Genomic DNA, 70,553 nt, shown 5'->3' with positions numbered 1-70,553 from the left:
CAGTGTCTGGGGTGGGGGGGGGGGGTGGGGAGAGAAAGCTCCCGCCAGGCCAATCTCAGGAGCCCAGAACCAGGTCTTTCATCCCATTACAGCCCCTCCATGAGCCTGATTACATTTCAACTCTGGGATCGCGCTCCGGAGGATCACGCCGCGATGGCCGTGATTGGTCACATTGACAGGGAACAGACAGACAAATGTCCACACCAAGGTCGGGAAAAAACACTACAGCACCCCCGCCACTGCCTCCCCCCGCCACTGCCTCCCCCAGCCACTGCCTCCCCCCGCCACTGCCTCCCCCCGCCACTGCCTCCCCCCGCCACTGCCTCCCCCAGCCACTGCCTCCCCCAGCCACTGCCTCCCCCAGCCACTGCCTCCCCCCGCCACTGCCTCCCCCCGCCACTGCCTCCCCCCGCCACTGCCTCCCCCCGCCACTGCCTCCCCCCGCCACTGCCTCCCCCCGCCACTGCCTCCCAGCAACCCTCACAGAGATGGCATCCAGATTGAGTTGTTGTGTGCTGGGGAGGACCTATGTGTCTCTGCCCAGTAGACTGATGACAGAGCCAGATGGCAGAGGCCGATACAGTAGCATAGGCTGATAGCAGGGCCAAACAGTAAAGCAAATCAGAAGGGGAGAAGGAGGGTGGGTAGGGTGGTGGGGGTGGGGGGTAGGGAGAAGGAGGGTGGGTAGGGTGGTGGGGGTGGGGGGTAGGGAGAAGGAGGGTGGGTAGGGTGGTGAGGGTGGGGGGTAGGGAGAAGGAGGGTGGGTAGGGTGGTGAGGGTGGGGGGTAGGGAGAAGGAGGGTGGGTAGGGTGGTGAGGGTGGGGGGTAGGGAGAAGGAGGGTGGGTTGGGTGGTGAGGGTAGGGAGAAGGAGGGTGGGTAGGGTGGTGAGGGTGGGGGGTAGGGAGAAGGAGGGTGGGTAGGGTGGTGAGGGTGGGGGGTAGGGAGAAGGAGGGTGGGTAGGGTGGTGAGGGTGGGGGGTAGGGAGAAGGAGGGGGGTGGGTAGGGTGGTGAGGGTGGGGGGTAGGGAGAAGGAGGGTGGGTAGGGTGGTGAGGGTGGGGGGTAGGGAGAAGGAGGGTGGGTAGGTTGGTGGGGGTGGGGGGTAGGGAGAAGGAGGGTGGGTAGGGTGGTGAGGGTGGGGGGTAGGGAGAAGGAGGGTGGGTAGGTTGGTGGGGGTGGGGGGTTGGGAGAAGGAGGGTGGGTAGGGTGGTGAGGGTGGGGGGTAGGGAGAAGGAGGGTGGGTAGGGTGGTGAGGGTGGGGGGTAGGGAGAAGGACTCGGGTCTGTAGGATCCAGCAGCAGAAGGAGCAGCATCCCCATCTGCTCCATCTAGATAGCAGCCGCTCCACAGCCAGGCGTGTTCCCTTCACTGTCCAGATACTATCTGAGTAATTGCTTCCAGCCCGTGGAGCGTGGGCCCGGCCTGCCATGCTGGGCAGGGCTGCTGCTGCCATGCTGGGCAGGACACCGCGCTCTGCTTTGACGGAGCCATTAGCCGACTGACTTAACAAGGAGAGAGGGAGGAACCAGACACAAGGCTTCAGAAATGGCCTCCTCGGAAGAGCTTTGACGTTTTCAAGAAAGGAGGGGGAGGGGGGGGGGGAGGATGTGCAAAATGCGTGAGACAAGACAAACTCCAAGGGAAGTGACGGTGGTTGCAGAACACACAGCATGCTGTTGTATGAGCTGTGGAAACCACAGAGCGACCCTGACAGACCAGCTACCCCATCCTGCTTGTGCTCCAATGAGAAAGAGCAGAGAGAGCAGAGAGAGCAGAAAGAGCAGAAAGAGCAAGAGAGAGCGAGAGAGAGCGAGAGAGAGCGAGAGAGAGCGAGAGAGCGAGAGAGAGCGAGAGAGAGCGAGAGAGAGCGAGAGAGAGCGAGAGAGAGCGAGAGAGAGAGAGAGAGAGAGAGGAGAGAGGAGAGAGCGGACAGAGGAGAGAGAGGAGAGAGAGCAGAGGCAGATTTGCTCATTAAGAATCCAGGACGTGCTAACACCACACAGAATAAACCCTCCTCTGTCCTGCTCCAACTTTATAACTCAATCGTCGTAATCTCATTATGTTGACTTTCCAGCACCACATAAGGGCTCCATTTAAAACACTAAATACCTCACCAACTACTGAAAGAGAGTCCCTGGACTCAAAAAAACAAACACTTGATTTTCACAGCTCGCAAATTCATCAAGTTAAAACTGCCTGGATAATCAATGATAGCCGACACAAGGTCCACTCTGAGTGAATGGGCTTGTTTGTTCAAAGCCGTGTGATGGGTTGGACGTGCGACTACGGGGAATTTAGTTAAGGTAGAGACGACAGCCATTTCATCCAGGAAATGGTACCGCAGCTGGGGAAAAAACATTTTCATTTACAATGAAAAGTGTTAGCTTTCAACACTGCTAGAACAACCCACACAGTATGGTATCAGAGTCTGGACTTGAGGGAAAACCTTAGACTGAGCATGTTGGAATTGATATGAACTCATCTCCCCGCCTTCTTGGGGGGGGGGCTTCCGAAATGCCCTTGAAACCCTCTCAACCTGTCAGCGTACTGTACTTGATAGACCAATGGATTGAATCCAAAAAGACAAGGCAGTGGCCGTCTGTTGTAGCGTTGACAGGAGAGCGCCACTCACCGGCCACGTTGACCTTCCCTGCGTTGGTGGCGCTGGGGGCGGCTGTGCTGGTGCCCGACGTCAGGTTGGCGCCCGTGCCGTTGTAGATGTTCTCCACCTTGGACTCCAGCTTGCCGAGTCGCAGCATGATGTTGTCCAGCAGCACGGCCAGGGTCTTCTTCAGATCTGCACCCCAGGAAGCAGCAAACAGCACAGTTAGTGGGCATGCTCCACCAGGAGCACAACTGGAGTGACTCGACCTTGTTTTGGGGTTTTTTTTAGGCCTTTGTACATCTAAAAAGGATGTTCTTCAGATTTGCAGACAAGAAGATACAAAAGAACAACAGTGAAGAACCCTGGTCAGAGATGGGCATAGCCAACTGGAATTCACTTCCAGTTGACCTCTTAATATGCAGCAAAGTCAGTTCCATTGAAATAAACAGTGGGCGGTTTTAATAGCACAAACAATATTCTGTCTGGTTTGCGGTAAATGAAGCCCCAACATATTAAAGGCTTACTGTCATTTACTAAAGAACGATAAGGAGGGAGAATAATACAGTCTACACAAGCAGGGTAATGCGCCTGAAAAACCTCCAGGATTTCTGCCTGGGGAAAAGAGCTTCCTATTTTTACCATCATAAACGGACTGATCAATATATCATTATGGTGCGACTAAGTTTCCTCCACAGAGACAGCAGGCTCGTCTTTCTCTAGAGATAGAAGGGAAGGAGAGAACCGGGGCGTTCCAGCCCAACAATAAGTCATCGGATTTCAGGCTCCCAGCTAGGGGATTCATCTAAATGCAAAAACGAACTGCAGTGTCTTTCAATGTGACCTTGGTGGTTCATTGGGGTCTGTGGGCATGTGCTTACCCCAGAACCTGGGCAGCAGTGTGGGGAGGAGGGAGGACACTGTGAAGCACTCACACGCGGCTGGCATTCACAATGACATCATCACTGTTCTGATACCATTTAAGGACAAGCCGGCCAAGCAGAAGATGACATTTTTGCACACAGTCCTTAATGGAATCCCTCTATAACCTACAGCAAACATTATGACATTTAGTTTGAAACAGAAAAATATATCAAGCCACTACAGCTACTGCCAGTACAGTAGGAAATTGAAACTGTACAAAACCGTGTCTGGGTAAATAACCTTTTGCTGTGCATTAAGGACCTTGAGTACTTTTTCTGGACAGCACATTGAATGTACGTCTCCATTATTACTAAAGTAGGTCAGATGTGGCCCGAGGTCTTTCGTCTTCAGCTAGGTGTAAAATAATAACAACCCCTCAGCAACTTGACAGTTTTAGTAGCTGAACCCAACACAAGGAATTCTAGAATCATCTTTAATATTTTAGCATCGTCATTAATCATGGGACAGAGAATAATTAAGGGAGACAGACAGACGGAGAGAGTGACAGGGAGAGAGAGTGACAGACACAGAGAGGGACAGAGACAGAGAGAGACAGAGAGAGACAGAGAGAGACAGAGAGAGACAGAGAGAGAGAGAGAGAGAGAGAGAGAGAGAGAGAGAGAGAAGGAAACTGCTGTTTTTTAGGTGGGCTTGGCAGCAGAAGCCGATGCCCACAGCCAGTACTGGACGACAAGGAACAAATCAACTGGAAAGTGAGAGTGGCCTCCTTGCCAAGGCATCCGACTGAACATAATTGGAAACAATGGAATGTGCCCACGCAGACCAGAAGGCTCAGTGACTGAGCGAGCCACCTCCCATCTTGGATCTTGGTATGAGCATGAGCACAGGACGGCTGTCTTCACTTCCTGGTCCAGCCTTTCAGTAAAGAACTGTGCTCAACCAAGATAGGAAGCTGGGTCACCAGTCACTATCAATGAACAGGAATAACGTCCACACAGACGGAATGTGATACATCAGGAATGAGAGACTGCACTGCAGCAGGATGAATAGTCTGCACTACCTTTACAAGGAATGAGGAATGAAATGATGCTTGCGGTGTCTGACTCATTCGATAATACAGACCAGCAATGTCTGATGGAGGCTCAGAGAGTGACTCATCCTATCAGCAATTGCCTCCAATACGGCCTCAGAGGCCTCGAGACAAATGATATGCCCATCATTGCTCTGACCCCCTTGATCAGCCAAGCATGCTCGCTTCTTTCAAAAGGGGGACCAGCCGACAATCAAGTAGCCTGTTCTACTAATTGCTGTCTAAATATTTCCAGCAAGCAGACAAAACAGCCAAAGCAAACAAGACAGCAGAGTGAACTAACCGTCTCAAACTAATTTGCACTCTGTTGGTAACATAACAAATCAGTTCAGATTGTTGAGCTTGTTTTCCTAAAGTAGGCCAACATCAATGAAATACAAAAAACTAATATATATATATATATATATATATATATATATATATATATATATATATATATATATATATATATATATATATATATATATATATATATATATATATATATATATATATATATATATATTAAAAGAAAACACATAAAAGCTTGTTTATGAGGCAACAAAAAAGCAATATAGTGCTCAGCGGGAAAAATAAGCAAATCATTATCCTTCATTTGTTGATAACGGGAAGGCAAATCCAGCAGGACTTTGTCCGACTGACAGATGGGATGTTGTAATCTACTCCATATTCCCGAGGTGCAGAGCGTTCAATGCTGACCTGGTGAGGCTGGTGAGGCTTCACCACGTGACCGTGGTGAAGAAGACCTCTGTATCCATCTCACACGCCATATCAGACACCTGGGGCCAAGAGTCAGGATTAAAACTGGGATTTAAACGCTACATTCATGCTATCTGCATCATGAGACCAACTTGCTCTCGTTCTTTAGCGTTCTGCATGCCAGGATAACTGAGGCAACATCCCAAAGCACATACCCTTTTTGTGGTAAGATTTATTTCGCAGTGATTCAATAAGAAGGCTTGAAAATGACGTTGGTATCTGACCATGTTAATGGTAAATATCTGCTGACACTATGGAACGAGCTTCAAAATCTACAACATAAAAGTTTACAAGAAGTTGTACACTGCACACTAAAAAGGAACCGGGGGTGAGGAGAAGGACGTCCCAGAATGCACCTGTGATCTATCCCTTGCCCCTCTCCTCCATCATGGTAGCAACCCGGACGCCATCATCCCCACAGGGCCCTGGTCTGACAACACATTCCACCTGTCCCTGTCACGAAGGTAGGTAACCCCACACCTGCCCGTTACTACAACAGTAGCATTGTTCATCAAGTGTGTCAGGTGACAACAAACCCAGCAGCCAAAACGTCCCATTCTGTCTGTTCCGTGTCTGGTAGATTTGAGAAAGATCAGATGACATCAAATCTCGCAGAACCGGTTATTACTTCACCAATTACAAAACAGCATCAGTGGCCCTTGAAGGCCGGGGCGGGGAGCTGGGGCAGAAAACTCATATTGAGATGCTTGTCATCCACTCAGGCTGGTAACTGGTCGAAACATGACTGTCTTCAGTACACAGTAGGTCACAGTAGGATCTACAGAATGAAAATTCAAAATTAAAATGAGCCTGTATATAAACCTACTAATAAGACACTGTCTGATCCACTGGTTGCTGATTAATATAAGGAAATACGAAATCCGTAATTCCTCTAGGCTAATGGCAGGGCTGCACAGTCCTCAGTGATGGCGCGCACTGCCTCCACAGAGCTGAACTTTGAGCAGCTTGCTGTCACAGAGCGGTAGGGTATGCCTTTATCCCCTGCACTAGCATCTAGCCAAGCCATGATTACATTTGCACCAGAGAGAGGCAGGAATTGAGTGAGGGGAAAAAGCAGGAAAGAACCAGAATGTCAAGTCCTCACTTTGCATAGTCACTAAGCTACTGGAAAAGGGGTCAACTTGACAGAACTAAAAATAGTCATGCACTTCTTAAAAAAACGTTTTCCTCCAATTGTAGACACAATGTCATCAACCTTGCATTGCTTTTCAATAAACAGTATACGGTTATGGTTGCAGTCTTGACATTTTACTTCAGCAAGCACTTCTTCCAGGTTAGAAAATTATCGGTTCCAAAGGAACAAACAGCACTGAATCACCACATAGAACAGCCTTGCTCTTTTCATAACTGGATACAATGTCACTGGGCTTTCACTGAGAGCTAAAGCAGATGGTATAATTCCTCTTAAATGCATTTGTTATGACAAATTCCAATCTGGAGACGCAAGCATTAAAAATACAAAGTCATTCATTCCAGTTCATAATTTAAAAAAAAAATCTAATCAAGACACAGGATGGATCCCCATGAACTTTCTTAGAGGAGGGTCTTGCTACAGCTTCAGGCCTCTAATCGATGACAAAAATTGGTTACATGGCAGTAAACTGGAAACACAGCTACTGTTTCGGTAAACAATGAGTATCTGGTAAATGCAACAGGGTTTGGTCTAACATCATTCTAACCAGCGTGCATCACCAAGGTCTGTCAAATGCACTCCTATCTGCACAGAGCATCTGCATTAGGGTCGCCACGACTACACTAGACACGGCTGGAACAGAGGAGCCTCCAGAATACTGTTTGCACTAAACCAATTTCATGCTTCTCTACAGATAATTACTCTCATGGTTTGGGACCTTAAGTAATTACATTTAGCTAATTATATCATAATACAGATCTGTGATAGAGGCTGGGATTTCTCTAAACCATTTAACAAAGGATTTCAGGTCATTAGCAAAGGTGGGAGTATGCTGGCCCGTTTCAGACAGTCTGAGGGGAAAAAAGGAAAAACGAATGGGTTTTTTCAATGTAGTATGGCATCTCTGAACCAACCAAGCATACATTTCTAACATGAAGCTTAAGGGGAACATGAGTAGCTAAATGCTGCTGGTTTCGTCCCGTAAACAAAGAGCTGTGGCGGTCAGGGGAGTAGAGGAGGGGGAACAGAGCGACAGGAGGTGTCTGAGTGATTGCGTGGTCCGGTCGGAGAAAGCCCTTGTTGAAAGACAGATCAAATTAGTCTTTGGCTTTTCACAGCCCGGGAGTCACAGAAGGCCAGTGGGTAACAGGCTAACATCACGCCTTGATCTTGTTGCTTTGCTGCGCATTAAAGAGCAATCAATTTCAATCTCCAAGTTTCTAATGAAGCTTCGCATCGAACCAAAACGGGTCTGTTAATGGCATGAATAACTTATTGATGTCTTAAGTCACCGGGTGCTACTAAGATTATGGAGAAATACAGCAGCACCTTTGTTTTTTTCATTTCAGGTCTGCAGCAGAGATGACCCTCCTGACCCTGATCATTACAAACACTTTGTGGTTCTATAGTTTCGGGACACTTATTTCTTTCTTCTTTTTTTTTATCTAGAGCTTCAGAAACTCCCTTTCAAAGCTATGTTCCGAACGCTTCAGATGCTTTTCAGTCTTGGCCGGCATCCTTACAATCTGAAGCCGGCTGTGGAGTCGAGAACGTTTGTAGAACAAAGGAAGACGGTTGTTTTAGCGAGGCAGTTGTAGTAGGGCGCTCGTGGGGTCTAGGTGCGGTGTGTATGTAAGCTTGACAGCTAGTGGGTTAGAGTTAGTCTGACCCCCCCCCCTCCATGGTGGGTGCATGGAGGTGTGAATGAGTTAGTCTGACCCCCCCCCTCCATGGTGGGTGCCCGGAGGTGTGAATGAGTTAGTCTGACACCCCCCCCCCTCCATGGTGGGTGCATGGAGGTGTGAATGAGTTAGTCTGACACCCCCCCCCCTCCATGGTGGGTGCATGGAGATGTGAATGAGTTAGTCTGACCCCCCCCCCCCCTCCATGGTGGGTGCATGGAGGTGTGAATGAGTTAGTCTGACCCCCCCCCCCCCCTCCATGGTGGGTGCATGGAGGTGTGAATGAGTTAGTCTGACCCCCCACCCCCCCTCCATGGGGGGTGCATGGAGGTGTGAATGAGTTAGTCTGACCCCCCCCCCTCCATGGTGGGTGCATGGAGGTGTGAATGAGTTAGTCTGACCCCCCACCCCCCACTCACCATAGGCTGTCATAGTTCCAACGTAGGGCCCATCCATGACGCTCTGGTTCTCCTCGGCCAGGGCCTTGATGTAGCGCTTGCTCAGGTCCAGGATCTGCTGCCTGAGCATGGTGCTGCTCTCGTGGGTGGCGCGCTGCTGGATGGTGAAGTGCAGCAGCATCATCCCCCAGATGAAGCCGAAACTCACCAGGAAGAATCCCAGCTTCTGGGACGACAGCTTCCACAGGTAGGGCGTCGCCATGGTGACCGGGAAGTGGAGGGGAGCAGAGCGCCGCCGCAAACGGGGTCGTCGGCTCCAGCAGGTGCGTGCGATTGAACGATCGTTCGTGTGTGTGGGGGTGGGGATGGGGTGGGGGGAGGGTTGGAGGCAGGGGAGGGAGGACGGATCAGGAAGGGAGGCGGGGCATGATGCTGCTTCAGGGGACCGTCCTCAACGACACGCTCTCTGCCAGTCGCTCAGTCGGGCCTGTGTCCAGGTCCAGCACCAGGCTGCATTCTAGAGGGAGGAGGGGAGACACATCAGCTCAGTGTTAGGATAGCAGAGAGCAGCAGAGTTAGACCATGGTGAGACACATTTACATTTAGTCACTTAGCAGACGCTCTTATCCAGAGCGACTTATAGTAAGTACAGGGAAATTCCCACCAAGGCAAGTAGGGTGAAGTGCCTTGCCCAGGGACACAATGTCATTTTTCAAAGGAATGGAACCGGCAACCTTCTGATTGGTAGGCCTGATTCCCTAACCACTCAGCCATCTGACCCCCCTTTCCAGCTCTCAACTGAAGAACACTGCAGTAGGTCATAATGTCACCAAATGTGAACGACCTCGAATAGCTGTGTTATTTGAGTTAGTTCATTCAAATACCAATACTATGTTGTGATATCCATTTTTCTTAGAAGATGTTTAGCAGCCAAATTGTCAGACATCTTTTTAAAGGCTTTATTTCTCAGGTCTCAGGGGATACGGGCTCCATCAATAGAAGTGAGACAACTTTAGACAACCTACAGGATGAGGTGGCACTGTCTACAATGATAAACTCTGTCCACACAGAGATGGAGAATTTGTAAACAGGCACTACTTCAACCTTGAGCATTCTGGTTATCTTACTAGTACATTAACATGCTAAAACTGCCCTGAGGGCCTTTATTCTGGTTCTTTCTTATTCCCCTCCTCTTGTCCCCTGGTCGAGGGGCTCTTATCCTGGGGCCTGTGCACGGTGCCAGGGCCCTCTCTCCTGAAGGAGGGCTATCTCCTTGTCCTGAAGGAAGGCTATCTCCTTGTCCTAAAGGAAGGCTATCTCCTTTTCCTGAAGGAGGGCTATCTCCTTGTCCTGAAGGAGGGCTATCTCCTTGTCCTGAAGGAGGGCTATCTCCTTGTCCTGAAGGAGGGCTATCTCCATGTCCTGAAGGAAGGCTATCTCCATGTCCTGAAGGAAGGCTATCTCCTTGTCCTAAAGGACGGCTATCTCCTTTTCCTGAAGGAGGGCTATCTCCTTGTCCTAAAGGAGGGCTATCTCCTTGTCCTGAAGGAAGGCTATCTCCTTGTCCTGAAGGAAGGCTATCTCCTTGTCCTGAAGGAAGGCTATCTCCTTGTCCTGAAGGAAGTATATCTCCTTGTCCTGGAGGAGGGCTATCTCCTTGTCCTGGAGGAGGGCTATCTCCTTGTCCTGGAGGAGGGCTATCTCCTTGTCCTGGAGGAGGGCTATCTCCTTGTCCTGGAGGAGGGCTATCTCCTTGTCCTGAAGGAGGGCTATCTCCTTGTCCTGAAGGAGGGCTATCTCCTTGTCCTGAAGGAGGGCTATCTCCTTGTCCTGAAGGAGGGCTATCTCCTTGTCCTGAAGGAGGGCTATCTCCTTGTCCTGAAGGAGGGCTATCTCCTTGTCCTGAAGGAGGGCTATCTCCTTGTCCTGAAGGACAAGGTTGCTGGTTATTCTGCAGGATACGCACACATAATGCTCTGACATTAATACACCGCTAATGCACCCCATCGCATTCAGCAGCATCAGTAAGAGTTGTGTGCGTATGTGTGTCGTTGAGGGGGGGGAGGGGGCGCAAGGTCAGAGGAGTAGAATAACACAACCACAGTGAACCTGCCCCAAGGGGGCTAAGATCGAGTCATCTTTCTATTTTGAAAATGGGAAAAAAGTGTTGAATAAAACAGAAGCGCTTCTTCCCCACACACTCTACAGACCACAGCCTCGCTGCACTGACAACCGTGGGCCGTGAACTACAAAGTCAGGGCGGCTCACATACGTTGTTGTTACTGATCTATTAGTCAACAGGAATCCCTTTGACAAAACTGGAACAAACATGCCAAATATCTGCATATAATCCTGGAGCAGTAAACCCACAAACAAGAAAACAGTCCACACTATTTCACACATTAGTCACTCGCACTCTCCAACTCCTCTACATCCACAGAGCAACACCAGCTCATGGTAGCATCGTCCAGGTTTACAAGAGTATGCAGAATGTAGCAACAACCCTTCAACATTGTATTACTTTTTTCAACTACCGCTAACGTACAGAACTGTCTGTCATTTTGAGTGCATCTTCTTCTCCACCAGTTCATCCCATCCTCCCATCGCTTCTACTAAGCTTTCAACCTCTCCAGCCCGATATGCTGCAGCAGAGCCTTCAGTCCCTCTCCTACACAAGGGAGGCCTGCCTCTGTAGCCAGCTCAGCTTGTTGCCAACCTGATGCAGCGACATGAACAAAGTTGGGGACAAACAGTCATGCCCCCTGCCCCCCGGTGAACACTGCCGGGAACGCTGCACTCTGCAGCCGGAACGGCGCCGGCGGTTTGGCGTTGGGTTCCTATTGCACAAGGCGCCGTGACAAACGGCACCTAAGTGTCACATTCTCTCTGTCCCCCCTGCCCCCAACCTTGAGGCAGGGTCTGACAGAAGCACACAGAGAGCCCGGCGGGGACCAGGAAGTGAAACTGAGTGGTGTAGTGAGGAGCCTATAGCAGCATGCAAGAAGTTTACTGCATGTTGTTACAAGACACACATGACACGTACTTTGGTTTTGTTCCGTTTCCTCGCCGAAACAATACGATTTTGTGGTTGGATTCGGCGTGGGAGGAAAACCACGTCCGATTCAAAGTGTCACACTGTAAGTAATGCAGGGCTCACACCGTGTGGGAGAGTGCAGGTCAGGTTGAGAGTCACACAAAACATGTAACTTCCCCCAGCATTTACACCAAATAGTATCTGACCTTTCCTCACCAATACATTAAAAAAGGGACCCATATAAAATAACAATAACGCCCGTAAGATGTGATGTCAAACAACGTCTCAACGCATATAAACTAATAATCTGTTTGTGCCACCTTTTGGATGTTGGCAACGTAGAGAAGGACTACTGAATAGAATAGTAGCAGTAGCAGTCTGCAGCCTGATGAGAGAGCTTGTTTACAATGCTGCCTCAATAAACCCACTGCTAAATAGACTGTAACCCAACACATTAGACCCTGTGTAGGAAGTAACAGTCGATCCTGAAGGTGAAACTCCTTCATAGCAAAACCAAAAGGCACGGCCATAATAGGGCCTATTCAGTGGTAGACCAAGAGAAATGTCCGTTCATTCAAAATTTCAAAGCCTCCAGTTCAGATTGACCCTAAATAACATAGCTGCAGACTGCAGAGTAGAGAGCAGGAAGACAGCGTTGATCCACCTGTCAGATAGGGCTTGAGAATGGGCCTTCTGCAGCCGCTGGGCTCGGTTGAGAGGCCGGCCACGGCCACGGATATAAAAGAGAATTATTCATCTCAGACGGCCTTTGTTCCTAGTCCTCTGTCTTTTTATCAGTACCCAAACTGCAGCAGGTGGAGGGCTAAACACAAGATCTCCTACACTAGCAGGAGAATAGCACAGTGGATAACTGCCCGGAGTGACAGAGTATTGGGGGGGGGGGGGGGGGAGAAAGAGAGAAGCTTAGTAAGAAAGGTAGCCTATCCCTAGCCACTAGTCCTTAGTAGAAAGTCAACAAATAAGAAGTAACGAGTCTCGAATGAATACATCTTCTGACTGGTAGAGCTCCTGTTGCTTAGCTAATCTCCACTACAGGGACCTAGACAGTGTCTCTCTGGCCAAAGTAAATATGTATATTCAAATTCACCAGCTATATACATACATACACACCACAAAGCAAACTGCTATGTCATTCAGTGTTCGATTGATACACTATTGAGACTAAAACTAGCACAAAGCCAACAGTGTCTTGCATGCAAAACTTTCAAGTCAGTTGAAGGTAAACGTGTAGGCCTAAAGATAAATATGAAGGGCCTTAAGCAAATTAAAATTATGTTTTCATGAACTCAGTTCTAACTGTTATAACTAGACGTTACACTTTACATCTCTTCAGAGTCAAGACAACTTGGGGAGAGGGGAAATCTGTACGGAGCGTAACTTTTCAAATGTTTCCGTCACATGGTCTTGCAAAGCTTTTCTGAACCTGGTCGAGACCAAGGGGTAGATTTACAGTCACACGGAGAACAGACAGTACCGTGTGGAGGGATCTTAACTAAATGGAGTCTAACCTTTAGTCTGCTATGCTGTGAATGCAGCTGTGACACAGGCTCACATTCTAATATCTCTCTGTCTACCTTTCAGTCTTTTGGTCTCTCTCTACCTTTCAGTCTTTTGGTCTCTCTCTACCTTTCAGTCTTTTGGTCTCTCTCTACCTTTCAATCTTTCTCTCCCTCTTCATCTTTCAATGTTTGTCTCTCTGTCAATTTTTCGGTCTCTCTCTACCTTTCGCTTCTTCTCTAACATATTTAAAGGTCTCTCTGTCCAATTTCCAACTCTAATAATGAGAGGCAGCGCAGGGTATTCCTTTCACTTCCAAAATCTATTAAATAACAGACTCTTTCAAAACTAATAATGCATTTATGAACCCTACGGATTTTTGAGCGACCTTCGCCCAGATTGGGACAATACGTCGGAAGACAAACAACGGGATAAAAAGAAGATGTCAAAACCAAGGCACTTTAAATCCTGCTGTGTGGGCAGCCGGGCGTGAAAGCATCAAGGACAGGGCCTGTGGAAGGGGGAGGACACCTTTGCATGCAACACCCAGGCCCCGATGAAAACTTCTCTCATCACCTTTAATGCATCGGCCTTGTAACAGGGCCAGGGCCACAGTAGGAGAGCTCTCTCTCACACACACACATACACCATAACATAAAGACTTTTGTCAATTACATCCACACATAAATGGCACAACTCTTTATTTTTCAATTATAACATGAACCTTTTTTTCTCCAGTTCAAGTGTAGAACGAGTATGGTTTTCTGCACTCCAACGAGTTCAGCTCAGGACTCACAGTAATCTTACCTTTTCCTGTTCCTCATCTAAAGTAATGACTACAGGAACACATTCCCATTAAATATCCAGGCGCGCCTCAGGGGACCACACCTCTCGTTGGCACCCTTTGTCTTCAGAATACGATTAGGCTAACAATAACACAAACAATTTCCCCGAGTCGCACAGCAGAACAAATGTTTAAGGGAAAACGGAATTTTAGTCAATGCTGCCATACAGATGCTTACAAATTGAGAGCCAGTTGAATGTCTGTCAACCAGTCCTGCAATCATGCTCCGCAAGCTTCCCAGACACACCTGTCCTTCAGCACGGTCACATTCCCTCTCCTTCTTAAGTCATACCATACAGGAGAGAGCAGGTAAGCCAGGGCGCAAAATAAAGCCTCTTTAAGACACAGAGGAGAGGAGGATGAGGAGGAGTGGCAGGGCGAGGGCATGCCTTGATCTACAGGCTTTGTGGTGCTAAAACATCCCAACGGGAAAGACAAAAACAACATGACAACAATTACTCTTTCAGCACCAAAACATCTCGAAAGTGACTTTTCAAGGTGATTTACTATACGAAGGAAGACTTTCTTTGCGATAGGTTTATTTGATTAAATCTCATCCCCCCTCTTTCACACTCCATCCTTTCCCTCGAAGGATTTCTCTCGCTTCGTTGATCACTAGGTTCCATAAGTGCAATCCAAACTGCCTAGAGGCTTCAGAGAAATATCTGCACTGCGCTTACAAATCATCAAGAACCCTCAGGCGCTTTCACTCTGCAACCTGCAGTGTTGATGAACCGTTATCTCCTGCTTTGATTGGTGTGTGGGTATCGAGCAGTCGCAAAGCCCCCGGTCCACACTGACACGCACTAAAACAGGAAGCTAGGCTTTATCTTCACATCACCCTATGAAAAACAACCTTATATTTAAATCATGCACACACACACACACACACACACACACACACTGACCTTTTCCCACACTAAAAGGTTATTTATTCTTTAGATAAAAAAGGGAACTTAGTATATTAGAAGGCTTAATATAATCTTACAAAGCAATTCCTCTTTTTCACATGTATTGAGCCTCTTGGCTACCAGAGAGCTCTATGAAACCCAGAGTGTTAACAGCCACCTTTGGCCTGCCCCTTATACAAAACCAGCTATTTGAGGTTGTACTGCAGCCACAAGATAAACAGTTGTATTAAACTGCACACCCAATTTCTCAAACAAACAAACAAACCCATAGACATACATGATTGTGCACAGATAAACATATGATTACTCGTAGGCTAGATGTGGAGGGAACAATATCCAACAACCATGTCAACGTCTCCCTCTCTGCTCCCCTCTAAACCCTCTCTGGTCTTTTCCCTCCATCGCTGCCGCCCTGCTGACAGAAGAACCAGACAGCAGAGCAGGCTTCATCCATTTGCTTCTGCTTTTTTGTTGCAATATTCCAGGCAGCTCTAAATAGCCCCCACTGAAGCAGCCAGCAGGGGGAATATTCCACAGGGACTCACAGACGGAGGATCTCAGGATTAATTCCACTGCATCACACTGGGCCTGACAGAGTCCACATCCTACTGAACTGGAATAATGTTCTGTAAGAGCCTGTCCGCTCACTCACATGTTGCATAACCAGGCAGGGCAAAGAGGGGCATGCGGATAATGGCAATCAATAATGCAGCATTCTTGCCATAAAATCTATTTAAGAAAAATCATTTGATGCTTAAAATAAATGTAATTCTTTGACACAACCAACCAGGAACCGTAGCAATTGTACGTCTTCGCGTAAGCGTAAAAGATGGTTCAGGTTTGAGTGCGTGAGAGCGCTGCCTTCAGACGCGAAAGAGCCAAAAGTAGCCTGACAGCAAACACCCTAAACCTCCGCAACTCAAGTACAAGCTCCAGATATTGGATAGCAAATGTCTTTGAAAGTAACATTTTCAAAACTAACAAGTCTTACACGTGCCTTGCTATTCTCTCAAAGCTGTTAAGGAAGTAAACACAGCCCAGTTACCTCAGAAAAGCAAACGTCTTCAGCTCCCACTGACGCTCCCTAACCTTCCAGCCGAGCGCTGGGAGCCAGTCAGGACCTGTGCTCCGGAGGAGACGTGATACAGATGATAGCCATGTTGTCATGGAGACCGCTGTGACTCTGCATCTTAATGGGCTCCTTCACACAAGCCCCTCCTCTCAATCATTAATTCAGATCTCCAGACCAATGGGCAGAGCGGGCTCCGAGTGGGCTGCGCTGCCCTGGTGGTGCGAGAACAACTCCTGCCACCACACAGCAACTTCTCTCTAGGTGGAAAACCCTGCACCCTGATCGAAATATTCAAGAAATCAACTTGGCTGGACTGGGACGGCTGAGGACAGCCAATGTCAAGCCTTGCCCTGAGAGAGCCCACTGAGAGCTGGGCAAACGTGTGAGCCAGCCCCCAAATTAGCTACACCGTCTCTTTATGTTTCCTGCTGTTTTGACTGCAGCTCCAAGTAAGGAAATAACAAATCGAATACATTTCCCGTTTTTTACTTAAACAAAGAAAAATAAAAGCCTCTTTTCCAGGAAAGTAATGCATTTTAACAATGGAGGAGAAACAAGTGCTTATGATGAGTCATGTAGAAACAATAAGAAAGACAAAGAGCCGCAGGCCCCCAGGGATAAACTCCCCCGGCAATGTGTTAATCACAGATCATGTGACCGTCGTCTCATAAAGGCTAGGCTACGTGTCTACTGGAGGAATCGCACCCCCCCGACACCAACACAATCATGGGACAGGTAGGTGTCGTCAGTGGTAGAGCATTTGACTGTAAGAGATCCGCGCATGTCCGTCAGTTTAGATGAAAGCGTCTGATAAATGAATAGCCCAGATTACATTCCCCGCCTTCAGGTGAGCTTTGTCGGTGTAAAAGTCATGCCCAGAATGTGCTCGCATTCTAAGATTCAACACTGTCCTCCTAATCTAATCTAACGTTGGAAGGATCATAAACCTTGAGGACAAAGAGACGTTTGTGCAAGACGTCAGAATACAACATGATTGTAGGAGGCAACGCTATAAGCATAAAGTCAAGCCCGAGTTTTAAAGGTTTCGCATTCTCTATCTGTTTCTGATCTCATAACCTCTAAACAAGTTGATGAAGCTGAAACCTAGGACGGGCTGATATCTCCCCCCACTGTGGTCACGTTGTCCTTGCGAATGAACTTCCTCAGTGTTTCCTGAACCGAAACACGAGGCCCTATTTTCACACGGACCACAAAAAAAAACGATCCAGGCAACAAAGACCCCGGCGCTGTCCTGCCCTCTGTCTTCACACGACCTGGTCAGCAGGCCTGCTTTCATCTCCTCTGGAAGCGGGCCATCGTCTCCTGGACGTGTACAAAGCACTGCTCCCTGCGTCACTTTCCCGCCAGGAACGAGAAAAGGTAATGCAACCCCTGACACATGAGTGAGACGATCAAAACAACCCCAGTCACAGTGAAGCTGCCGTGACGGACGAGGCCCTGGTGATAGGAGGTGCTGAGAGACACGCCCGGTACCTCATCCAGGCTTTTCTTAGCAGCTAACTCCCCCCTCCCTTCCTGTCCCCAGCAGTGTACCTGCTCTCAACTATAGGCTTGGCTATGACCCCTTTGACGGGGGTCAAAGACGATAGCGTAGTTGCGGCAGCAAAGGCGAATCAGTGACAGTCACCCTCCTGGAATGACTGGATGGGTGATCCCACCCTGCCTCTCAGGTATCTACTGGACAGGGCTGGGCCCGTGAATATGATGTCATACAGGCCTGTCCCACAGCAGAAGACACATGCAAACAGTCTCCTTCATGCTCTCACAAACCCTCTCTTTCTCTCTCTTACTCACACCTGACCACCAGTTAACCACTTAGTGTATATTTAGTGACTAAACCAACAGAGAGTTATGTTCATTCCTGATATGAACAGGGGCCAGTTCACTTCAGTGCCCCTGAAAAGAATCACTGCAGGACTGACTCCAGAATGGAGCTAAACTGACCAAATTCAAACTAAAACTACTGTACTGTGAGGCTTATGAAGAACAGTATCTTAAAAAGTCCAAACCTCAGAAATACAATGCCATGTTTGCATCGTTATCAACCACCTCAACGATCAATATCACACTGTGAGTCTATTTGAAATATAATGGTAATTTTTGGCAAATTCAATGGAGCAAATGCCGCTCTCTTCCTGTGGGACCTCTGTAAGATGGCCCTGCTCAGCTCCGGTTTCATGATCGGTACATTCAGTGCAACCTGCGAATCCTATTCAGACACAGACACATTGAAACTGATGGAGGCCATAGACCATCCCATTAACCCCAAAGCCACAAGTAGCCATTAAGGGTCGAACAACAATAAACCTGTCAGGACTACGGCTTCCGTTCTGTAAACACACAGGCAATGTGCCATACTCCTAAAACCATACTGAGATGTTCTGTAGGGAAAGAGGAGGGAAGAAGATCCAGGCATGGAGTTTAAAAAAAATTGACCTGTCCTTATTTGAAAGTTTTTAAAGCCATGGCATGCAATTAACAGCAAGAAGTAAAAAAAAATATATATATATATATATATATAATGAAATGACTATTCACTAACACACTGTGAAGATCTCAAACGATGTAATGAACTGTGTTGTGCAATTAGTTTAAGAAATGAACAATAGTTTTTATCTGTTTTTTCAAAGCAGCTGCCAGCTTGTCTCTTTGATGAAGCTGAAAATAACAAGCAGTGAATAATTTTTTATCCCTGCAGATTAAGCGAAAGGGAGGCTATTTTATTAACCTTCTTCCATCTTGCGCGAAACTGACGTAAAGACAACTGCATACAAAAATAAATAAGTGATAGATGAAAGAATCTTTGGTCTCCTGGATCTGATATTGCCTGTTGCTAACTTGAATCAGAGGGCTATTGTATTCCAGAGGGCTGTGAGGACTGAGGGTGGACAGGTGAGGGTGGAGAGACAAGGATATTGAGTGGGGGGGACAAAAGAGAGGGGAGAGAGTGGGCCTTGGTTGTGTCTGTATCCTGCTTGCAGGACCTCTTTAATCAGAGAGAGACTTAGTGTTCCGCAGCTCTGAGCTCCATCCATTCCACAGCCCACCTCTTCTCAATCCCTCCATCACCTCCAACTCTGACCAGCGATGCGGCCCCTACAATGTCTTGCCAGCAGAGCATGCCACTGAAGCAAAGCTGCTTTCCTGCAGATTTATAAGCCCAGAGAGCAGCAGCAAAAGGGTAGTTGAAAGAGCTCTCTATAAAAGGCAGAGCAGCACAACAAGGCTTGCCTACAGAATGCAGTCCCCGCTATCATCACCGTGAGCTTTGTGCTGAATGCCATGGGGCTGAATTCTAAATTCTAGCTGATAATATTCCCTTTAAAAGAGCTATCGATAGTATAATTGTGAATCCTGAAAGATAGTTATTCAACGCAATACGATACAAAAAGTAGGATAGACAAAGGACGTTATCAGGAATTTGCTAAAGGTAGGCTATAGCAGTAATAGTACAAGTTCCTCTTATTTTCACCCACCAAGTACACCAGTAATTCCTAGCCTTCTAGTTTCTGCACAAACGGGGTGCATAAATCGGTGGAATTTCAGTCCTCTCTTCAAAGAATTTTGACTATAGATTAGGATGAGATAATGGATTAGGAAACACGTTCTGATTATTTAACGACAGAACAGTTCAATTCATTAGTAAAGTCATTCGGGGGTATACCCCTCATTTTTTTAAACTGGACACCCAATTGAATGCAACATACTCCAAATGTTTTTTATTTCTCCGACTTAACAATTTGTTGTTTCCTCAAAAGATCACATATTATTGACAGAGGACAAGGTTAGTTTGAAACTCGTGGAATATTTAGGTTAGAGCTTAAAGCGTGCGATATTTCAAACCCATGTAGTTTGGCAATAGTTTATGACTGAGAAGCAGAAGTAATGGTAGCCATCTAATCATTAGCTTACTGTTTTAGCAACACAAAATCTCGATACTAGCTTCGGTCTCTGGCTAGCTAGCATGTACAAGTAGAAGCCCCTGCTTCTGAGTGACTTCTTACTTTGAATAAACAATGTCTAATTCATATCATGCAAAACTGAGACTTCAGATGTTCTTGTTTTGAATTGCGCCTGGTAGTTAACTGATATCTCGATGGCGAAATAGTCGCATTAGCATCTCACGTGCAGTGACTTTTTCTTGATGATGATGATTAATATGTGCTTTGGACGTAGCTAGCTAGCTTAGTTAGCCTAGCTACCTCATGCTATGTCACTCGCCCAAAATTCCAGTTAGACTTGTACTGATTACAGGCTAGCTAGCTGGCTAGGAAAATGTTAGATGACAGCGTAGCTGTAGAATATCTATTTATCAAGACAACATGGTGAACTCTAATAGTTTAGTATAATTGCTAATGGGTCTCTTCTTTTCACCCCTGCTGTCATTGATTAAAACAGCAGCACCTCTCACACACACACATCAACATTCAACTGCAGTGACAAGCCGCTCGCACAGCTGCGGTCAGCCGACAAAACACTGCTCTGTTCCTTTGTTTTTCTAACGTTAGCTACATTAGTTGGATGTATACTAACAGCGTAAATTAAGCCTCACCTTTTGGCTGGTTGTATATTCCAAATACAGGGACTTTGCTTATTCAAGTCACGAAACAAGAGATATCAGTCACAGTGAATGGGGTGTAGCGTTCTGCTTCAGCGCAGGAGCCGTTCTCGCTCTGCCCACTCCAGACCAGACGCATACAGTAGACTACTAAGGGATTATCTGTATGTGCACGTTCGCAAAGAAAACGAAAACTGTTTTTTTTTTTTACATGCAAATGTTGTATAAAAGAACTGAGCAACATCAAGGTATAAATATTTTCATAACGAGTTTTTTCTTAAGTCACGGTAGATAAATTATAATGATAAATAACTGCAGCATGCAATCACATATATTCACTTGCAAAATAGCTCAATAGCTGACTAAATAGCAGAACAAAATAATTACAAATAAACAACTATATAGGTATTTTGTCTTGTTTTTTTCTTCACTGTTATTTTGTTGTCTAGTTAGTACATTCTGCAGAATTGTGGAACATATTATTTGTTCCTTAGTGCTCCTTGATGATTTTGGATGGAAATTAAGGATCAAATACATTCTGGTGTGTAAAGGCTCGGGCTGATACACATTCGAAGCAATGTATTGAACCCACTGGAGACAAGACGAATAAAACCTTTGTGATGGAGGCCATCTAGTGGTCAATAGGTGACCCTACAGTGGTTCTGGAATATACAACTATTCATAGGAGAGGCTTTCAAGTAATTTATTCATGCGTAGCCTACACCTATAAGAGTATGTTGAAGCCATTTGGACATAATTTGAATTTGAAGCAATTTTGTTCAATGCGGGTGTGGAGGAAAATGCCATGTTGCCTGTAAGTATTGTTTAAGGCTGGAAGTCTGGAGTCGGCCTATATCAAAGACCTTTTTGTTGGACGGCTTATTTGTCTAAAATCAGATCAGCATGTGTCAATTTCGTTTCACCGTAATTTTAAATGCATAGCCTACATTAGGACCCCAAAAGCTTAATGCCGTCTGAAAACCCTTAGATGCACTCTTTACATATGTCTATTATAGTAGCCTATCGCAGTGGTTCTCAACCCTGTCCTCAGGGACCCCCTGTCCTGCATGTTTTAGATGTTTCCCTGCTCCAACACACCTGATTTAAATGCATGTTTGTTACCAGGCTTCTACAGAGCTAGATAACGACCCGTTCATTAGAATCAGGTTGTTGGAGCAGGGAAACATCTAAAACATGCAGGACAGGGGGTCCCTGAGGACAGGGTTGGGGACCACTGGCCTATCGTAAGCATAGGACAAAGGTGAGTGTGAGTGGGAAGGCCAATCTGTGGAACCAATCTTAGTATCATGTTCACAGTCTGAATCACCCTGCACATCTCTCCTGAGTCCCGAGACTAGTCTTGGTAACACCAACACAGTCCATCTCCCCCAAATAAGAAACAGGCTATATCTCTCAGAAAAAAAATCCCTAGATTTGCTGTGAAAGTTAGGCTCTTTGTCACTCATCCAGATGCATCCATTAGTAGGCAAAACCTTCCATCGTAAGCTATACAAATGTGAAAGCATTTTGTAAAATCAAATGAGTGACCTTAAAGACAAAAAGTTAGAAATGGGCTCGAATGTGGCATGATGTCAAACTGGTTACTGCCAGAACACAGAGAGAACAGACTGCATCCTTTGAAGTTCTCTTTCACAACTGTCAGCAGTTTGGAAATATTGCTCTTTTGAAGTGTGCCATGGGTGATGATAATTTCAAATACGACGAGAGACATATCTGCAAAAACGTGGGGTACAAAGCCTCTGCAACAGTAAAACACCAATGAATAGACTAGATTAGGCTACATGTTAACTCATCAAGCCTATAGATAGCCTATTTAATCAGCCTTTAGAAACGTGACAGCCTCACACTTTACCACATAATGATGTGCTTAAATGAAAATGTTACAGTGAATGAAAATTGTTTCCTTTGTCTGGCTTAGAGTAATTTAGGACAGTCTTAAATGGGATCCGATCAGAAACCCAGCTGCGCAAGCAGTCAACAGTAGACGTAAAACAATGGCAGGTCACAGTCAAATGCGTTTGTCGCAGCTGTAAATACGGATTTAACGTAGCCTAGCCTATTCTTTATTCACCTTTTTCACGGACCTGCATAAACAGTAGGCTAAGAGACGAGTGGCAAAAGAAAAGGTGTTGTGGCAACTCTAATAATTATTCCAATACACTTGCTATCATCTAACCTGTGACCGTTGCGACGGACAACCTAACTGACCCGTAACCTTCGCAGGCCGGGCAAATCGTCGCAGTTTCTGTAGCGCTGATCTGAGCAATTATTTTGGTGGAATTGGGAAACCGACACCAGCAAGGACTGAGGAGGCGTTTTAAATCCCTTGCAAAATCCTTTCGCCCTCCACAATGGAGTGAGAGGAGGGTGGAACATAGGATGAAGAATGGCCTGTTGAGGAGCGATAACAAGAGCCATGCGGCGCAAATTGGCAACTCAGCGTTGAGTTCACTGGACACATGCCCTCGGGTATACAGAAACGTCTACCTAGTCTAGCCCTCGCTTCTATCCCTTTCATATTATGCATTTAAGGCCTTTCAAAACTTTATATGATGCAGACTTTGTGAAGAACAGATTTCCAGGCTTAGATACAGAAAGGCAGTCGAACAAAATGTTCCCGTGAAGCATCGAAGCCCCCACACAGGTCGGTGTATGTGAACGCCCATCATGAGAGCAGGGAGTGACAGAGACTCAGTCAGCCTTAACCTTGGGGCTGTGCTACAGCTGGCTTACTGAGACGTGTAGGGGATGACTGGTGTCAGGGCTGGGATCAAGGCAGGAGATAAGAGATTCCTCACTTGAAAGACTTTTCTTGTGCTTCAAGACTGTGACACGTGACCTCCTCCGCATGCAGTTTATGACCGGTGTTCACGACGTTTGGCTTTCCAAGGTGCGGGAGTTAGACTTGACAACGTGATATTCTCAAACCCATCTTATTTACATTTATTGTTCAAATAATCACTTCTGCGTCGTCACAAACTATTGCAAAAATAACAAACCTAAATAGGCTAAATAAAACCCAGACAAGTCAAAACGTTTTATTCGCACGTGCGCGCATAAAGACACATCAACTTTCAGCACCAAGGAGAGTCGAAACCCTGGGTCACATGAAATAGGCTTACTTTTATACAAGAGAGACTAACTTCTGCAATAATTAATTTGGCTGCATACCCTAATAAGTATTGATACAAAGCTGACGTTCGTTAGGTGTTGCACATGACCGATGACACTATTGGATTAGCATATGTTTAGACCGAACGGGTGGTGTCAGTGTGCAGCGAAGTTAGAGATGAGAGGTCTGTGGAATCAGACCGTACACCGAACCATAGTCATTTCACAATCCAGACCAATGCACGGGCATTTGTGCATTTATTAAGAAGAGTTTTGTACATCTCTTAGTACCGCTGCAGTCTCTGGAAAAAAAATCTTCAATATGACGCCGATACTTTTAAGGAACTTTGCCAAAAAGGTTTTCTTTTATTGGATTGTGCTTTGTGGATGCAGACGTGTTTATACACAGGTAGGATGCGATCATTTTGTCTGCGCGTTAGGCTATACTTTAATATTTATTTACAAAACAGCACAACATTTTTTGTCTCCAACCTGCATGATTACAGCATCTATACCTTCCATGATAGCTGTCCATATGTAAATGTAACCAGCTTGATTCTCAAGATCCACTTGTAAAAACTGTGTGTGCGTGCAGAAGAGAGGGGAGAGGCTGCAATTAAATGGTAGTTTCATTTGACAAAAATAATCTATTTAATTCAAAAGAGGTTGTTGATATCAAAGACTGGTGTAGTCTAAACGCTAAAAGAACACATTCGGGTATTTTCGTGTTGTAACTGGGGAATTATCGAGGAGATCGTGAATATGTATTGTACTCTTGCTTTGTTAAACCATGTGTTTGGGTCTCACTCCGCAGCATCACCCCGAGGTTGGTATAACAGCTCAGGAGCAGATGTACGTGCTCTACGATGTCAAGCTCCAGTGTCAGCACAACGTTTCCACTCACAGCTCCGCAGGTGAGCCAGGACATGTGTTCAGCTCTCACAAGCATGGTGGAGTCAAGTATACATATAACCATTTAATCTTTCTTTCTCTCTCTCTCTCTCTCTCTCTCTCTCTCTCTCTCTCTCTCTCTCTCTCTCTCTCTCTCTCTCTCTCTCTCTCTCTCTCTCTCTCTCTCTCTCTCTCTCTCTCTCTCCCTCTCCCTATCTCAGTTATTTAACATGTTACATTTGAGTAATTTAGCAGACGCTTTTAGCTAAAGACACATTCAATAGTAATTGCCATGCAACGTACAGGTATGAGCTCATGGTCCCCATCTTATAACAGGAGAAGATGCCTATGATAGAATGATGAGATTAATTTATTGAACCTAAGAGTAGAGATGATTTTTGACTTTTTGATAGCAGCACTTTGTCAGGAACCTGCTCAACTAAGACTGATGTAAATCTGAACGAATTTAGCAGTTGGCTGCCTCCTCCCTGTGGGTGTTTTCTGTTTTTGGCTATTGTGTTGATATTATTGTCCTTGTTTCCTCCCACATTAAAATAAATCTGTTTTCACTGTTTGATCCAAAATTCAGAAGCCAGTAATTCCCAAGGATGAGTAGGAAGATCAACACTAAGTAAACCGATGGTGGTTCATATGGTTCATTAGCTTTGTCGCAGAATTTTAGTGTCTGATTATCATGTATGTCTGTGGCTACTTCAAAGACACAAGGCATCAATGCAGCGTTTACATTTGCTATGCATGTGGTTGGCTGACTTATTCATTAGAACACAACCATACACAGGTTACTCCACCCTGTTAGCTGTTTCCTAGCTAGAAAATTAAATGGCCTCCTTGAAAAGACTTTTACAGTCAAACAGTCAAACCAGGCCCTCAATGTAGCGTATAAGAATAACGAATGTTGCGACTTTCTCTGAATTTCTTCTCAAGAGAGAACAGTGATAGAATACAGATTCAACGATGTGGAGGATAGTGCGGAGGGCTTTCGTAAACCTGACAATTCAATTCAGGGCATTGTTATACGGTCCCTCTCTCAATCAGAAATGACCCCCCCTTGACCCCCATTCCACCCTCCTTGTCTTTCCTTCCCATCTCCACCCTCATTCACTCTCTTCTTTGGGAGCAGCAGTCTTAACCAATGTTGGTTCTTCAGCTACACATGAATGACTCCATCTTTTTCTTTCTTTTCAGTACAGTTTTCAGTTTTCTTTTTCATTGTTTACATCTGAATGTTTAAAATTCAATAAAAAACTTGATGAAAGGGGCATCAAGGGGACAAACACATCTTATTACTGTCCTTGCACAGGGGTTGATTCAAAGCTATTTTGTTGTTTCTTTGTTACATACAGCGGAGTCTGGACTTGTTTTAGATCTTCTTCCTATTCAAAGTTGTCTGAGTGTCCCTCTCTTTGTCGGGTGGAACAATTGTATGCTGGATCGATTGTCAAATGTTGATGACATGTTGAGGGCAGGCAATGCTTAACTCCTGGCCCAGCTTCTCAGATCAATGAACCAGCGATTTCTGTATGTGGAGACACAAAAGTCAATGACGCAAATACCCCCTTAGTGCTCCACTGAAAGAAACAGGTGGATTTTTTTATTGATCATATGAAGTGGCTGGTGTGGTTAGTCGAAATCCTCCGACCCTTTAGAATAAGCCCCTGTTTTTTCTTTGTCTGTCTTTTGGTAATCATGAGTGAGGCTTTACGTTCTTAGACTCAACTTGTCCAGTGAATTTGAGGGACAATAAAGTTGTATATATAATTCAACATAAATAATATCTAAATCTAATCTAATAAATAATATCTAAATCTAATCTACTCTGCTTTCCCTCTGTGTCCAAGATGACCTTTGCCCCCCGGGTTGGGATGGTCTGGTGTGCTGGCCGCAGGGATCTCCTGGAGCTGTCACTGAAGTTCCCTGTCCTGTCTACATCTACGACTTCAACCACAAAGGTAACTTCCTGTTGCCAAAAAACATCTGCAAGGCCACTGATTTACCAAAAACGTATTGTATTGTTTTGTCATTCTCAATTGTATTGTCATTCTCAAATGTATACATTAGTCAAATTATTATTTCAAAGTGTACTGTGCATATGTGTGGATATTATGGTGTTTGTTGTGTGTGTGTGTGCGCGCGCATGTGTTTCTCTGTTGTACTGTGTGTATGTGGATATTTCCAGGTCACGCGTACAGGAAGTGCGATTTCAACGGTTCCTGGGTGTCAGTAGAGGGATTGAACCGTACATGGTCCAACTACTCTGACTGCCTAAGGTTTCTCCAACCAGGCCACGAGGAAGAGAAAGTAAACCACATAAACATTTCCATCTAACCCAGTGTTTATCTCATTCAGGCATCTTTTGAAAATTTATCAACATCCATCCACCAAGCTGACCACCAAGCTATTTAATACAATCCAAATGTCTTTCTTTGCCGAAATATGGGCTATTTATATTTACATTTATGCATTTAGCGGACGCTTTTATCCAAAGAGACTTCCAAGAGAGAGTACGATCCTTTTAAGACAGTTACAACAAACCTACAGGAAACTAACATCAGGTCCAGTCAATTATTCCTCAGTGCAGTTGTACTTTACTTGCCTCTTTGTCTCCCACAGTTTGACAACCATTAGCTCAACGTACAGACTGCTGTGAGTTCTCCCACAGATTCAGTCAATAACATCATTCATATTTCTTAGCAGGAGTTCTTTGAGCGCCTATACGTTGTGTACACCATTGGCTACGCTGTGTCCTTCAGTTCACTCCTCGGAGCCATCATCATCATAGGCTACTTCAGGTAATAACATTAAATAATGGGTTTGGTCTGGTGAGTTTGGGTTTCTTACAAGCACTGTAGATGACCCTGTTAATTCAGAGCACAATTTTCTACTTTGATATGTAAATTTGGTACTAAGACTTAATATATATATATATTTTTTGTTTATTTAATATTTTTTTGGTTCAAATGTGACCTGTTACCTGAGAAAAGGAGGAAGTGGATATGTGAATAGGTTCCCGTGGAAAACACACAATGAGTTGGTTCTGAATAGACGGTTCAAGGTTTGCTACTCTACTGAAAGAGATGACAAGCTCTTACGGTGTTTAGATTCATGTGTTTTATGCAGTATAATAAACGCAACAGTTCTCTAAAATCAGTCGTCGAGCCATCAGTTAGTAAAGAGCATAAGCACACAGCTTGAAGATGTGATACCATGGTGGCTATTTTCATCAGTAGCACTTCCTTATCACTGGGGAAGCTGTTTCAGATTCTAACCTCCCATACAGAGAATGTAACAAAAATATCTGTCACAACACTCATAAAGACTTTACTTAATAGAACCCGATATAACCTAGCAAAGCCTAACCACACATCACTTTAAAACCAATTCATCAACACATTAACCCCTGACCAGGCTGTAACTTTTAACCCCCAAACTCCCAACTATAAACCCTTGTCCCCTTGAACCCCCTTCCCTCTAGGCGTCTCCACTGCACCAGGAACTACATCCACGTCCACCTGTTCATCTCCTTCATGCTGAGGGCCGCTAGCATCTTCGTCAAGGACAAGGTGGTCCACGCCAACGGCGGCCTGCAGGAGTTCGACACAGCGCTGATGGACAACTACAAGACCATCGCCGCCATGCCCCTCGACAAGACCCAGTTTGTATGTCATGCTTGTACTCACCTTTGTCGCCCAGTGGTGTGGTCCAGTTCTCTAACCAAACTCCTTACCGGGCCCCCCCCCCCCCCACCATCCATGTTTCTCTTTCTTCACTCCGCGGGCTACATAAAAGCCTTGTAGGTCACACTCCCCATGTCTGCGTAGGACGTAGATTACACCACCGCTTTCCCCTGATTCTAATCTCTTTGACCCTTTATATGCCAGCTGTGCCTGGGTTCTGTATGTGACCGGTGTTGTGAGCAGAGACTTGAAGGAATCCTAGCACACTGTTGACACCCACTGTGTAAATTACCTACCTATGACACAACCTCACAGGGAGAAAGTGAGATTAACACTTAGTGTAATGATCGGGGAGTCAGGTGGCTGAGCGGGTAGAGCATCGGGCTAGTAATCTGAAAGTTGCGATTCCCGGCTGGTGCACATGTCGTTGTGTCCTTGGGCAAGGCACTTCACCCTACTTGCCTCGGGGAGAATGTCCCTGTACTTTCTGTAAGTCTGCTAAATGTAAATGATCTGTCGAAAACAGACTTGCTAATTAAACCTTAACTGACACTGTGGGTCTTCCTCTTCCTGTCAGCTCTGTCAATTAACTGACACTGAGAGGTCTGGTTTGTACTGCAACCACCCACTCTAGAACCTGCCCTCGGAAAAGCTGTAGGAATCGACATACACATTATACCTCAATCAAGTCCTATCAGGCATTTGTGGTCTATCAAGTTGTGAAGCATTCCCACATGATTCATCGCTCATACAATATGTATGAGCACGGCTCACTTGAGATAATATCTTTAACAAAGTGTTTTTTTATACTAGGTAGGATGCAAGATCACAGTCCTGCTGTTCATCTACTTCCTGGCCACCAACTATTATTGGATTCTGGTGGAAGGCTTGTATCTGCACAGCCTCATCTTCATGGCGTTCTACTCCGACACCAAGTACCTGTGGGGCTTCACTCTCATTGGCTGGGGTAAGCAGACAATAGGGTCCTATCAACGAGAGCAGCTCAGCCAATCAGGTGCAAGGTTTGGATTATCTTTAATCAAGTGAAATCAAAGTGTCACCTGTTGCTATGCAGCTCATTAGTAATTCAGTTTCCCCTTGTTGGGTACATTTTTTGATTCACTGACTCCTTTTAATAATCATGGCTGTAGCCAGCGATGCCACTGATTATCATGATGTATTGCTTACTTGTTCTGGTCAGTTCTGGGCTCCTATACCAGGGTTAGCATTTAGTGGGACACACATCTGTAGCTTGCAGTTTAGAACAACCCAGACAAATTAGAAACCAGACTTGAACAGGCACGAACACCAAGCTATCTGTGCATGTCTTTATCTGGACAATCCGCAGAGATCTGAGACCTCCTGGGAACTTCCCAAATCACAACTTGTCTTCTCTCATTGCAGGTGTTCCCGCGCTCTTTGTCGCTGCCTGGGCTGTTGTCCGGGCAACGCTAGCAGACGCACGGTACATACTGTGTCACACTTCCTCTGCCATTTCCACTTCCATGTCCATATTAGGTATTCACTTCCACTGTGAGAAGACAAAGTGAAACACAAGGGTCATTCAGAACCTCATGTCAGAGCATGCAGAGCAGAGAAGAACATATTATCACTGTGTCAGCTGTCTTAAGGCGCTCGTTTCATAAAAAACTGACACAAGATCTTAAAGATCCCACAGCGCTGGGATTCTTCCTTCCCTGTCGTCTTGTTTTCACAGCTGGAACCTATCAGGAGACAACATCACACTTTCTTTTAGAGGACACAGAGTAACTGTTGCGTTGCGAAGCTCATCTAATCTCAACTCGTTATTCCCTTCTCTCTATTTCTCACTCTGTAATTATCGCTTGTCCTCTCATTTTCTCTCCTTCTGTCACCAGATGCTGGGAGTTAAGCGCGGGGAACATTAAATGGATTTACCAAGTCCCTATTTTAACAGCCATCGGTGTAAGTTCCCTTCATTTCAGGGGTTTGAAACCTATGTGGAAAAACAAGCACAGAAGTAATTACAGTAATTGGAATGTGTTTGAACCCCGTTCTCGAATGATGTGTAGAGAAAACTCCTTCACATGGAAACCAACAGAGTAAGAGTCACAGGTGTTTCTATCTTCATCTAGTCTCCAGATAAAAACTTTGCTCAGACTGCATTTGTAGCAGATAGTTCCTTGGCAGTCAGAGGGGATTTCAGTGTTTTCCTCTGGGTCAGAGCCAAGCTGTCTGTCAAATCTTACCTGCCTGTCACCCTTCTGTCTTTCTGTCTGTCTGTCTGTCTGTCTGTCTGTCTGTCTCTCTCTCTCTCTCTCTCTCTCTCTCTCTCTCTCTCTCTCTCTCTCTCTCTCTCTCTCTCTCTCTCTCTCTCTCTGTGTGTATGAATGATGGAAAACAATTACATGAAATTGTACCCGTGAATCACTGTCTGTCAAGGCCAATTCATCCATCCACAATAATACATCAGTTTCAATCTCGTCAGGAATAACAAAGTCAAGATTACAAAGACCCCAGCTGACACTGGCTGCCATCTTGTTGCTGATTAGTTAAATCTGTAGAGGTGTTGGAGCGAAAGATGAGAGAGAGAAAAAAAGAGAGAGGTAGAGGGATGGAGAAGGAGAGAAAGTGCTAGAACACTTGGACTGATCCAACCTCTGACATAGATATTTGTAGTGTTGAAGTTGATCCTAAGTTTTCAATTTTTATGTAACCTATTGGTGTACTTAATTTGGATCAAGAATCAAATCTTTGCAGAAAGGAGTTATCGGAGGGAGAAATACTGCCCTGTGGGTTGGTAAGCTTAGCTGGCTCCCGACTCCCTCAGTAGACTTAACACATCTAATAACCGCCTTCCTCCACCTGTACTGACTAAAAGTAGAGGCAGCCAGACAGGAAATCTGGCCAAGCCTTGGTTGACAGTGTGACCATTATTTTAGGGTGTTGACCAATCAATAATTGAATAATCAAATACCTGCAAATATAAAAATAATACTGTTCCAAGGCAATTAGTTGGCTTGATTCTTGCTCTTTTTTACATTTCAGCTCAACTTTATCTTATTTGTGAATATTGTACGAGTCCTGGCAACCAAAATGAGAGAGACAAATGCTGGTCGATATGACACAAGGAAACAGTGCAGGTTGGTGGATATCTATTGAATTCTCTGAAAATATGTGTGTACCACTGTATGACAAGCATCCTACAGCTGTTTCTACTGTAAACGGTGACCCCTGATTCAAATGCATGTTCGTTACCAGGTTTCTACAGAGCTAGATAATGACGTGTTCATTTGAATCAGGTGTGTTGGAGCAGGGAAACATCTAAAACATGTAGGACAAGGGGTCCCTGAGGACAGTGTTGAGAACCACTGTTCTAGAGGGAATCCTAAAAGTGGGCAGAAGTACTCTGAATTTTAATATCGACGGCAATAAGACGGCATTTCAACTAATCTTCTCAATATTGGAATCCAGAAGTCACCCACCTGAGCTTGACAGAACAAGGACCCAGATGAAGTATCACACACCTCATAGCAAAGTGTCAGACTCAACACACTGGAGGGAATCTGTCCGTCTGGTAGTGGCTGAGTGGGCGCACTTGATTTGTACTCTGGGGAGTGCCTGTCTGGGTGGCTAGTTTGAGCCTGTTGCTTACCCCTGTAGCCACTCTCACTTATTCTGCTGTCAGTAAACAAACATTTACCATCTATTAACAACCAGGCTGTGATTTTAGCTAAAGTGAAGTATTTACTTTGACTTATTCTGTTGAAGACTGTAACTTCTTTACATGCCATTTTGGGGATATTTTAGTTTGCATAGTGCTCTAATTAATGTGCAAATTGCAATCAAACACGCATACATACTCCTTGGATTTTAATTAGCATGAAGGAGGAATAAGGCTCAATCCTTCACTAGATAATATACTATACAAATAGTTCTTCTAGTCTTTTCTTTCATTCTTCTTTCCATCCTTCTTTCCTTTTTTCTTTCTTTCTTTTCTACCGCTGCCTTTTAATAAAACAGGAAACTAGCCAAGTCTACCCTGGTGCTGGTGCTGGTGTTTGGGGTCCACTACATCGTGTTTGTGGGAATGCCACACACCTTCAAAGGGATCGGTTGGGAGGTCAGAATGTACTGTGAGCTCTTTCTCAACTCATTCCAGGTGCCTTTACAAAAATAAAATCCTCACTTTGATTTGCATGTTTATCCTACAATGTCCCCAATATAACTTTCCTCATTCTATGGTGTTTCTTCTGTTCTTACATTCTGTCATTACTAGAATAAGAAAATGACATTTTCAACAATGAAAAAGTTCACAGCACTTGCGACTGGCATTGTAACAACTCAAACTGTTCCTCAAATTGGTGCCATGGCATTTCACTTTGACTAATTAGTCTATTATATTGCATTTATTCGTATAGGGAGTGCTTCTTCAAAGACTGTTGTTGCACCATAGAGGCCTTTTAAAACTGGCATTCAATTTTTCAGTATCCTTCCACATGTGTTTTGCCTGTCTCTCATGTGTCTGTGTGCTGTCACGTTGCAGGGTTTCTTCGTGTCTATCATATACTGCTACTGCAATGGAGAGGTGAGGTTTTGTACAGTGCTGTTTCCAACCCTAACCTTGTGGGCCTCTTCATCAAGGGCATTGCTGTATATCGAAGCTTGGTCGTTGTGCCGTGTGTGTGTGTGTTTGTGTGTGTTTGTGTGTGTTTGTGTGTGTGTCATAGGACTATTGGAGAGTGGAGAAAATGTGTAGTAAAGTACCTCTCCAGTGACAATAACAAGGAGAATGATATGTTGTGTAATTGAGTTGTTAAAAAATGTAGAATGTAAAATGGACTAAATGAATACTCACCTCCTCTTGCATAGAAGAAATCCTTCCTGGCTAGTAATATATGGAAATTAGACTACACTGTGTGTGTGTGCGTGCGTGTGTGTGTAAGAGCAGGTCCAGGCGGAGATCAGAAGGACGTGGGGTCGCTGGAACACGGTGTTTGACTGGAAGGTTCCGGCCACCTGCTCCAGTTACCACTACGGCTCTGTCCCCACCAACCTCAACCAAACCTCCCTCAGCCAATCACAGGCTGCCACCGCCTCCACCTGCTCCGCGCTCTTCTCTAGTCGGGTGTATCGCAGCCGCAGGGGGCGCACTGGAGGCGGGGGCAGTAGTGGCCACGCCCACCACGCAAGCCTGCCCGGTTACGTGTTCAGCAACTCTGACGTGGACAGCCACCCGCCATCCATCCCAGAGGAGGCAGAGGAGAGGGCCAAGCAGGTGGACGACATCTCCCTTCAGGAGAGCTTCCCCCCTGTGACCTCAAACACCAGCGCTCCGGAAGAGCTGGAGGAGGCCCTGTAGAATCCCGTAGAGAGAGAGACCCGGGGGTGGGGGGAGGGGGGAGAGAGAAGAGAGAGACCAGGGAGCAGAGAAGGGAGAGACCAGGGAGAGAGAAAATGTAGAGACCAGGGCGGAGATAATAACCCTACAGACCTACCATGACAAAAATGCTGTGCAAACAGGACTCACTTTAATGTTCTCTGTATTTGTGTTTAGTATGACAGATCAAAAATGGTTTCCATGGCTCGAAATAAGTATGGAGTGGAATTTCTGTGATTACACTCTGACGCACGTCCTTTCCATCCCAACATCGTTAGTTGTCATGGTATGTTCTGTTGAAACGTTATTGTGCAAGGGACTTTCTTTTTTTAAATAAAGCTATATGTATATATTTTTGGAACATAAGTGTTGCTTCCATTGTTTATTAAATAATAACAATTTCTGCTCATGCTTTTTTACAGGTTCATAGCCAATTAAAGCTAGGCTTGAGAAATACTGTGGTACCATACACAAAACAACATGTTGTTTAACCCTTGTGTTACCTCCGGGTCCTTGTTTAGTCATTGTGACCCACCATTGTGTTGCAATAACTTTACCTAATACAAAAATAAAGTGAAGCCTTTTCTTTTAACCTCGCACTGTGAGGGGTCTGATATTTTTGTATTAGGTCAAGTTGACGCAACACGACGGTGGGTCACAATGACAAAGAACAACAACAAAATCTTGTTGGTGCTGAAAGGGCTTCTCTCTGGAGCCAGGTTCTCTAGCATCGCCTACTTGAGTGCTCCTGCCCTACTGGCTAATTATCCCTCAGAACAGTAGGACACCAATGAACCAGAAAGACTGGAGGGTTATACTGAACGAGTAACACCTGCCTTGTCAGTGTGTTCCATGGAACATCACACGCAGGGCTCACGCTGTCTGTATAATTTATAGTTGGGCGCCAGGCACCAAAACCGATACTGCTCATATCGTTGAATTAAGTGGCGTCCGTTTTGTTGCCACGATTCATGGATTTTACAAATAGAATATGATTTAATGGATATTCTGATGTTTTGCTAGAACAGAAGACCTATGTTTCACACAAATCCACACATTAGCATTGGCACTCTGCCATGATCCTTTGCCGCTTGATCATTGGACAAGGCCGCAAATGGAACAGATTATGACCCTGCATCAGAGACACGGCGAGCTTTCGTTTTACTGTGCGTTTTCAAATGGCATCATCCCTGCGAATGCCAATTTGCACTTATCTGCAACAACTGGATGACTAAGACAGTAATTGCCTGTGATAGCATCCCAGGTATGTCTGCCTGGATCCCAGAGCATTGATGGACATGTTCTTACAATTTTTATTCTCATATGTCCTTGCCACTCGTGGCCTAAATTGTTAAGGTTTATTGCAGAGAAGTGGGCACACAAGTGAATTCAATCCTCCTATTGATGTTGTGTTTGTTTCCATTGCTTTAACCTAGAATGTGGACATGAATGTGGAAAGGGGATGTGAAATTGTTAAATAAATGATTAGCAAGAACATTTCAAAAACAGGCTGTCCCCCCACCAGTGATGTAGATCCCCCCTTGGGTCAGTTAGTGTCGACCAGACTGACCCAGGGAGGGTAGGTGTCGTCATGTACCCCTCCCCCAACACACACACAAACAAACAATAACGTATTACTTGCACTACAGAAAATGTTTAATTCGTCCTCGCAGTTCCAGCTATCTTTCTGAAACTAATTGCCCCTCACAAACCAGTGATTACAGGCTACCATTTATACCGTGCAAAAAGCAGTCTGCAGTTGGGAACGCAGGGAGAGAACACACAGTCAACACCAGCTGCCACTGAAAGACAACAAATCAGAGAAAAATAATATAGTAGGCAACAACAAACCCTCAATGAAATCTGACCATTAGGCAAGTACTCATGATTTTGCTCCCACACTGTTAATGAGCAGCTAGTGAATACAAAACGTGTGACTTTTTTGTACAACGTAGTTAGAACAGAAACCTTGCTGCCAGATCAAACACAAATATATGTTTGGCAAGGAGACGCAAATTTAGTAAAATGATGTTTGTATAGTTGATGTCGCCACACTTTATATTCCGCTCCACCTGTCAACATTTCACCGCAATAAGAGGGGCCGGGGAAGAGTGCAAGATGCTGTGACTGAGGCCTGTGGTGATGGTTGGAGGTAGAGACTTGATCCTGTGAAAGGGTGGAGACTGGAGCCTGTGAAGGGGTGGAGGACTGGAAGTCCACTTAGCTCCATGTTACCTCTGTCCACCCGGCCCAGCCCAGCCCAGCCATTAGAGCCTGTTAGGCTGTCACACACTTCCATGATTGGCTAATGGCTGCTAATCCCACAGAGAGGCCAATGCCACCCACCCACCTCTCCCACTTATCTTACACACTACCGCCCATGACCTCCACCGCAATGGCCTCTGATACCAGCTACTGTCCAGCTTTCAGCCCACATGAGGCTTGTAGAAGAGGCTTCACCAAGGGGCATCCCTGCCCACATGCACAGACACAGAATGTACATGCAAACATAAACACCCATATACACACACATAAACACACACTCACAGGCACACAAACAGACAACCATTAAAACAAATACATGCAGAAACATACACATAAACACACACATCTGTCCAGCCTGGGTCAGGGCCTTAAATGGACATTTTCCCTATTGTGTTTGGGAAAAGATTTGCTCTGAACGTGTCAGACATTATGAACAACAAACAAATGAAAGCCCACTCATTTGAAGAGGGCTTTGCCCACAAGCTGGCAAAGGCGACCTACTTCTCATCAAATGATAAAGAAAACTATTCAGCACAGTCATTGTAATGATGCACTGTCACTCAACTCCTGAGAGCACCCTCTTGAGCGAGTCCACCCTGACAACCCCCGGAAGAAGGCTGTACCAGTTCTGATGAATCTGTCAAATGTATGTGTGTGTGTGTGTGTGTATGTGTGTTTGAATTTGAGAACAGGAGACTTTTTAAATCCACTTCTGAGACTAAACTTTCAGAAGTGGCAACTAGCATTAGAAATGCAATGACTTCTCCGTACCTGGGTTTCCAATAAGCAACAGTCACTTTCATATTTCCTAGTCTGGCGGCCATATTGAGAGGGATGTGGCTCAGAGCAGACTGACCCACAGCTGACCACCCTGTTTGTCAGATGGAGTCAGATGGCTGAGCAGTGAGGGAGTCGGGCTAGTAATCAGAAGGTTCCCCACCGTGCCAAATAACGTTGTGTCCTTGGGTAAAGCACTTCACCCTACTTGCCTCGGGGGGGATGTCGCTGTACTTCCTGTAAGTCGCTCTGGATAAGAGCGTCTGCTAAATGACTAAATGTAAATGGCTGCTTAATGAGCTTCCAGGGGCCTGCTGTTAGTGCAGCAGTGACTACTGACTGTCTGAATGTACACATCCTGCTGTGCAAGGGAGAGAGAGAGAGAGAGAGAGAGAGAGAGAGAGAGAGAGAGAGAGAGAGAGAGAGAGAGAGAGAGAGAGAGAGAAGAGTGTGGAAAAGAGCCAATATATACATACACAATCTGTTAACCTCTCTTTCTCTTCATCCATATATCATGTTCCCCTGGCTGTAATCCACCACCAGCCAATATCTCACCTCCCCCCTCTCTTACCCTGTCAACTCTTACATTCTCTTCCTTTATGATTCAGGAATAGTTGATCATAATCAACCTCAATATCAAAATTGAAATTTTTTAAGCAGTTTGATAAACATTTTGTTCATGAATTAAGGAAGACAGAAAATGCCTTGTGGAATATTTTAAGTCTCATCACAGTCTAATCACAACGTATGCCATTACTGATTGCATACTATTTAAAATTCAGATTTCTTATGATAAATTGTCAGAAAGTTTTAGGATTTGCTCATTGGCACTGTGATTTTAATTTACAGTTGGCATACTGTACTTTAAAAAGCGTACTTAGATGACGTGCTTACTTCCCTTTCCTCACCAGCTCCTCTATTCTACCAGGCTCTTGCTCTTCGACCATTCTTCACCTCATAACTCTTTATTCTGCCCCCTCCTAACTCCTCTTCTGTGCATTTTATGTCGGACATTCAATACGAACCCGTACAGAGCTAGGGAGAATGCTTACACTGCCATCTGCTGTTTATAGAAAGCAATTACGTGAAGCTGGCTTCACTGCAAGAACGTGCATTAGGCCAATTAACTTGGCGACAAGCATCAGGAGGCATCAGGCGGCAGATCTGAGAAAATAGATTTATTATTGAAATAGGAGCAAGTATATACTGAGCAACATCGTGAACAAACTTTGAATCTGTTCTCAGACAAATTAGCACAAGAGCAATTACCTTTAAACATGAAATACCCATCCATTCTCTGACATCTCTAAAGCATCTGATGCTCTTCTTATAAACTAAGTAATTTCTTTGTGAAGGCGTATTTATTTGACATTGTATTAAAGCATTCAAACTAAAGGGCTATTAGGAAATATTTTCATCTTGATGCCATACTATAAAGACATCACGTAGGCATATTAATCTAAATAGGCCTACAGTAGCCTAAAACAATATAGCCCTACATGCAGTCTAATTCATATTTGTATATTGGGATGTCCTTGGGATGTATTAAGAGATTTTTCACAAATCATAAATACACAATCAATTTTAATCAAGTAAGTTTATCTCCGACTTCCTGGGGTCTTCTGCGAATTTCTTTGTTAACACTTTGGCTTTGAGCAATTTATCTTTTGCCCGACATCAACAGCAACAATGCTGTTTTCAATGCCTGTAGCTACTGACGCAATACCAACAGTTAGCAATATGGCTATCATCAAACACTCTTTTTTAAAGGGCAATTAAAGCTGACTGTTTCATGGTAAAGTATAGTCAACATTTTATGGAGCACAATTCATTTTCGCAGCCTATACTCTATACAATACAACTTTGAAGTTGTTGGTTTGTTAGACAGGAGCAGGTCGCTGAACGTCTGTATAAAAGAGTAAAAGCTCCATTGCTTTAAAACGGAGTAGTATTTAATACTGTCTACTTTAAGGTAGATGAATTAGACCTAATTGTTGTTTCTTCACTCGTCAAAATCGATAGCCTACAAATAGGTCCGTGAAGCACTGGAGAAAATAAGTAGGGGATCTCAACCTCGGTCTTCTCAATGATTGGGGTGGGTGACTCATATTGGACGCTCTCTCACTTTCCCAGCCTTTTGGCCACATCTTGATAGGCCAACTCGATCTCGGCGTCCGCTGCACAGGTGTTGGTGAACTCGTCTCGGCTGTACGCGTTGCCTAGGTAACGCCACACCCCTCGCAGGTCGGAGGGAATCTCATAGTTTCGGTATCGCTTAGCAACCACCTAAGGGACAAAACCCAATATAGGTTTGAGGATTACAGATGGAGTGCTCCAAGCAGCACTCTATTTCCTCTAATGATCGAAAATACAATCTTTACGAGTCTATTGGGAAATCTTGAGAATAACCCAGGACAATGTTTAATCAATTTTATTATTTCTCCGCTCAGCTATGACACAAATAATCTTTGTGCTTTCATGTTATGGACTGTTTCTCTTCCGGTCTGCTGCATGATAACATATTATATTATAGCTTCCTGCCTGAATCGATTGGACTGGAGGCGTATTACCTTGACTACGTGTAGTTTGGGCAGCAGGTTGCAGTCAGCCAGCGTGAGCTCGTCTCCGTCCAGGTACCTTCTGGCGGACCCCCCCCCGGCCCCCGCGTGTCCTCCTCTGAGATCCTCAGGGAGGGGGCTGAGGAGGTACTCGTCCAGCTTGCTAAGAGCCTTGTTGAGACTCCTCTCTAACACTGCAGGGCACACACACAAACAAACACAAGCTAAACAACAATTCTGTTTTTTATTTGCAGATATGTCAGTGGGATATATGCACACGCACGCACACACACCTGCATTGTTCTGTGGTTTGGTGTTTTTGACGTAGGCTGAGAACTTGGCGAAGATGTCGTTTCCAGCTGTGTTTGACTCTCGCTGCTTTGCTGCCAGTTTAGGATATCTGAACAAAAACAAGAAAACATTAAAATAATCCTAAACAACTCAGACAGATTAGTGTAAACTGTGTTTGTGCCCATCTGCTTGTGTGTGAGTGTTTGTGTGTGTATGTATTCATGTGAGTATGTATGTGTGTGTGAGTGTGCATGTGAAGAAGCTTGTGTGTGTGTGTGTGTGTGTACTTGGGTGGGGCCAGCATCTCCTCCAGGTATTCCTCTATCTTGTTGACGTCCGTGCGGACCTCTCCATCGAAGGTGAGGAACGGAGGGTGTGTCCCTGGTGCCAGGTTGTGGAGGTCAGCTGGCTTCCTGGAGATGGACAGCAGTCTGTGTTACTGTATGTGTAACCAATGTCAATTGGTTTGACTCACTCCTCAGGTATGACTAGTCCAGCTGCGCCAGTGTAAGGGTACTGCTTTTTGTTGGCGTAGCTGGTAAGTAGTCACGCTTGCGAGTCAGAGGTTCCGGGATCGAGTGACAATAAGGGGAAAGATTAGGAGGACTGACGAGCAGTGCGGCTACGTCTTGTTACATGTGTACATCAGTGTGTGTGTGTGTGTGTGTGTGTGTGTGTGTGAGAGAGAGAGAGAGAGAGAGAGAGAGAGAGAGAGAGAGAGAGAGAGAAGTGTGGAACATGAGCAGGAGAGTGAGAAAGCTAGATAAAGAGAGAAACCAATAGAGAGGGGGAAAGAAAGGTCAAAAGAGAGCGAGGGATGGACAGGGATAGAGGAGTGAGTAGAAGGGGAGAGAGAGGGATTTGCACCTCTTAAGGTCCACAGTGGTGACGTTGAAGACCACTCCCTTCAGCCAGAGGATCATGAAGAGGCGCTGGGAAAACGGACAGTTGCCTATACTCTCCCCATTGCTCCCCGCCTGGAAAACACACACACACATGCACAGAAAAACTAACATTGTTTTTGCAAACAGTAATTGACCCATGTGTGCTGTCTAATAGCACAGGAAGGGAATCAGTGCCCGCCCCTGAGGTCTGAGTGAAGAGGTGGGCTTGGAGGTGTCTGGTGGCACAGCGTGTGACGGAGGTGAAAAGGATCACTGAAACGGGACACCATGCTGCTCCATTAATAATACACAGTCCTTCCATTAGATGCTTCACTGAGCCATGCCACACACACTATAACTTCCCCATAGCTCCACATTACCCCTCACAGTCTACCTGCCCCATAGCCCCACACTAATTCTCCCCACACACTGCACTTGCCCTATAGCCCCACACTTACACTCCACCTGCCCCATAGCCCCACACTACCCCCCATGCCCCCCTCCCACACACAAACACAGGGTCGTGTCACAAGGCACCTCATAACCAGACCATTTAACCTCATACATTCACTGCTGAATGGACCCCAGTAATAATTTAGTAGGTATGTTGGACTAAAGAGGACAGATGAAGAAAGAGAGAGAAGAGGGGCACGAGAGAGAGAACAAGTGAGAGAGAGTCAGATAGAAAGAAAGGGAGAAACAGAGAATAGATGGGAGAGAGGGGGCAAAAGAGAGAGAGAGAAAGGTAGAGAGAGCCAGAGAACAAGAGAGAGAGGGGACAAAGACAGAGAGAAAGAGTCAGAAGGAGGGAAAGAGAGAGAGAGAGAGAGAGACTCCTGTTGCTACGTCAGTCAGACACACAGAGGGGAACATTACACTGGAGCATGCGTGTTGGGTTACAGCATCACTCCACACAGACAGCCAGCAGGGAACAACAACATGGAAAACACGGTACAAGCGGAAGATGTTTATAATGTACAAACACACAGTCTACACAGGGAAGAGTTACATCTCCCTAACTCCAGTCACACACTGAATTCACCATCCCTTACTCCTTTCCTCTCACACACACCTGCTGTGCTAGGTTGAGAGGTGTCACTGTTGAGAGATAACTGATCTGACCTGGTTTTAAACAAACACACACACATAGAAAAACATCAAAACACAATACACAAACACATCCTACCTTGACAAACAACTCAATATCCGGATCCTTCTCATCCTCAGTGGCAGTGTCTGTCATCTTCAATACTCACCCAGATGGGGAAAACTTCTGTTTAGTCTCTATAACCTACCCTCTGCAGAGGTGTGAGCATGATCTGTCTCTGTTTACAGCTTGCTGTCGTACTCTGTGGGATCTGTATTTAGTCCAATTTCTCAACTCTATCTCTGCCTCTACTTTCTTGCATCGGGGTGTGTGTATGTGTGTGTTGGTCCTGCCCTGGAGGTTTGCATTTGTACTCACGGCCCAGCTGACAGTGTGAGGGTGCAGGTCGAAAATAGCCCGGGAGAGAGGGAGGGCGTGTGTGCGTGTATGTGTGTGCGTGCGGAAGAGATGAGGGGGGCATTCTCATATTTTTCACTGCTCCTTTTTTCCTCTCCTTGTGAACTGCAGCACACTGCAAATCTTATTTCAATAAGAGCCTTCAAAGCCCCCACCCACGACAGTTATCCAGCACTGCAGACAGGAACACACACACACACACACACTCGCTCCTTACACTCTCACGCCGGGAATTTACATGGCAATGCTACTGGAATCGTCCCCAGTCCTCCCAGGCCTGAGTCACCAGGGGTGCATTCCAATAAGTCCAAGTTATATTTAGAAAACACTGTAACCCCTATCCTATGAAAACTGTCACACACAAACACTTACACTGGGATGTACCTTTGTGCTGTGTGTGTATGGGTGTTAAACTGTGTGTGTCCATGTGGGGTATGTGTGTGAGTGTGTGACAGTGTGTGACAGTGTGTTACAGTGTGTGTGTGTGTGTGTGTCTGTGCGCGTGTGGGTGTGAAGTTTGTGTGGGGACTAATTATAATTGCCCTGTCTCTCTGGTTTAATGAAGAAAAAGTGTGCTGGGCTGTGGGGAACAAGTCAAGGCTGGAGTCTGTGTGGAAGCCGGGGTTTGTGAGGTAGCTGCAGGAGAGAGTCTTGAGTCTGTGTGGAGGCTCCAGAGGAGAGGCTGGTGGATGTGGTTATACGAGGCTGAGGAAGGAGACCAGTGAAACAGTGAGGCTATGGAAGCTTTTTCTGTGGAGGACTATAAGGCTAGACATAGATAGTTGATTCAAAGTGATGGATGTACAATGTGAAAAAGCTATAGGTTTTTTAGACTAGGGTCTTCTTTGTTGTCTCCAACATGAGCAATGTAGGCCTACTCGAAAAGCAAGAAAAAAAAAAGTATAAACGCAACAATGTATACACAGTATGACTTATTTTCTTATAAGGATTGTCTTGAAAGCCAAACAAATATTTAAGTTATGTATAATCCTATCACTTTCATTTTCAACGTTGTCAGCGCGGTCTGGTGGTTCAGTTTTGATATCGTGTCTTGTTAGACTCTCAGGAGGCTGAGCACATTAGGCTAAACCAATCCTAAAGCTTTTTGCTGTGGGTGTGTTTTTGTTTTGTTTTCTCATTGGGTGTCGAAGCTGTCTATTAGCATTCTCAACATAAAAAAACTGATGCGCATCTATTTTGAGGAAGTTTCAAGACTGCTAACGTTGTCTGCTTCATTTGCATGAAATTGCTAGCCAGTGTGACTTTCAAGTAACTTTCAAGCTAGAAATTTACTGTAAAGATATCTCATATTGGCGACCAAATGCAAGTTAATAGGACTGGTTGAGACGGTGAGTAATCGTACAGTTAATCTACCAGCAATCTGTTGTTGATGTAGCTGTAGCTGGCGACCTATAGAGCTATGTCACGTCGTTAGTCAAAGAAGTAACTTAATTTATCTATGTTATCAAACGTTACGATCAATTTATTTAACTATTTATCGTCATGCTTCTCAGGTGACCGTAATGCTTCCGTGTATATTGTGTAGCTTCCACCGTGAGTTGTCATTTCCTGATCTTGTAGATCTTCCAGAGCTGCGACGCTACCTAATCGAATATAGATTACTCCAATTTCACGGTTCTCTTTAAACCTCAATGGCCTCTCTCTTCTCGCTGACTTCTTAATCTTCGACAAATTGAAGAGTAAACTAGGAAATTACATTTGGAGGGAGAGGGGTTGGGACTTAGTAACTGGAAGCAAAAAAATAAAAAGACAGTTTGAGAAGTTATCCGAACCTGATCTTGATCTCTCTCTTTCTCTCTCTATCTCACACACTTTCATCTGTCAGTGTCTCACTTTCAGGATGTTGCTCTGGTCCCTGCTGGGCTTCCTTTGTGGCTGCTCCTCATTGGCTGCTGTGCCGCAGACAGGAACTGATTTTAACAGCACTACCCCTCCCCCAGTGCTTCTGGTGTCGTTTGATGGGTTCCGAGCAGACTACCTCAAGAGATTCTCCTTCCCTAACCTGGAGAAACTCTACTCCCAGGGTGTCCTAGTGGAACAGCTCACCAATGTTTTCACCACCAAGACCTTTCCCAATCACTACAGTCTGGTAACCTTTTAACTCTAAATCCCCCAACTATTATGAAGGTCATCTGTACCTTTTCACCCCTAAACCCCCCAACTCTTATACAGGTCATCGTTAACCTTTCACCCCTAAGACCCCCCCCCCCAACCTGTACAGTATGCCCAGCATCTATACCCTTTCACCCCTATCCTGCAACCATCAAAATAGTCACCTTTCACCCCCCGTGACCCCCAACCCCCCCAGGTGACAGGGCTGTATGCGGAGTCCCATGGGATTCTGGCCAGCAGCATGTATGACCCGGAGACCGACAAGAAATTCAGCCCCTCCCAGGATAGTGACCCGTTCTGGTGGAATCAAGCGGAGCCCATCTGGCTCCACGCGCTGGATTACGGGTTGTCGACGGCGGCGATGATGTGGCCTGGTTCTGACGTACATATCAGAAACCGCACTGCCACACACTTCCAGAACTACAGTTCTACCATGACCTTTCAGCAACGCCTGAGCCTTGTTGTCAAGTGGTTACTAGGTGATGAGAAGGTCAGCACTGGTGTGGTATATCTTGTTGTTATGGCTGAACCACAGCCTTGCGTTGTGTCTATGTGTCCGTGTCTCTGTATCCATCATCCCTCCATCCCATCTGTCGTCCAGGAGAAAGGAGTGTCGTTTGCGGCCCTCTACTGGGAGGAGCCTGATGGGACGGGTCACAAGTACGGCCCTGACAACACCACTGCCATGGCCCACGCCCTGAAACAGGTACACTGCACACCTGTCTGTCTCACGCACACATACCTGTCTCACGCACACATACCTGTCTCACGCACACATACCTTTCTCACGCACACATGCCTGTCTGTCACACGCACAAATACCTGTCTCACGCACACATGCCTGTCTGTCACGCACACATGCCTGTCTGTCACGCACACATGCCTGTCTGTCACGCACACATGCCTGTCTGTCACGCACACATGCCTGTCTCACGCACAAATACCTGTCTCACGCACACATACCTGTCTCACGCACACATACCTGTCTCACGCACACATACCTGTCTCACGCACACCACCTGTCTGCGTCCTCCCGCAGGTGGATGAGAATGTGGGTCTTCTGATGTCAGAGCTGAACAGAACGGGCTTTTGGGGTCGGATCAACCTGATTGTGACCAGTGACCACGGCATGGCCCAGTGTTCCCCCGAACGCATCATACGCCTGAACTCCTGTCTCCACCCAGACAACTACACTGTGGTGGACCTGACGCCGGTGGCTGCTCTCATACCCACAAATGGTGAGACACACACACTTCCCACTTCATTCAGTAAGGCTTGAGTAAGAATAGGGGTGATGAAAAATGCTCTTGTTGAGGGGAAAATATATATATATAAATATGTGCATGTTTGTGTACGTGTGTGTGTGTGTCTAGACACAGAAGCTGTCTTCTCCCTGCTGAAGAAATGCCACCCACACATGACCGCCTACCGAAAGGAAACAATCCCTGATAAGCTGCACTATAGGAACAACAAACACATCCAGCCAATCATATTGGTGGCAGACGAAGGCTGGACCATCGTCCAGAAAGGCGAGCTACCAAGATGTAAGGCGTGCGCACACACACACACACACACACACAAGCGCCAACACTTTTTTTAACCCTCTATTTCCTGTGTTCTTTTAGTGGGTGACCATGGCTATGACAACACACTTCCCAGCATGCACCCCTTCCTCGCGGCTGTAGGACCGGGCTTCCGTAGCGGTTACAGTCTCCCTGTGTTACAGAGCGTGGACGTGTACCCTCTGGTGTGCCACCTACTCTCCATCCCCCCAGGGCCCAACAACGGCTCCCTAGCCCAGGCCCGCTGCCTGCTGGCTGGGGAGAGCTGCTCGTCCCTGACCACGGTTATCGGGATTGTGGTGGGAGTCCTGCTGCTGCTCACCACTTTGACTGGTGAGTCATCCCTGCCCACCCACACCTCCTCCATCACCTCCACTCTGCCCACCCACACCACCTCCATCACCTCCACCCTGCCCACCCACACCTCCTCCATCACCTCCACCCTGCCCACCCACACCTCCTCCATCACCTCCACCCTGCCCACCCACACCTCCTCCATCACCTCCACTCTGCCCACCCACACCTCCTCCATCATCTACACCCTGCCTACCCACACCTCCTCCATCACCTCCACCCTGCCCACCCACACCTCCTCCATCATCTACACCCTGCCTACCCACACCTCTTCCATCACCTCCACTCTGCCCACCCACACCACCTCCATCACCTCCACCCTGCCCACCCACACCTCCTCCATCACCTCCACCCTGCCCACCCACACCTCCTCCATCACCTCCACCCTGCCCACCCACACCTCCTCCATCACCTCCACTCTGCCCACCCACACCTCCTCCATCATCTACACCCTGCCTACCCACACCTCCTCCATCACCTCCACCCTGCCCACCCACACCTCCTCCATCATCTACACCCTGCCTACCCACACCTCTTCCATCACCTCCACTCTGCCCACCCACACCACCTCCATCACCTCCACCCTGCCCACCCACACCTCCTCCATCACCTCCACCCTGCCCACCCACACCTCCTCCATCACCTCCACCCTGCCCACCCACACCTCCTCCATCACCTCCACTCTGCCCACCCACACCTCCTCCATCATCTACACCCTGCCTACCCACACCTCCTCCATCACCTCCACCCTGCCCACCCACACCTCCTCCATCATCTACACCCTGCCTACCCACACCTCTTCCATCACCTCCACCCTGCCTACCCACACCTCTTCCATCACCTCCACCCTGCCTACCCACACCTCCTCCATCACTTCCACCCTGCCCACCCACACCTCTTCCATCACCTCCACCCTGCCTACCCACACCTCCTCCATCACTTCCACCCTGCCCACCCACACCTCCTCCATCACCTCCACCCTGCCTACCCACACCTCCTCCATCAGCTCCAGCTGATTACGCTGCAGTGCTGCTACATGTGTGTTTTCAAGCCACGTGATTTATTATTTCTTGATGTATTTATTCGTCCTCCGTGTTGAATCTGTCCTCTCCAGTTCTGTTCAGGTTCATCAAGCCGCGTCCTTCCGCGTCTCGGCCCTTCCAGCGCATCCAGCTGGATGACGACGACGACGATGACGACCCTCTGTTGGGGTAGCCGGAGGGGCATCCATCCCCCCCCCTCCATACTCCATCCCCCATCCCCTTCTCCTCACAACAGCTAATCAGCAGTCTTCCCTGCCCTCCTGAACCCAGAGTTGTGTTTTCAGCAAAGGGAATGTAGTCGAGGAGCTGAGAGACTGATCAGTAACTAAGAGCTGCTGTGGATTGTTTCAGTAGGCACTGTATAGGTAGTCTTAGCAACTGTAGTCTTGGCAACAATGGTCTACTTTGATGTTACTGTCCTGCTGCAGACTGGACACTTTAAAAAGTGTGTGTGTATGTTACTGCGTGCGTAGAGGGAGGGAGGGGTGGTCGCTTGTGTGTGTGCTTGGGGGGGTTCTTTTAATGTGGAGTCAAATCTCGAAGGTACTCACTTTGCCTCCAACCAGACATCTGATCTACTTGAATATGCTACTGAAGAAAAGCCATCTAAAATGATATGATTAGGAGATGCACTCCAGACAAAATGTATATGTATGTATGTTCTTTTGTTTCTGTTGATGTAATGATGTGTCATCAAAATTCTTCCATTTGTGCTTTCATTGTTCTTTGGGAGGCTATTTATTTGCGTTGAATAGTTACTGCTTTCATTGTGGAAAACTACTGATAATATTGAATGTACACATACCAGTAGGTTTTTGAGTGTCTATTATTTAGTGTCCAGACATTTTTGCTCAGAGATCTGAGGTAGGTTCATAATGTCTTGCGTCTAATGTTTATCCTTCCTTCTGGATTATTTGTTTTGGCAAATAATGTTCCATGTGTTTCTGAGTTTTATCACAAGAGGGAGCCAGCGTTCCAGACTGTTCTCCTGAGCCTGACTCAGAGAGGGGGGATTCAATTAAGAGAATATCACTAACCCTTTATTTGGCCAACCCGACTCCTTACAGAGTTACTGTAAATATTAAAACTATCAAGATACAGTTGAGAGATACAGTCTCAATTGTATTGTCACGAATATGCAACAACTGTTTAGTGAGAGTTCACTAAAGGAAAATGAGCAGATGTTTATGGTTAATTGAACATCTATACTGTCTGTCTAGATTAAGGAATGTATCTTCTACCAGTATATTAATACAGTGTATTTGTGGGTGGTTGGCCTTTATTGGGTATTCTTTTCTGTTGTTGACGTTTTTATTAGTGTTAATGTTTTTCCAATCAGAACTGGGTTTTTTTTTTTTGTCTTTGTCAGTTTGCGTGAGTGTTGGGTACTGTTATCAAGGCCAGGAGAGTTGTAAGATACTCTAAATTGAAGCAGTATTTTCCATTGATTGCTGTGAGATTCTCTAATCACATGACTAGTGTTTTTTGCTGCCTTGTTTGTAATGCAACGGTTAAGTAAGTGTGTGTGTTTGTGTACACCAAAGAAGCCCGTCTGTGACCATCTATTGTCTGCCATCCAGCTTTTTTTATGGCCCCTATTATGCACTCTATCCCAGTTCAAAATACGGCACCTTACTCAGAGTGTGGCGGGGACTCTTGATGGTACATTGGCTGCCTGTTCTGGTTCTTTGTGCCAGCAGATTCATACATGATGAATCACACGGGTGTCCTGTTACTATGCAAAACCTGTCTGTCATCTTCCTCTGGGTTGATTCTGAACAGGCATTAGTCATCTGGTGTGTGTTTTCCTATGTGTCAAACATCACAATATGACACCATCATTGAACAATAACACAATGATTGAATAAATTTGAAATAGACTTCAGGCTTGTTTTATGTTGTGGTTATTTTTTGAAAAGGTCTGTTCTCACATCCTTAGTAAGGATACAGCCTTCATGATTTCATCCTAATATACATATAATAATAATAATAGTACAGTACTAATACAATACATCCTATAACATAGGCTGAAGAAAGTCACTTCAGAAACGTGTTGTAAAATTGTTTATATTGTTTTTTTAATATATATTTTCATCTTGGTTACCACGTTACAATGTATTAAAATGGAAATATATAAAATTGAAATTAATACTCACATTTGTGTCTTTTAAACAGATTGAACTGTACATGTTTTTATAATATCTGTTAATATATATATAAGAATCTCTGTAATATCTGTATTCTCTGGTATTTTTGTTTACTGTCACAGATAGTCTTTTTCAGGAGGTAAACAACAAAAATAGCACATCTCCCAAAATTGGCATCAGGTGTGATTTTATCATCTCGTCACACTCCAGAGGCCTGGTCTTGTACTTGGACACACAATGAACAGACAAACGTAGGATGCAAAGAGTGTCACTCCTCCCCAATTGGTTCTGGTGTGTCTGGTACATTCAGAATTGTCCAATGGGAATGGAGGATCAGATTCCAAATCACGAAGTGACACAAAGCGAGAGAGAGAGATTGAGGCCTCTTTTGACTTCTGTCAAATGCCCCTTTCCTCCCTCCCTCCTGGAGGTTACCTGTCTGAGGTCACATGATTGGACAGGAGGAAACCGCACAGTCTTGTCCCATCCAGCCGTGTCAGCTCAGGGATTTTTTTAACTGGAAAAAAGGAGTTTCATGTTTCATGAATTTGAACCGGGTCAGAAGGTCAAAGCCAACACTACAATGGAATGGGCGAGGATTAGGCCGATGAGTCATCGTGGTTTCAATTAACTGCATCATGGGAAGTTAGCCAAATCATTTAAAACTCAGTAGCCAGATAACCTGTCCCTCTTGGGAATTTGTTATGTAATGTTATATCATGATTCTATAATAAGTTGTACGTAGTACATTTTAAATCTACAATGTGTCATTTGCTACATTCACTCCACTGCACTCACACTGGATTTCGTTTTTACTATGGGTCAGTTATATTGTCTGGCTAATTTCCCTGTTGTTGTGAAAGCATATTTGTGCAGTTGTATGTGCTAAATACAAGTGTGCTTATAATCATGGACATCACAATGGCACAGACTTCTACGAAACACATTCTCCGAACAGTAATCTTATTCCGTTATAACATTCTGAAGAATATAGGAACATTTATGTATTATATCAGAGAGATCCCACCTAAGCAAACCCATCTAAGTGAATCAACAGAACAAGACTACCAGAAAAGGTATTCACAGCCCAAATGCCAATCACAAGAAAAGACAAAATAAGTTACATTTCACATCAAAATGTCTAAAGCTACTTTTTCAAGCAGTGGAATCATGAAACAGCAAATACATCAATAGTAGAAAAAAACTATTATTCTTGACAAAATAAAAACATCAATTTTTATTTATATTAGAATACGCCTAAAATACATCCATATGGGGTTAGTTTGACCCTGTACTGTGCTTATAGTGACTGATCAATTCGACAGCTTTGTCCACAGAGTGGGGCGTTTTGCCTCCAGATCTACAAAACTAGATAATATCTGGTAACCTGCAACAACACCGCCAAGCCTCAGGACCAAGCGCTTTGGCTAAACAATTACGTTTACTGTTTCTCAGTGTGTGATTTCTCACACACGCACACACCCCCACACACACACACACACACACACACACCCTTCAGTGCTGCAAGATTCACATTCGTCAACAAACCCTGATATTTAAACATTCCAGATACTTTAAAGAAACAAAAACATAAGCGTGAACGAAGGATTTTCACATTCATAATCAAATCCTATTTTCACCCATGCAGATGGGTGTTTGTCTAAGCAAAGCGGAGCTCTCTCTAGGCCTCCTGCTGCTGCCGGCTTAACACCACCATGACACAGGACAGCAAGCCACACAGACAGGGAAAAGCAGAACCAATATCTACATCTATATCTATGTGAAAAAGATTGATGACGTATAACAAACAAACTAAAATATCGTATGAAATAAAATGTCACGGTGTGCAAAACAATTTAGAAAATAAAATGTACAGTTGAAAAATATAATTAACAAACAGGTCAAACCAAACAAAATCCTGGCATGAATATCAATTGCAATTTTCCGTTATTTTGTACTTTACACTGTGTGCTCTTGAGAACAACGGAAAAATAACAAATGTGAGGCGGCAAACATGTTGTCAGATCCATCCAGGTCCAGCAATGACCAACGCCTCAGCACTATCTCTACTGCGCTTGCATAGTTGTGAATTCATAGCTGTACAATATTGTGTTTACAGTATACTGAAGGGGTCAATACAGTGTGACTGTGGCCTTGCATGGCGTTGAGACAGTGTTCTGGCCTCTGCTTGGACTGGCTGAAGCACCTTGAGGTGAAGGGGTCAAGGGGTCAAGGGTTAGGGGTCCGAGTTAATATTGTACATTTATTTCAATACACCCTCATTAAATGTAGTTCTACATATTAGATTTTTACTTTAACATTTATCTTTCCACACCTTCCCACATGCTAATAGTATGTATAATACTCACACAATCACGTACATACATACATAACTGTAAAGCCGACACCGTTTGAGCTCAACTCAGACCGTGCTTTAAAGCATAATCTTCCAAAATTCCACAACAGGATGTTCCTTTTGTTCAGACGAACAGTCAGCATGGTGCATATTTGGCAGTATCCATGTCAAATAACCACAACTTTCAACACAGTCCTAAAAACCATCTTACCTAAACGCCCGCCCATTAGCACCATGTGAATATTGTTCCCAAAGTCAAGAAGGTGAAGAATAGACAGCATGGGGGAGCTCTGACGCAGACTGGCCTGCCCTGTCTCCGGGCAGAACACTACAGTATCTTCTAGGCCTAATTTATGCTTGAGTGTGCCTTGTATGTGTGCGCTTCTTGTTTGCAAACGCTTCATCTCTGTGTGTGCTTCTTTTTTGTGCGAGCTACTTGTGTGTGTGTGTGTGTGTGTGTGGGTCACCAGTAAACTATTAAGGTGTGTATGTGCTTTTTAGTGTCTGTTAGCATGTCCCCCAGTTTTGGACTTGCATAGCTTCCAGTCTGCGAGCAGAACAAGCAGCCTGTCCAAACACCTGGGTGGAGCTCTGTGAGGCTGAGTCTGTCAGCACAGCAGGCTGCACCCAGGCTGCACCATAGAGATCTAAAGACCAGAGGCAAGTTGTTCTTATTGCACCATTTGAATTCCAAGTATGTTGACCACTGACCCGTTTGTGTGGGCCTGTAGTGTGTTTTTGCACCATTGGAAGTTCACTATTTGTGAAGTATCTTCTGTTTCCCACCAAACTAATGGGATACCCATGAATCTACTGTCACTGTGTGTGTCTGTGTGTGTGTGTGGGAGTGTGTGTGCGTGGGAGTGTGTGGGAGGTGTGATCTCCATTTGATTGGTTCTTGGCGAAATGGCTTCTTTGATTGGTGAGAAGGAACGGAGGTGGGAGGATTCAGGGTTTGCGGGGGAAGCCTATAGGACTATACTGGAACACAATTGGTCAGATCTGAGCAAATAATAATACAAATAATTGTTACGGTGAATACCTAAACTCAGAGTAGAGGTGACAGTATGTTAAAAACTGATGTGTTAGTCATACTGCATCGCATCTGTTTTGTTCACCTAACATAATGATTCTCCCCTCTCCAGGGGAATCATGCATTGCGAGTGTTACTCTAAACTTGGCACTGATTAGACCAAATTTATTCCAGCAAATAAATTGTGCTACTTCTCGCGTACGATACATAGCAAACTAAATCTCCACAAATTCTGTCTAGTCACAGCAGGGACTCGTGGGAGAATATCTCTCCAATACACACACACACACACATTCACAAAAATACAAACACACACACATACACCTGCATACACACATTAGACCATAGGAGCTTATTTGAATGGGATGGTTTTAAACTACTTACAGTAACTGTGCTTGTTCACACCTGTCCCTGTGTCTCTGTGCTTTCTCAGTGGATCCTCTGACATTATCTAACATATGACCTCACTACAGCAGAAGGAGAATTGTGCTTCACTTGGAACAACTGCTTTGAAATAAAGTACAGCCTTGATTCTTCTGTATTGAGAGGATTCGTTCCTGCAACAAACTCATTGAGTGGAGCAACTTTGTGAACTTGCATTACCATCTACAGCAAGCAGGGGGACAACTGTGTGACTCTCTGTCTACATTCTCTTTGACTCCATTTTCTCTTTTTTCCATTCGTCCTTCTCTATGCCCTGATATCTCTTTCTTTCCACCACCAAAACTTGCAGCCACATGAGAACATGAGAAACCAGATGGTCCCAGCATACGCAGCTGTGATTGGTCAACCTCCCAAACAGACAAACAAAACAACAGACTCTACTACAGACACAACCCAGCTCAGTCACAACACACGAGTACAAAAACACATCATCTGTACATAGAAAATATATACACTCCCACTCGGCTAATCTAGAGACAGTGTTTCACCTAACGTTTGTATCAAATACATGTTTTCTTCAATGTAATCTTTTTTGTAGTGATCTAAACTGGTGAATAAGGTGAGGTGTAAGCACTGACATGCTGTCGTCACTGGGAGGAAACTCACACTCTTTTCACAGAGGAAGTGCGGAAAGAAATTAAGATGCGGAAGATCAGGGAGACATAATTAGATTTAAGAAGAGAAAAGGAGAGATGGAAGACATCTCTCTGTAGAAGCACGCTGAGTCATGGCCAGAGTGAGGTCAGAGGTCAGTGAGTAGGGGTTTGTGTGTGTGTGTTTGTGTGTCATTGTATGTGTTACACAAGTGTGTGTGTGCGTGTGTCATTGTATGTGTTATAAGTATGAGTATGTGTCAGTGTATGCGTTACACAAGTGAATATGTGTCAGTGTATGCGTTCCACGTGTGTGTGTGTGTCAGAGGGAGGACTCGTACTGCAGTAGTTCATAGAGCAGGGGCCCGTCTCTGTAACGAATGCCCACGGCTGCGGGGGTAATGTACTGCAGGATGTTGATGGTCCTCCTCAGGCGCCTGTCCACGTAGTGGGCATCCCAGGCCGGGTAGCGCTTCCTGGGCATGTCTATCTTGATGAGGGGCCCCTCGGGCCTGGAGGCAGGGGGTGTGGAGCGCACCTGGAACACCGGCAGGCAGGTTTCCGCCACGTTGTCCTCCGTCTGGGACTTGGCCAGGTGAGCCGGGGTGGGGGGGGCGGAGGGGGGCGCGGAGGGGGGCAGGGGCAGCCCCCAGAGCAGCTGGGCGCAGCAGGAGGAGGCGGGGCTGGGGTGGATGTGGGCATGGGCAGGGTGGAGGAAGCCGTAGTAGATAAGCATGACGGCCACGCCCCCTGCGAAGGTCAGGTAAACGCCGCACAGCGCCTGGACGGCGTAGGAATCTGTCGCCGCAGGGTCCCTGTACGCATACCTGGGACACACAAATACCTGTTAGACACACCTAGAACACACACACCTGGCACTCTCACACACACACAAACACCTGTCACACACACACATAGAACCTACTCAGATGGGGAGTCAGATGGCTGAGTGATTCGGGAATCGGGCTCGTAATCAGAAAGTTGCCAGTTCGATTCCCGGTCGTGCCAAATTATGTTGTGTCCTTGGGCAAGGCACTTCACCCTACTTGCCTCGGGGGAGACTGTCCCTGTACTTACTGTAAGTGGCTCTGGATAAGCGTCTGCTAAATGACTAAATGTGAATGTACTCACACAAGCACAGCTGTCATACACAGATCAGAGCGACCCAGGAGACGGAGGCTCCAGCCCAGTACATACCACAGGCCAGTCAGGATGGTGTTCTCCGCCAGCACCACCGAGTAGTACACCACCATCCTGTAGCGTGTCCTCCCTTCCTTCACGTTGAACCAGCAGAAGACGTACACCACGCCCACCACCATGTTGAACAGCACCTCCTCCCACTTGGACATGCAGAAGTCTGTGCCGCCGTGGATTACCCAGAAGGCCATGGCGCACCAGTGCAGCACCACGAAGATGCCAAAGTAGAGGTGGAAGAGCGAGGCGAAGAGGGCGAGGGAGAGCACGCGGGAGGAGATGGTAAAGAGGCGCCAGCAGAGGTGAAGGAGGGCGCCCCGGTAGCTCATGCTGCGCTGGTCGTCCCTGGAGTCACGCAGGAGTTTGTGGTAGGAGGCCAGCACCCAGGCCAAGGATAGCAAGGAGCCCAGAGATGACACACCTGCACACACACACACACATAAACAACCATACAGGTATATACACACGCATACACACACACATAGGTACGTAGGCACACCCACGAACACACAAAAGAATACACACGCATACACAAACACCAGGGGGAGGTCAGTCGATATATGGTTGTGTGAATTTAATGATTGAGTTCTGCAGGAGGTCCACATTGTGTGTGGGTGTTATTTTTTCGCTTGTACATACTGTGTGTACTGTATGTATGAGTGTGAATGTGCCTGCATGTATAGCATTTACAGTATACTATATATCTGCTTTTACAAACATAGGTGTGCATGTGTGTGTTTGTGAGTGTGTGCATACGTGCATGACCATGTATGTATGTATGTGTGTGTGTGTGTATGTGTGTGTATGTGTGTGTATGTGTGTGTGTGTGTGTACAGCATGCGTGTGTTAACCCACACTGCAGCGTCTCCGCCTTGTTCTCCTGGATCATGATGCACAGCTGCAGCACCAGCTGAGGGGCGCTCTCCAGGAAGGTCTCCAGCAGGCGCAGCATGTTGACGTCTGCGTACTCGAACATCATGGCCCAGTACCAGCGCCGCTGGTGCTGCCGCTGCCTCCGAGACTGGATCCCCAGGTACAGAGTTCGGATGTACCTGAGGGTTCAGAGGTTGACACGGGTCAGACTCACCTGGGCCTGGGGGCATTGATGACCAGCTAAATCAAGGTGTGGATGCCCCGTGGGAAGTCAACGAGTGTGGAGACAGGAGGCGACAGTATCGTGAGACCGAGAGGAAGGTGGTCTGTTCATACTATTGGAGGAGAAAACTGCTGAATTGTGAATGTGTGCACATGCATCATGTGTTGCATGAATAATATCTGTTACAGAGTGCCCTGAGCTGAGTCTGTTGACTGTGTGTGTATGTGTGTGTCTGTGTGTGTTTCTAAGTGGGGTGTGAATTATTTATGTCATATGAAATGAGCTCTTATGATACAGTCCAGATGGCTGCATAACACATGCAAAAACACAAACATTTAGTAAGTAAAAGCTAAAAAACACCAAGCCAGTGATGCAGGAGCAGATGGACTAGATGTGTATCTCTGTTGTGACCAGGGGGATAGTTAGACGTATCTCTGTCTGGTCATCACGATGTGGACCACACCAGAGAGAGCTCTTGTATACTGTAACTACTGCATGTCCACTGCTGTCATAGGGTTCTTGTAAACTGTAACTCTGTTCTTCCCCTTCCTCCCTCTCCTTCTCCCTCCCCTTCTCCCTCCCTCCCTCCCTCCCTCCCTCCCTCCCTCCCTCCCTCCCTCCCTCCCTCCCTCCCTCCCTCCCTCCCTCCCTCCCTCCCTCCCTCCCTCCCTCCCTCCCTCCCTCCCTCCCTCCCTCCCTCCCTCCCTCCCTCCCTCTCTTTGTCCCTCTCTTTCTCCCTCCCTCCATCTCTCTAGCCCTCCTTCCCACTCTGTTCCCCTCCCCCTTTGACTCGTATTGTGTATGTGCAAGCTCTTTTTTCACTATTCCCCTCTCTCCCCCTCCCTCCATCTCACACTGATCTATCTATCTCAATCAGACTGTACCATTCTAAACAACCCCCATTAAAGGGAAAGTCCATTCACTGACTCATGTTCGGAGGGTGGGGGGGTATTTAACCCTACAAACATGACACACACACCCAGTAGAGAGTAGACCCAAACCCACCTACAAGGACAACTGGGGAAGATAGGATGTGGTTTTAAAAGAGAGATAGACAGAGAAGGGGAGAGAGGAGAGAGAGACAGGGCGAGGGAGAAAGAGAGAGACACACACACACAGATGTAACTTGCTATGCAGGAGAGTAAGTAATCCTTATTCAAAAACCACAGTCCTATCAGCCCCTATCTCACTAGCAGAAACATATGCTGCAAGCAAGCACGCTCACACACAATCCTGCTCACACAAGCACGCTCACACACAATCCTGCTCACACAAACACGCTCACACTCAAGCCACTATCACACAAACACATTCACACACACACTCTCTTCAGTCCATTCCTCTTTTCCCTTAGGCACACGGACACCATTAAAGAATCATTTGAGAAAAAGAGAGTGGGGGAGGGAGAGAAGGAGAAAAGAAGGGGGTGGAGAGACAGACTGCAAGTGTGTGTTTGTGTGCATGTGTGTGTGTGTGTGGGTGTCTGTGTGTGTAAGAAAAATGTATAGCACAAATCAACCGCAACCTGGCCTCTTTGGACAGCTGATGTGTAGTCATGACTACACCCCTGATCTGCACGTGTTATGATGGGTGATGTTTCCATCATAGCTTTTGGCTTTCACTCATCCGGAATTGTTAGATCAATAAATACCTGGAGGGAAGGGTAGTGTACTGCCTGCCTTGTGATGCTCACTAAGTGGCCCACCCACACACACACTCACACACGCTCAAACATGCACATACACACAGAGAACCCAGCCAATCACGCCTAACACAAATTATCACAATTATCACCTCCGCTCTATCCAAATGTGACATCATTGTGTGTATCCATGTGTGTGTGTGTGTGAAAGAGAGAGTGAGAGAGAGAGAGAGAGAGAGAGAGAGAGAGAGAGAGAGAGAGAGAGAGAGAGAGAGAGAGAGAGTTGCCAGGAGCACAGATGCTTTTCTTTTTGTACTCTCTGTACATGCTGTGGGTCTCAGTGTGAGCCGTGACACCGTTTTTCCACTGAGAACACATACGACACATACACACGCTCTCTCTCTCTCTCTCTCTCTCTCTCTCTCTCTCTCTCTCTCTCTCTCTCACTCACTTACACACACACACATACACACACACATACATACTCTCTCCCTCTCACACACAAATTCACGCTCACACACAGTCACGTGCAATGTCCTGCTCCCACCCTGACTAACAGAACTAGCTATTCAGGACCATGGACAGCTCCTCAGCCAACCCCCAAAAATATATCTATTTGATTAGGTGCCACGGCCTACACTACATCATTATAATTCCATTAACGCAGGGATGGATTTTCAATGGATGTAACTGCAGGCAAATGGTTGGGCATAATTGTGTGAAATGAAATACAGCCCAGGTACTGAATGCGGGTGTGAATTTCCTCCTCCTCTTTCTTAGTTTGTGATAAGGACTGCGCGTCCTCCAGCATCCTCCAGCATCCTCCAACGCGCAAGTCAGTTATTTTTTTATTTCTTTTATTTTTTCCCAGGGCCTCCTCCTCTGCTCTTCACTAAGATGCTTTCCAGCATGCTTATACAACTCTAAGTGATTTCACAGCGTATTTGATCAGCTCTGGTTTAGCAGACGCAGGTTAAAGCTACCCCGCAGTGGCCCAAATTCAGCCGACACTTTATTGACGCGCGTTGTTGCAGGCCGCTCGGATAGAACTCCTTGTGACGACCATCTTTTTTTTTCTCTCTCTCTCTCTCTTTCAACACTGATCAGCTTGACAGAGGAGGACAGCGTCTATGTTGCATAAATCAGAAGAGAGGCGCTAATGGGATTACATGTGTTGCCCGTGGCAGGGAACCTCAGAGACCGAGTGCTGCAGAGAGAGGATGAAGTCACGGTGTGGGTTTTAGAGCCTCTAGTAAAATATCTATCAGGAAGTCAGTAAAGAGAGATAGATTTACTGCATCACTGGTGGCTGCATGGCTCACCAGTCAGCTCCTACGTACACTCATTCAATGATAAACAAGGGTCAGAGCTGCAGAGATGATGTTTATCATGGTCCAATCAGATTTAATCTTAGCTCTGTTGCTCTGACCCATTCTGACCCTATTGGGGAAAAAAAAAAAAACGAATCTCTGAGAGTTTAATTTGCCAACTGCTTCAATAGAGACATGCACATTTACGCACAATAAATTCACCCAGTACTCAACTTGCTCTGCCAGTGTTTTCGAAAGCACTATTCAACCCAGACTTGAACTCTATCCAGTCATTTTAATTTGTGCACCGCTGTTCAAAGAAACTTTGTTTGGCCCTTCCGATCCGATTTTGGCTGTGAGATCGCTGACCGTGGCCCGAATCTGAGTAAACTGTTTTTTAGCTCAACACTGAATTTGTGTATGGGACATATTGATGCATAATGGATGTCCTGTGAGCCGGTAACTCATGAAATATTTGTGTCGCTCTCAGATGAGTACCACAATGGCTGTTGTAGTTGGACAGCCCAACTGCTCCATGCCCCCTCCTTAGATGTCCCTTCGGTTACACCGGAGACCGTAGATACACAGTCACAGTGACAGGACATGGGCAGCAGGAAAAGGGAAGGACACTTCTGAAGGTCACACGTCCATCAGACGGTCTGGGAGAAAACCCGAGGAGCCGGTGAAGGAAAATGAGAAGCTATCTAGGGCGTGCCGCTTGAAATGAAGCTGACAGTTCGATCCATTTTATTCCTGATCAGGTTACATGGTCGAGACATGCTCGGGTACATGAGATTGCCCAGCGTTCTATGGAGGCCAGATGCTTTCGTATACTCGATTATGTGGGTTAAGAAGCATTTTCTGGTACTCTCGATCAGGTAAACCCACTGCTAGGCAGTATGTGCGGCAGTACAGTAGCAGCTCTGCAAGTTTGTGTTGAGCAAGGCAAAATCAAGGGGAAATTTACGAGCATCATAATGACTCCTATGCCTGCTTTAATTACTACAACGCTGGCCTCTTTGAAGTGTGCGAATGCAGCTGGAGTTCGTTTGTCTCATGCCTTATTCCTTTACAGGGAACAGATAAACAGGAATTCACTATTAAAAGTGTATGAGGGTGAGAACGTTTTTTTTTTTTTTTTTTTTTTTTGCAGCCAACAAATTGCTGCAAAAAGCTTACAGTAATTGCCCATCCCTTGCCTTGTATTATAGTTTTTCTTTCATGTATTCATGAGAATCATAGATACATTACAGAAGATGTCAGCAACAGTGTTTAGCAAATAGGTTTTACAGGGTTTTTAAGGTACTGATTTATTACACACTTGTACTGTGCAATGAGTGCAAAATAGGCTTTGGATGTCAGGCTGACTTTGGGGTTTTGTGTTATCGCACAGGTGCTCAGTGGAGGGCCTTGAAGCTTGTTCAAGCTTCACCATGACTACCTACTGTACTCTCTGTGCCTCAGAGCACAGAGAGCGGCACTTAGCAGCGCGTTGCTTCTTGTGATGCCTTCACGTTTGTCCCTCGTCTGTGCCGTCGAGCCAGACAGCCTTTGATGTTGCCCTTTTGACGTGTCATGGATTTTGCAGCGTTGATTCTAAATGGATAACGTGTTAAAAGGTCGTAGGAAAACTTCACAGCGTTTGGTGTGGATTCTACATAAGTCAATCCAGGATGGAAACCAGCATTGCCAGACTGGCAAAGACAACACTGTGCAGATGCCCTCCCCACACACACACACACACACTCCCCCAGTGCTTAACCACACCTGAGCCCTCCGTATGTTGCGTGTTCAAACAGTTCCAGACCATGCTAAACGAGTGAGGGGTGGGGGGGGGGGGTGGGGGGGGGGGGTGGGGGGGGGATCAAACTCGGCATCCAGGCAGGTAGATGACAGTTCCACCTGTGCCATCGCTGGGCCTCTACCGCACGCACTGCCCGTGGCGCGAGCTTGATTCTCTGGCAGAAGGCTCTCTGTCAGCCCATGGCATGCTGTTGATGTCTAGAGAACCAGCAGGCAGGCAAACAGGCAGGTAGGGCTGGGGGGGGGAGTACGCCTGTTTGGGCTCCCAGATCCACAGGGCCTTCCCGCTTCCGATCTGCCAGTCAGTCTCATCTGGGGGGCGTTTAGACTCGGCGACTGCTTTCCCTTGGATCTCCCCTGTTTGCGTACATCTCTCCAGCTTGACGCGGTGTGGAAGGATACGTCTGAGGGGAGGCTGCCAGCCGGAGGACGGCCAGGTCCAGCATTGCATTCGGTTCCGTTTTTTTGGTGCGCGTTGTGTCGTGTCAAATGGAGGTGGGTGCTCTGTGTCTACTTATTGCAACGTGTGAGACGGCCTTCTTTCTGCTTTTATTCCAAGAAACCACCCTATGCATTGAATAAAACCATGTCATCTGTAAGAATGGGAATCCCATTTCTAGTCACTTCTTAGCTAATAGCAGATGAGAGGGATGCAAGTATTAGCAGATACAAATGACCATGCAGTGACATCTGTTTATTTGACAGATGCATTAAAATGATAGATCCATACAGTCCTGTGGATTGTGTATTTCCTGACTATTCCGAGAGTATAAAATTATACCATCAAACTTGGATTTCTTCAGTGCACATTTGGCTCATTACTGGTTGGACAGATGCTATAGAGATGCTCATTAGAGTACGCTGTAGAGCTGTACCAGACACACAGAAAGGTTAGAAAGTTTGGAAAAGGAAAGAACTCAGACCTTTGCCCTTGTGTTCGTTCTTTTCCAATGGTAATTTATGGTTGGAAGCCTTCCTTTGGCATAACTGACTGTTCTAATGTGACCAGAGTTTGAAGAGGAGACATTCCAAGGAAAATCCCAAATTGGCCTCATGCAGAGGAAGGTCAAGTCATCGGGGTGATGTGGAGATGTGAGACTGGGGCTGGGACGGGGTCGGAGGAGAGAGGGGGGAAAAAGGTGCTTTTGACGGATTGTGTGACAGTGTGAAGCAGCCGTCTTTGAAAATACATTCCAAAAGGCCGTTATGGATGGATGCCCATGGAGCCATAAACATTGCATGATATCAGTCAGTCCGCATCTCTGAGCATTAAAGAGTATGCTCAAGCGAAACGAATCCTTTTTTTGGTAAGAGTGGATGGGTTTTTCAGTCAAATCCAAAGAGATGGGATGTGGCTGTATGTCTCCTGCCCAGCCTGGCTTGATTGTGAGGGCTGGTAGGGATGCCTCTAATCCTGTGAATGAAGAAACACTGGCCTCTATAGCTAGGCAAGTGAAGTACAGCTAATGGATTAGTGGGAAACACATTGAAATCAAGGTAATTTAGTGGTGCGGTATGTTTTGCTGTGTGCACCTTTTGCCCCTGGCATCCGTGTGTGTGCGGGCGTGTGCTTGTGTGTGTGTCTGTGTGTGTGCGTGTGTGTAATGTGATTCATGAGAGGCAAATTGAAGGTGCCATTGTTAGAGCCCGGGGCACCAAGAGTGATGTGACTGTTTGACAGCTCTCATTAGCGTATTAGACACAAACACGGGCACAGATGCTCCCGGTCAGTCCTTGGTCGAGCTGGCGCCCGTGGTAACGGCTTCTTGACAGGTGGCTTTGTGGCACTTTGTCTCGTGGTTGACAGGGTGGCAAACAGAGCCCTTTTGTTGTATCTGGTTTAGATTGTGTGAAGGACAATAAAAAGGTGCAAAAATGCACCGGAACCTCTAGCATTTATGACACGTGATTCAAGCAACTAGGCACATTAAACATGACCCGCAATTAACATATACAAGAAGCACACACAGTGTTAAAAGGTACTTTTGACATAGACTATTGAGGTTAAAGGCAAGCCCACTTCAGTAAATCTGACCCCTGAGAGAGCATTCATTCACATGAATGTTAGCTCAGGGTTAGCATGCAACCAACATTCCATGACCATATGGAAGAAAATGTATAGATTCATATCAATTCCACATCTTCCCATGTCTCTTCAGGACAGAACTGAAAACTGAACTGAAAGACTATTTCAATGAAACGTCCTCAAAAAATACATCCATGGCAGGTGTCTGTTCTGTATAGATTATGACTGAGAGCAGAATGGTTTGTGATACCTGCGCTGATTGTACATATTACGTTTCTGCAAAATCTTTAACCCCACAAATGTTCTACTAGTGTACAGCATTTTGCCAATTTGATGAAAACCAGATTCCTCGAAAAATGTTGGTTTATATCTTGGAGAATCAGTCACTTCAAAGGTAAGCAGGAAGTCATTTCACACATCGTATAACCTGTAAAAATGGCCTCCCCAGAATCGTCCAGGCCAAACCTTACAGAAGCAAAAAAAGATAAATGACCTAGTCCGTGTTTACCACAGGCTTCCGAAATAATTATCCCCGAAATGCAGTATTCAATTTTATTGTGATTATTTCGATTCCAGACTCAATCATTACCATTCATGGTTATGTGGGAGACCAGTGATGGCTCAGAGGCAAAAAAAAGCCCATTTGTGTCACAAAGGTGTATGGAAGTGCATTAATATCTGTGTTGTTGCATGCAAACAAATCTAGGGTAAGAGGGCCTTTTTTTCTTGAGGCTTTTGACTCGCTCTATCAGGACAGAGGTTAACAGTCCCAAGAGGACTGGCTCAGCAGTAAGCCCATGCAATTTCCCCTTCATCCACTTTAAAGATTAATGCTGGTGGAAATTACTAGGTACATGTTATGAACTCCCAGAGTCCCATGGCTGCAGGCAGTCAACTGGGGAAAGTATGAGTGTGTTTGTGTGTGCGCGGGGGGGGGGGGGGGGCTGCAAAGAACCATTGGTCTACTTGGTTAAGACCATGGATGTGGAGAGTTGAAAGGCGACTTAATAAGACACATTTCTAACTGGCAGACTTCTGACAGACTTACAAAGTGAGACCGAGAGATGGTGTGAGAGAGAGAGAGAAACAGAGAGAGAGAGAGAGAGAGAGAAACAGAGAGACAGATAGAGAGAGAGAGAGAGAGAGAGAGAGAGAGAGAGAGAGAGAGAGAGAGAGAGAGAGAGAGAGAGAGAAGGGGTGGGGTCAGTCATTCATCAGTAGGCATGACTTACCATTCTTTCATCAGTCCCATCCCTTCCAGGCTCTGGAGCAGGCAGATAAAGTCGTCAGTCGGAGATCTGTCCAAGAGGAAAGAGACAAGGGAGGGGGGAGAGTGACACCTGATAAAGTGCTCTCCTCCCCGCTCGGGCCCAACGAAATCAGACAACGAATGTTTTGAGATCCAATAAAACCGCTCATCTCATCGCACTCCAGCCTTCTCTGACACAATCTTTTGAATCCGCTCCGTCAACAAAAACGATTCGAGGCACCTTGGTGCTGGAGCAGCTGCCAAAACGAACCGTCCTCCTTGATTAACAATATCCACCGCACCTCTCCTGTCCATTGTGTAAAGTCGTTACACCATTTAGAGGGAGGATGATACTGTACCTTGGCAGCTGTCTCTTCTTATCATCCCCCCCCAAAAAAAATGATTGATAGATTGCCGCCAGAGCTTGTTATTGACTTGAATTAGGTCTAGACATGTGCTGGCATGTGCTTTTGAGTTGAATTAAATGTGGACTCGATTGTCATGGCAATTGCAACATTGATCTTTAATTGCTCATGCGTGTATGTTAGTATGCACACAGGAATGTGCAACGTTGATTACAGGGTTGGTTGCCAGTATGATTGAGCAATTTTTTCTGTGAGTGGGTTGTGGGCGTTAGTGGAATGAATGAGGGAATTTTAATTAAACACCTTAGGTGGGCGTGCATTTTGTATTTGCTTTTGTTACATTGAGGCTTACAGTTTATGCGCAGAGGATTGTCTGCTGAAAGGTCTGTACACCAACCAGTGAATGTAAATAGCATTCCGTTTTTTTCATGTATTTGCTTCTCTATTTACTACCTGGATTGATTCAGTAAACACTGCAGAAGTCATAATCCCACGTACACCCTGTCAATGAGGGGAGTGACACACAAAAAAAAGAGATGGACTTCATTATTTGCTGTCAGTCATCCCCTAGGTGTTGTTTGGTTCGAGGACTCACCAGTGGCGAGGCTGAGGTGGAGACTCCTGATCCTTCATTTGGCTAATGGTGGACGGAGGGAGTGACAGTGGAGATATGTGGCAGCAGGCCCGGTTGTGACCCCCCCCCGGCTGATGGATGTGGCAGCGCTGACAGGGGGTAAGTAGCTTCGTGTGGCCGTCCCCATCCAAACAGAGACCTTTGGAACTCCCTTCTGTTCTGCGACGTGGCACGGAGGGGCTAAGGTATGGGGCTCAGTACTGATGAGCCACGTCCTTGCTTGTGTGGTTGGGACGGAGGAACGGCTGCCATGTGTCACCCAGAAGTGTGCCAAACAACCCTCACGGTCATCTCACTTGTCGACAGAGGACCACGGTCGTACATATATATATATATATTTTTTTTTACTGTTCGTCCTGAGATTTGAAGCCAATATATAGTTAGCAGTATTGCTTAAAAGAAAGCCTTCAAAAGGTGAATTAACTTGAAACTCTTGTCACATATGATTAAGCCCCTCATTATTATCCGACAATGGCCTCGTTTTTTCCTCAGAGGAAATCCATTACTTTCTTATACATAGGACGGAGTGCAATGAACACAATTCTTTTCCATTTATCTTCTCCGGATTGTTCCATCATGACATTTCATCCAGGGCAGGTTTCCACATTCAAACAATAATTGCGAGCCGTGCTCTTCTTGGAGGATACTAACCACTTTCCCTTTCCTGCAGCAGCATGATCAGCGAGAGCATATTATTCCACTTCACCATTTTAGTTCATCAAAGCATTATTGCTTACGGGGGCCCAGTCATTATCTGTGCATTAAACACTTTTTTTTTCTGCATCAAACCTAATTAGTTTATTCAGTGACTGTACCAATGATTTTACTTTACATTACAGTAAAACACACACACACACACATATAGGCAACACAATCACTTCACAAGTCCAGAACAAAAAAATATTGCATCTGCTTACTAAATGATGAACCAAATGTCAGGCACAGTGAAAATTGGTCTAAAAACTGTTCAGAATCTAATCTGTTTGATGCAGGGTTAGCATTTAAAGCTTTGTAAAAGCTTCCTATGACCGCCCATCTATAAACCAGAGGTTCAGGAGAGTACTGGGATTCAAAAAATAGTCTTTATTGAACAGAACTCTGTCATAAATAAAACATTAGCCTCAGTGCTGTTAAGTGAAGGTGTGGGTGGACGCTGTGACATCGTTTTGCACAAATAAGCATAAATCTAAGTTTCTACTGAAGCATAAAACATTGGAGCTTTAATCTCACTGAGCAGATTTGGTAGACGACAGGGGCCATAGAGTGAGCCCTGTGATTCCTATCTAATACCGTTTATTTCCAGACTACTGGGTATAAACTACCTTTTAAGTGTTTCCCCTTATCTTTACCTGCAGACACTAGGTCCATATTTTTAGAGTCGCACAACCAAATCAACGTTTTGTCAACGAGAGAACATATTTTGATATGCAAGAAACAGTGAATAACACATACAATATACATATCTTATAAATACGTTTTAGTTTATTATCTTATATTAGTATATGTTGCAGAAAGATCCGATGGCAGATCCATCTTACAGAACTACATTTCCCAGCTTCCACCGCAGTATTTGTGTTTCCCAAAGTCCTGTTCGACATCCTCTTTACTCATTCCTTACAGCAACAAGAAGGTCGCAAATAGCAGTTTCTCACAGATCAAGAATAGACATTGCAAGATAAAATGCTTGGGCAGGCCGTTCGACGATTCACAACCTCTGCGGTTCGCTCTTCGCATTACGCAGAGGGACCCGGAAAGGTAATTTATTTTAAAATATTAACAATTTAAAACAGCGGGCCTTGCCTCGGGTCCAATCCTGCTTTGGAGGTCATGCCTTGACAATGCAAGCTATCTTAGGCTAGGCTACTGTGTTGGATTTAAAAAAAGAGTGTTTGCTTACTCATTAAGTTGATCACTAGCGAGCTAAATGTAGCCTTGCTCTAGCTTTATGTATAGAATGTATATTATCGAACGTTCGCCAGTTTCTTATGGCGGTACAGGCAGGTTATCTATCACCATCCATGCTAGCACTAGCAGTAGCAGTACACCACTGTTACGTGTTGCGCTAGCTAGTAGTAGCACCACAGTAAATTGCTGTGCATCCTAATCGGACGTTAGCTGTTTTTCGCTAGCGTGCTAGCAAGCTAATCATTTCCTGGTGTGGTTTAAGATTGTAAATTAGTCTTCGTTTAGTAACAAGTTAGCCAGCTAGATTACGTAAAATAGCAAATATGTTAGCTAAACATTTCGGTTGAATATTTATGAACGCAATGGGAAACTTGTAGACTACTGGCTACGTTGGATTAGCTAGTTAGTTAACCTAGGTAACCTAGCTAGCTAGACTGTGTAGTGTAATTTAGTAGCCCCGTCGCATAGACGTTAACATCCTGTAAGTGTCCCAAAGGGTTTTATGTATGCTATGCTAACCGAGCTGCTTAAGACCTACTCTCAACACAATCGTACATTATGTGTCTGCATGTATTGGTGGACAGGACATGGCATGTCTGTGTTCAACCACTGACAGCAGTCCTTCAAGGAGTCCTTGAGTTTAGCTTGTTGCTGTAGACGCTCACCCAGACACACGGATTCAACAGTTGTAAGCCTGGATATTTTGGTGATGTGCCTTCATTCTTGCCCGACTCACTGTTTCTCTTTCTGTGTATTTTCATTTCAGAACCTTCCGTTTTCGGTTGAAAACAAGTGGCGTCTGCTGGGCATGATGGTGGTGTTTTTCGGCAGTGGCTTCGCTTTCCCCTTCATTGTTGTCAGACATCAGCTGCTGAAGAAGTGAAGTGACTGTGCGTTCCATGCGGCCTTCACGGTAATAGTCGCTGATCCATTAACTGGGGTTCACATTCACGTCAGGAACCATTAGCGGTTTCTTGGCATGAATTTGAACTGCGCTCAAGAGAGACAATGACATCCATCACTGTTTGCTACTGTTGATTTTACTGTCGACCTCAAACAAATGACTGATGTGTGTGTGTGTGTGTGTGTGTGTGTGTGTGTGGGGATAGTTTCAAATGTCGTGCAAGTTCATTTCTCTGTTGTCATTTTAAGATAAGCTCGCACATTAGCATGGTAATTTGACATTAGGAGAGCAGATAAATATCAGGGGGAACCAAGCCTGACTAGCAGTTGTCACTGTCACATTTATCTTAACTGCTGTTTACTCTGAAATTGGATTTCTGTCAACAGATCTGCACTAGCCATTTTATCAATCTTTCTCTTTGTCTCTCACAGGTGTGCACCATGAACATGTCTATCCATCAACGTTCTCTGCACTTGGAAGAATGGGATTCCCTTATTTGTCTTTGTAAATAAAGTTGACCTAAATTTATGTTGCTCACATGATGTATCCTGTTCATGTTTTCTTTTGTTCTCTGAATTTGGTTCTGAACTCTAAGGGTTAGTTTAAGGGAAGTTTCACTATTTTCAGGCAAAGTACTTGGCAGCCTGGTTTCTAATCATACGGTTGCCAACAGTCCAATGTCAATTCAGATGGTATTAGTGCTACCACTAAGGGCCACTTTATCTCAAAATATACTGTTCTACTCCATTTAAAATCCATAACCTTTTACAGCCTTCCATAAAAATATTCCCAATTTATGGATAATTTAATTCACATAAGTGTGCACACCCGAGTACATGTACAAAGGGGTAATGTTAGGTGCTTGGACAAATAAAATGCATAAAGTAAGTAAAACAATCACATGGACAGTATGTTGTCCCATTACATTTGTTTTGCACACAAGCATGTCAAATTACAGCCAGCATTTGAAGGGGATTATTTGTCCTGTCGTTAAAAGCCTTGAACTTGAACGCCACTTGAATGGAATGTGAACGGACCAAGAGTTCAGGTCCCTCAGCTCATACCGCATGGGTTTGGGAATGGACTTTTTTTTTTTTTTTTCCCCAATATCCCCAGCTCTTCAGATTGAGTGAAATAAATGATTGTCGTTCGACTCGCCCTCCACTGCCACCAGCTATAAAGATGTGAGGACAAAATGTTATTGGGGCGGTGTGATAGCAAGACACAAGGGGACATTGGTTGTAGCAGTGAGAAATGACTTGTTATATGCTCTCAGTAAATCTTCTCATGGTTGGGAAGTGGTAAATCTGTCAGGCAGTTTGGTGTTTTCTTGCATTTGTAATGACTGTTTTACTGTCTACGCCTCCAGGCTGGGCAGACTGGAGAACATTCAGGTCAGGCTGTGGTGGCCGACTGGTGATAAAACCATCAGACATTTAATGGGGTCAACAAGGGGGGCAAATGTGTCATAGCGTCCCCGCTTTGGTGGCATAATTTCATAACATAGGGACAGTTCAGGTAGGCCATGTTGATCTGTATAGAAGCATAATCGTATTCTCCATCTTACGTAATGACATGGTAATGATTATTAGCTGTGGCCATGTTTATATTGAGTCCATGACACAGTGTGTTGATAAAGTACGTTTTAAGAGCATGAGAGGCAGCAGTGCCTACAAGTCTCCTTTACTTCTCATTGGTTTTAGATGTTCAGGTGAGTTTCCTCACCAGTTGATGTACGACTGCCTTGAAATTAGGATGCCACTTGCTTACACTACTCAAGTGAGTGGTGTGGATACAAACCTAACCTGACATGTGACAACCTGTTTTAAAAACAGGAATGGAAGAATCATTGTTGCCCATTTGAACTTTTGCGTCTTTCCTTTACGACACCAAGCTTCGGTCTTAAAATGGCTACTAATGTGTTTATTAATAAACCCTTATTTGTATTCACCTCACCGATTCCATATTGTCCTGCACATAAGCTCTGCTTATCTCAGCATGGAACAATGAGCCCCAGGTCTGCTCCTCATTTGCAGGGAACTGAGTCTTGTTGGCCCAGGAGTCAACTGACCTGAATGAACTCTCTTTAGCATTTGAGTCATTTAGTAAACACTTAGCGACGTCTAATTTGTACGTTGGAGTAAGTGTACATCCCGGTCATGGAATCATACTGTGTGTGTGTGCGCGCGTGTGTGTGTGCGTTTGGAGGCGGCTGTTCAACTTCTCAGTTAGAGCACACACATTCTAAGGACAGTACCTACTGATACGTTTTCTTTCCGGGCCACATCTACCCTGATGAGTGTTCAAGATCAAATAAGGACATGTGGCACTTAGAACCTTTCATTTTCAAGAGACCCCTTCGTCATACTTACATTAGAGTGGTCCAAATAAGTTTGGAGGATCGCAGCAATCTAACCAGAGATGGAGGAGGTGTTCCGGGTCATCAAATTATAAATACCACTATGGGGTTGTGAAAGGATAAGTGCATCTATTATGCAGTTTTGGCATATTCGTTCTTTGAATAGAGGACTTTTTTTTTAGAATACCCATTTGTTCCAGCCTCCTGAAGGTAGAACCAATTAGACACAACGCTGCTAGCTGGATCAGGACCAAACTGCACTGCAGAGCTGCCGACTTATGAAAAGTACATGAGGCTGTGTTTGCAACAGGGATGTGGCGGGAGCGGGCCATTTGTATGGCCTGCCACCATACATCATGTATTGTGATCGCCCTGACACTTTGCCAGCGCGTGGTACTGGGAACTTCATGGAAGAGAGGAAGAGAGAGGAGAGGAGGAATACATTACTGGGGAATTACACTCCGAGCATGCCAAAGTATTTTGGAGGAGTTTGTCATGGTGCATTTGAAATGTTTGAGG

The 70,553-nt window shown here is 45.6% G+C and overlaps 5 protein-coding genes and 1 pseudogene across 8 annotated transcripts in view; 3 read left to right on the top strand and 3 right to left on the bottom strand.

Annotated features, from left to right (window-relative positions):
* mgat5 (alpha-1,6-mannosylglycoprotein 6-beta-N-acetylglucosaminyltransferase) overlaps window positions 1–8,901 on the bottom strand; it is a 43,404-nt gene extending 34,503 nt beyond the window's left edge. Inside the window, exons 1-2 of the mRNA XM_084667914.1 lie at window positions 8,590–8,901; window positions 2,632–2,796 (exon numbers count right to left, since the gene is read on the bottom strand). Coding sequence (XP_084524040.1) covers window positions 2,632–2,796; window positions 8,590–8,830 — 406 coding nt within the window. The 5' untranslated portion in view covers window positions 8,831–8,901. The remainder of the gene's footprint in view (window positions 1–2,631; window positions 2,797–8,589) is intronic.
* A 15,079-nt stretch (window positions 8,902–23,980) lies between these two features.
* Window positions 23,981–33,586, top strand: LOC146260787 (parathyroid hormone 2 receptor-like). The gene is made up of 13 exons (XM_084667903.1): window positions 23,981–24,067; window positions 24,473–24,572; window positions 26,409–26,519; window positions 26,747–26,868; window positions 27,262–27,359; window positions 28,043–28,226; window positions 29,058–29,211; window positions 29,649–29,709; window positions 30,122–30,188; window positions 31,272–31,366; window positions 32,247–32,385; window positions 32,770–32,811; window positions 33,175–33,586. Exons 1-13 carry the CDS (start codon window positions 23,981–23,983, stop codon window positions 33,583–33,585), a joined length of 1,671 nt encoding a protein of 556 aa, XP_084524029.1. The 3' UTR covers window position 33,586.
* Window positions 33,587–37,808: 4,222 nt separating this feature from the next.
* Window positions 37,809–41,819, bottom strand: LOC146260786 (chloride intracellular channel protein 5-like). 3 transcript variants are annotated; one of them, XM_084667743.1, is made up of 6 exons: window positions 41,565–41,819; window positions 40,362–40,471; window positions 39,782–39,907; window positions 39,497–39,603; window positions 39,216–39,397; window positions 37,809–38,931 (listed from the first exon to the last, which is right to left on the bottom strand). In XM_084667743.1, exons 1-6 carry the CDS (start codon window positions 41,619–41,621, stop codon window positions 38,767–38,769), a joined length of 747 nt encoding a protein of 248 aa, XP_084523869.1. In that variant the 5' UTR covers window positions 41,622–41,819; the 3' UTR covers window positions 37,809–38,766. The 3 variants fall into 3 exon arrangements, with proteins under 3 accessions (XP_084523869.1, XP_084523870.1, XP_084523868.1); XM_084667744.1 differs by having other exon boundaries at window positions 40,362–40,503; window positions 41,565–41,583; XM_084667742.1 differs by lacking the exon at window positions 41,565–41,819 and having other exon boundaries at window positions 40,362–40,815.
* Window positions 41,820–43,069: 1,250 nt separating this feature from the next.
* Window positions 43,070–48,859, top strand: enpp4 (ectonucleotide pyrophosphatase/phosphodiesterase 4). 2 transcript variants are annotated; one of them, XM_084667740.1, is made up of 8 exons: window positions 43,070–43,231; window positions 43,729–43,992; window positions 44,212–44,505; window positions 44,617–44,721; window positions 45,055–45,253; window positions 45,389–45,559; window positions 45,641–45,910; window positions 47,046–48,859. In XM_084667740.1, the coding sequence occupies exons 2-8, from the start codon at window positions 43,744–43,746 to the stop codon at window positions 47,144–47,146; spliced, it is 1,389 nt and encodes a 462-aa protein (XP_084523866.1). In that variant the 5' UTR covers window positions 43,070–43,231; window positions 43,729–43,743; the 3' UTR covers window positions 47,147–48,859. The 2 variants fall into 2 exon arrangements, with proteins under 2 accessions (XP_084523866.1, XP_084523867.1); XM_084667741.1 differs by lacking the exon at window positions 43,070–43,231 and having other exon boundaries at window positions 43,245–43,992.
* A 5,010-nt stretch (window positions 48,860–53,869) lies between these two features.
* LOC146260784 (XK-related protein 6 pseudogene) lies at window positions 53,870–55,798 on the bottom strand (annotated as a pseudogene).
* Window positions 55,799–66,464: 10,666 nt separating this feature from the next.
* Window positions 66,465–68,212, top strand: LOC146260783 (cytochrome c oxidase subunit 7C, mitochondrial). The gene is made up of 3 exons (XM_084668749.1): window positions 66,465–66,621; window positions 67,538–67,684; window positions 68,107–68,212. Exons 1-2 carry the CDS (start codon window positions 66,547–66,549, stop codon window positions 67,652–67,654), a joined length of 192 nt encoding a protein of 63 aa, XP_084524875.1. The 5' UTR covers window positions 66,465–66,546; the 3' UTR covers window positions 67,655–67,684; window positions 68,107–68,212.
* Window positions 68,213–70,553: the final 2,341 nt, after the last annotated feature.

Source organism: Hypomesus nipponensis, chromosome 12, assembly GCF_054491055.1.
Source record: "Hypomesus nipponensis isolate SF chromosome 12, ASM5449105v1, whole genome shotgun sequence".
Taxonomy (NCBI): domain Eukaryota; kingdom Metazoa; phylum Chordata; class Actinopteri; order Osmeriformes; family Osmeridae; genus Hypomesus; species Hypomesus nipponensis.
Note: the sequence above shows the minus strand (reverse complement) of the source record. Positions and strands in the feature narration are given on the sequence as shown.

Bases quoted from the DNA above. Each gene is read 5' to 3' on its own strand.
- enpp4 (XM_084667740.1), top strand. From the start codon at position 43,744: ATGTTGCTCTGGTCCCTGCTGGGCTTCCTTTGTGGCTGCTCCTCATTG. The intron at 44,722-45,054 runs GTACACTGCACA...GTCCTCCCGCAG, and splicing joins TGGCCCACGCCCTGAAACAG to GTGGATGAGAATGTGGGTCT. The intron at 45,560-45,640 runs GTAAGGCGTGCG...GTGTTCTTTTAG, and splicing joins GAAAGGCGAGCTACCAAGAT to TGGGTGACCATGGCTATGAC.
- LOC146260783 (XM_084668749.1), top strand. From the start codon at position 66,547: ATGCTTGGGCAGGCCGTTCGACGATTCACAACCTCTGCGGTTCGCTCT. The intron at 66,622-67,537 runs GTAATTTATTTT...TTTTCATTTCAG, and splicing joins ACGCAGAGGGACCCGGAAAG to AACCTTCCGTTTTCGGTTGA.
- LOC146260786 (XM_084667742.1), bottom strand. From the start codon at position 40,537: ATGGGTCAATTACTGTTTGCAAAAACAATGTTAGTTTTTCTGTGCATG. The intron at 39,398-39,496 runs GTGTGTGTGCGT...TGTGCCCTGCAG, and splicing joins CAAACCACAGAACAATGCAG to TGTTAGAGAGGAGTCTCAAC. The intron at 38,932-39,215 runs GTAATACGCCTC...TTTGTCCCTTAG, and splicing joins CCAAACTACACGTAGTCAAG to GTGGTTGCTAAGCGATACCG.
- LOC146260787 (XM_084667903.1), top strand. From the start codon at position 23,981: ATGACGCCGATACTTTTAAGGAACTTTGCCAAAAAGGTTTTCTTTTAT. The intron at 29,710-30,121 runs GTACATACTGTG...TTCTGTCACCAG, and splicing joins GCAACGCTAGCAGACGCACG to ATGCTGGGAGTTAAGCGCGG. The intron at 31,367-32,246 runs GTTGGTGGATAT...TTAATAAAACAG, and splicing joins GACACAAGGAAACAGTGCAG to GAAACTAGCCAAGTCTACCC.